The sequence below is a fragment of the Salvelinus alpinus genome, chromosome 7, assembly GCF_045679555.1.
Source record: "Salvelinus alpinus chromosome 7, SLU_Salpinus.1, whole genome shotgun sequence".
NCBI lineage: Eukaryota > Metazoa > Chordata > Actinopteri > Salmoniformes > Salmonidae > Salvelinus > Salvelinus alpinus.
In genome coordinates, this window is record NC_092092.1 from 69,302,144 (window position 1) to 69,374,232 (window position 72,089).

At 43.1% G+C, this 72,089-nt stretch overlaps 2 protein-coding genes across 3 annotated transcripts; both read left to right on the plus strand.

Moving 5' to 3' along the window:
• Nucleotides 1–4,269: 4,269 nt before the first annotated feature.
• Nucleotides 4,270–28,571, plus strand: fam149a (family with sequence similarity 149 member A). Of its 2 annotated transcripts, XM_071411429.1 has the most exons (15): nt 4,270–4,544; nt 10,671–10,760; nt 11,074–11,206; nt 11,322–11,464; nt 11,678–11,809; nt 19,115–19,276; nt 19,455–19,648; nt 19,886–20,040; nt 20,244–20,347; nt 20,585–20,824; nt 21,218–21,341; nt 21,708–21,830; nt 23,137–23,215; nt 24,207–24,362; nt 26,199–28,571. In XM_071411429.1, exons 1-15 carry the CDS (start codon nt 4,414–4,416, stop codon nt 26,273–26,275), a joined length of 2,043 nt encoding a protein of 680 aa, XP_071267530.1. In that variant the 5' UTR covers nt 4,270–4,413; the 3' UTR covers nt 26,276–28,571. The 2 variants fall into 2 exon arrangements, with proteins under 2 accessions (XP_071267530.1, XP_071267531.1); XM_071411430.1 differs by lacking the exons at nt 23,137–23,215; nt 24,207–24,362; nt 26,199–28,571 and adding an exon at nt 22,659–22,971.
• Nucleotides 28,572–28,876: 305 nt separating this feature from the next.
• Nucleotides 28,877–35,338, plus strand: cyp4v2b (cytochrome P450, family 4, subfamily V, member 2b). The gene is made up of 11 exons (XM_071411431.1): nt 28,877–29,169; nt 29,263–29,375; nt 29,615–29,700; nt 31,109–31,299; nt 31,419–31,488; nt 31,619–31,745; nt 31,984–32,160; nt 32,421–32,523; nt 32,704–32,838; nt 33,467–33,646; nt 34,664–35,338. The coding sequence occupies exons 1-11, from the start codon at nt 28,977–28,979 to the stop codon at nt 34,825–34,827; spliced, it is 1,539 nt and encodes a 512-aa protein (XP_071267532.1). The 5' UTR covers nt 28,877–28,976; the 3' UTR covers nt 34,828–35,338.
• The last annotated feature ends 36,751 nt before the right edge of the window (nt 35,339–72,089 follow it).

Consider the following 72,089-nt stretch of genomic DNA (forward strand, 5'->3'; position numbering starts at 1 on the left):
CAGTCAGCCCAGTGCAGGGTGGAGTAAGTCTAGCAGTCTCTCCCATGCTAATTCCTGAATAGGCTTAACAAAGATGTAAAAGGGAGGCCACTCAGGCCAGGCAGCAGCACCTGAAAGGGAGGGATCAGTAGGGATCCTCCCCAGGGCTGAGTTATGGCTGTATTGATTTCACCATGACCTTTCTATACCTCTCCCCCCCCCCCCCCCCCATGGTGAAACCATCCATCTCACATCTCCACCTCCCCGGCAGGATTCACAGCTAGCTTCAGCCTGGCTCGGCTGGCTTGGACGGCTCCTCTGTCACTATTTATACCTGCCCACATAAATAAGCCTGTCACTTAGGCACTCTGAAGGACCAGGGAGGGGGAGGGGGAGGGGGTCTCTCTCCCACTGCTGCACCTCCCTCCAGGGGATCCTACCTGAGTCAAGGATATAGTGCTGTGAGAAAGTATTTGCCTCCTTTTTAATGTTCTCTACTTTTGCATATTTCTGATACTGAATGTTATCAGATCTTCAACCAAAACCTAATATTAGATAAAGGGAACGTGAGTTAATAACAAATAACACAACAATGACCTACTTATTCAATGTATTTCATAATCAAAGTTATGCAACACCCAATGCCCCTGTGTGAAAAAGTAATTGCCCCCTTACACTCAATAACTGGTTGTACCACCTTTAGCTGCAATGACCACAACCAAACACTTCCTGTAGTTGTTGATCAGTCTCTCACGTCACTGTGGAGGAATTTTGTCCCACTGTTCCACGCAGAACTGCTTTAACTCAGTGACATTTGTGGGCTTTCAAGCATTAACTGCTCGTTTCATGTCCTGCCACATCTCAATTGGGATTAGGTCTGGACTTTGACTAGGCCATTGCAAAACTTCAAATGTGTTGCTTTCCAGCAATTTTCATGTAGACTTGATTGTGTGTTTTGGATCATTGTCTTGCTGCATGACCCAGCTGCGCTTCAGTTTCAGCTCACAGATGGATGGCCTGACATTCACCTATAGAATTCTCTGATACCGAGCATAATTCATAGTTCCTTCTATTAAGGCAAGTCGTCCAGGTCCTGAAGCAGTAAAGCATCCCCAAACCATCACAATACCACCACCATGCCTGACCGTTGGTATAAGGTTCTTACCGCGGAATGCAGTGTTTGGTTTTTGCCAGGCATAATGGTACCCAAGTCATCCAAAAAGTTATACTTCTATCGGTCCATAGAACATTCTTCCAAGAGTCTTGATGATCATCCAGCTTCTTGACAATCTTGAGTCAACTTTTTGGATGAGATGGGTCCAATTAGGTCTGGCAAACACAGCATTCCAGAGTAAGAACCTCAGACCAACTGTCAGGCATGGTGGTAGTATGATGGTTTGGCCATCTGCACCCATTCAACAGCCTAGATTGTATTTTTTATTACTTCTAAATAAAATCACTCTTTGGGGGAGTCCTCATACGCTTACAATGATGTTTTGATTCTTGCTTGAACAGTCGCTAAGATTATATTTGTTTGTGATCATAGCAAAATAACTATTTTGGATGCAACAGCTGTTAGCTAGAATGCTAACGCTCATTGATATAGGCTGTAGCAAAAGCTAGCCAAAGAGCCATTTTACTGGTTGAAGTGTTTTTTAAGTATAACGCAGGTGATTTGCAATGATGACACAAACATTATATTAAGCAGGACATTCACAAGAGCCTTAAAATCCAATTATAATCTAAAAGTAGTGTGAAATGCACTCATAAGCAACATGTAAATATAGGCTTTTTTTTGCTGGGATTCCAGAAGAACCCCACCTTGTTCTGCCACCAACTTGCTGCAATGTTTGCAAACACAGAAAGCTCTATAGCTCGCCCTGGTGGTCAGAGGGCTGCATATCATTTTAGGTGGGCTACTGTTTGAACCATTAACAGTAAATGCAGAGGTTGTTTGGTTTTGGGTCTGCCTTATATTCTTCCACATTGGCTAAAATAAAAAATGAAATGATATAATTCAGACGTATAATACATACAGTGCCTTCGGAAAGTATTCAGACCCCTTGACTATTTCCACATTTTGTTAGGTTACAACCCTATTCTAAAATTGATTAAATTGCTTTTGTCTAATCTACACACAATACCCCATAAAGACAAAACAAAAACAGGTTTAGAAAATTTTGCAAATGTATTAACTATAAAGCTGAAATATGGCATTTACATAAGTATTCTGACCCTTTACTCAGTAACTTGTTGAAGCACCTTTGGCAGCGATTACAGCCTCGAGTCTTCTTAGGTATGACACTACAAACTTGGCACACCTGTATTTGGGGAGTTTCTCCCATTCTTCTCTGCAGATCCTCTCAAGCTCTGTCAGGCTGGATGGGGAGCATTGCTGCACAGCTATTTTCATGTTGTAAGGGGTGCGTACTGGCGGCAGAGAAGTCAGACGCAGGAGAGCAAAAACTGTGTTTCCAACGGCGCAGTTTAATAATAAAAACCCACCGGAAAACAGAACAATCAATAAATGGGTACATAACCCGACGCACACCAGACATAACGTGCACAAGCACTTACAATAAACAATACCGGACAAGGACATGGGGGGAACAGAGGGTTAAATACACAACATGTAATTGATGGAATTGAAACCAGGTGTGTGGGAAGACAAGACAAAACAAAATGGAAAATGAAAAGTGGATCGGCGATGGCTAGAAGACCGGTGACGTCGACCGCCGTACGTCGCCCGAACAAGGAGAGGGACCGACTTCGGAGGAAGTCACACATGTCTCTAGAGATGTTTGATCGGGGTCAAGTCCGGGTGCTGGCTGGGCCACTCAAGGACATTCAGAGACTTGTCCCGAAGCCACTCCTGTGTTGTCTTGGCTGTGTGCTCAGGGTTGTTGTCCTGTTGGAAGGTCAACCTTCTCCCCAGTCTGAGGTCCTGAGCGCTCTAGAGCAGGTTTTCATTAAGAATCTCTCTGTACTTTGCTCCGTTCATTCTTTGCCTCCATCCTGACTAGTCTTCCAGTCTCTGCCACTGAAAGACATCCCCACAGCATGATGCTGCCACCACCATGCTTCCCCATAGGGATGCTGCCAGGTTTCCTCCAGATGTGACGCTTGGCATTCAGGCCAAATAGTTCAATCTTGGTTTCATCAGACCAGAGAATCTTGTTATCTCATGATCTGAGAGTCTTTAGGTGTCATTTGGCAAACTCCAAGCGGGCTGTCATATGCCTTTTACTGAGGAGTGGCTTCCGTCTGGCCACTCTATCATAAAGGCCTGATTGGTGGAGTGCTGCAGAGATTGTTGTCCTTCTGGAAGGATATCCCATCTCCACAGAGGAACTCTGGAGCTCTGTCAGAGTGACCATCGGGTTCGTTAGGTCACCTCCCTAACCAAGGCCCTTCTCCCCCGATTGCTCAATTTGGCCGGGTGGCCAGCTCTAGGAAGAGTCTTGGTGGTTCCAATCTTCTTCCATTTAAGAATGTTGGCGGCCACTGTGTTCTTGGGGACCTTCAATGCTGCATACATTTTTTGGTACCCTTCCCCAGATCTGTACCGTGACACAATCCTACCTCGGAGCTCTACAGACAATTCATTCAACCTCATGTCTTGGTTTTTGCTCTGACTTACACTGTCAACTGTGGGACCTTATATATATATATATATATATATATATATATATATATATATAGAGACAGGTGTGTGCCTTTCCAAATCATGTCCAATCAATTGAATTTCACAGGTGGACTCCAATCAAGTTGTAGAAACATCTCAACTTTAAGAAATGGAAACAGGATGCACCTGAGCTCAATTTCGAGTCTCATGGCAAAGTATCTGAATACTTATAAAAATAAGCTATTTTAAATTTGTATTTTTTATAAAAATGTCTAAAAACCTGTTTGGCTTTGTGATTATGCGGTATTTTGTGTAGATTGCTGAGGACTTATTTATTTTTAATCAATTTTAGAATAAGACTATGGTAACAAAATGTGGAAAAACTCAAAGGGGTCTGCGTACTTTCTGAAGTCACATTAACTCGTCTGTTTTATCGCCTACCAACATGGTCCTATATAACCTTGGTTACAACTAACATATTGAATGCAATGCAGGAATGCAATACATTCAGTGAAAGTCTTTGATGTAGTAGGCTAGATCAAAGCCTGATACAGTAGCGAAGTTCCTTGGTCCAATCAGATTCCCCACATGTTTGGCGTAGCAACCACCTGCAACTGGCAGGCACGTGCTGCCAGTCTCGGTTCATTTAGGATGCGAGGCTGCTGTCGCATTCCCATTCATAGTTTACGTCTCCGACACCGAGCCGACCTGGGATCAGTTGAAAGTAGGGACTAGGACGAGTTTATGCTTTTTTCATGACGGTCCAGGCACAGACAACTCAGATAAAGGATCTGCAGGCTCCATAGCCCATGGAGTGTTTGTTAGAAATAATGTATCTTAACTCCGAGAAATGGTTCCTGCTTGACAGAGATCAGTATCAATGGAAGACGCCGAGCACAAGCAGACAGCAACCGATGCAACAGAAGGTTGCCAGTTCAAAGTAAGATTCCCTCAATGCATAATTTTATGCATTTTTTTCCTGATTTATCACAACCTAAAGTTGGAAATGCTTTTGCTTTGTGGAATTATTTAAAATGTTGTGATACGCAACTTCCACTGTGTAAGTATTTGTTGTTTAATGTAAAGTTGATGGAACTTCTTATCTCGTTCGCCAGACACTTTCCGTTCTAAGTCAAGCACTGCCGCCTACGGAGGTTAATGAAAAAAACGTATACTGTGCTGATGTCTTCTGACACCTTTATTAATTTCCTCATCAACTGGTCTGCTCCATCTATTCAGATGTGAGTTGTTTTACACACATCGGAATAGAAGCAGAAGCACTCTTTAAATGCTACAGATTTGTTTTATTCCTTTGGACAAATAACAAATAAATAAGGGAGAGTTGACCATGGTTCATTAGTAAGCCACTGACCAAGTCTAAAACTACAGCTCTCAATATTTAATTTATTTTCTCCCTCAATGGCATCTTGATATGACTAATTAATACAGGGCCAATGTCAGAGAATCAAGGTGTAGTCTTTCCTTTGCCACAGCTATATCTAATTGCTCCATCTACCCTGATAGCATGATTAAGGCATAGTTACGGCTTAAATACCCCCTGAGTAGCTCTCTGTCTCAGATAATGAGATGAGGCACTGCTATTGTATTCACTTAATTTGATTTGAAAAGAACGTTAATGCGGGGCTATATTTTTAAGCAATAAGGCCAGAGGGTGTGTGGTATAAAGCCAATATACCTTGCTAAGGGATAGTATTATTATTTATGCACGACGCAACGCGAAGTGCCTGGATACAGCCCTTAGCCGTTGTATATTGGCCATATATCACAAACGCCAGAGGTGCCATATTTCTACGTATTATAAACTGGTTACCAACCTAATTAGAGCAGTAAAACTAAATGTTTTGTCATACCTGTGGTATACGGTTTGATATTCCACTGCTGTCAGCCAATCAGCCTTCAGGGCTCGAACCATCCAGTTTATAATTGTTGTTAAATAATCTCTGTTGTAGCCATTGCATGAATATGGATTTAAATGAAATCACGGCAGTAGTATGTCTGCTATATTTTTATTTTCCCTTAACCATCCAGTTTATAATTGTTGTTAAATAATCTCTGTTGTAGCCATTGCATGAATATGGATTTAAATGAAATCACGGCAGTAGTATGTCTGCTATATTTTGTAACGTAATGCATAGGGGTTAGGCAAAGTGACGCTCCAGCAGTTTGATAAATTGTATTTTAGTGACCTCTTGTGAAAAGAATAGAGAATGAGGGTTCTGAACTTTTAAAGGGAAAAATAAATAAATAATCATATTCATAATTTCCAGCAACACCCCAGTCAAAAAGAGAGGAAGATAAGTGTTTCCAATGACATCAACAACCAATTAGTAGACAATTAGAAGGAAATTATTAGGCAATGCCTACTCATAATTGGTTAAAATCACATGATGCACATTAACAGAAAGTAGCCTATGGGTGAGAGGCTAGGAGCCATTTATGTGTTGTATAGTTTTTGTGATGTCACGTTTTTGCCACTGTGAAGGGAAGGATATCTAGTCAGTTGCACAACTGAATGCATTCAACCGAAATGTGTCTTCCGCTGCCTTCATCGACGTCGACTGGAAAGCAGTATGTTGTTACAGGGGGTTAGTTGCCTTGCTTAACGGCAGAACGGCAGATTTTTCCACCTTGCCGGCTCAGGGATTCAAATCAGCAACCTTTCGGTTAATGGCTCAACGCTTCTAACCGCCAAGCTACCTGGACAGTAATGCATAAGGTGATGGGTCAGGTCATAGGTTACGTTATCTTTAAAGGTAGACTCAGAGAAATGACACGAGATAGTAGTAGTAGTGGATACATTTCCTCAAAAACCAGGAGCGCAAGGCTAAACTTCTCTGCTGTTTTGGTCCTGTAGCTACCACGTTGTAACAGTGTGCCGCCAGTGGAGGCTGCTGAGGGGAGGACGGCTCATTATAATGGCTGGAATGCAGTGTAATGGAATGGTATCAAACATATGAAGACCATGTTTTTGATGCCATTCCATTTACTCCATTCCAGACATTTATTATGAGCCATCCTCCCCTCAGCAGCCTCCACTGGTATATGCACATATCCCAGCTATTCTTTCTGACTGTGTGAGATGAAAGCCTTGGCATCGTGCTCATCTCAATGGCTGCTTTTGAGCGGATCATTTTTGTCAAGTCGATGACCATCGTCGGTCACCGCTTTTCAAGGAGTGTTGCATTCTGGGGATAACAATTGTCAGACTGAGGACTACGTAGCACATGGGGATGTGTAAAACGTACTCCGCAGCCTGAAGTGTCCCCGCCAGAGAATTGCTAGCTTTTAGCCCGACGCAGACTGGTAACACACTTCAGAAGGCCGGTACTAGTGCTAGCAAGGCAGAGGTCCTGGGGTCGAGCCTCGGTGTGAGCCGAATCATGAGGAAGTGGTACTCACTAAGCAAGCAGCGTGACATCCTTTACACCTACATGTACTTTACAAATATCATGCAATCAAAGGTCATGACGTTTTGACTGCAAGTATCTGCAGTTCCTTCTCACCAGCTGCACCATGCAGCCGTCGCCTGCACTGTGGGAGGCTCTATTGTCACGTATTAGGGAGTCTTTGTATAACCATGCGAACGTGACCAAAGACATGACTGAAACAAGAACAGATTTGCAGGGATTTATGTGGATGTATACAAAGAAATGTAATATTTGAGGCGCTCTCTCACTAATTGATTGTACAATGTACACACATACTATTATACTTTCAGTTTGTGAGTGTGTGATATGTGGGTTAGATACATGTTTATTTCGACGCCATCTTGCTGAGTCTACCTTTTAAATTATAAAGTCAGTGTCAATGTGACCTGCCAGATTAAGAAGTTTGAAAACCCAATCAGAAAAAAAATACTTGAAAACCCCATTTGATTTTTGCCCCCTAAAAAAACAGAAAATACTTCATTTTGGTTTTTATTTTATTTGAATGGTTTTAGAGTCAAAGATAATAGTTTTAGTTTTTAAACCGGTTTGTTAATCATTTTATTTCAGTTTACTAAATAGTTTTTTCATGATTGACTTTTTGTTTTCATTTACTATAATAACCTTGGTGGTCACTCAATTTACAGAAAAGCAGATATGGAGCAGCAGAGATCTCACAGGGATGGTTGCTCAAGCCCTATGAAATCACTGTACTATTGTTGCCTCACACAAAGGCCTGGGAGAAAACGACTCCATTTCAATTAGCTGGGCCTTTCGGTACGCGTGCTGTTGCTGAAAGTTTGATGAGCATGTGTTGGCTGGGTGGTGTTCGGCTGGTTTGGCATTTGCTCTGTGAGGGAAATGTGAGCTGTCTGGCTGGGACGTCCACCCTCCTCTTTGACCTCCAACAACCGTTAAGCCGCCTGCATCACTCTCTCGCTAATTAGTTTTCCTTTGCCATCCATACCACACGGGATGGTTTTTGTTCTTGTTTACTAGGGGGTGGTAGTGTGGTGTTTACAGGAAGTATACAGGATCCGCCTCACATTCAAGTTAAGTTTGATTCCTTTTGCGGAAATGAAGCATTTCCCCCACATGCATCTTTTACTCTGTGCATTTATTATTTTAATGAACGAGCTATAGAAAAATGATGAGGACAGCAGTTTCATTGTGCTGCTAGACTCTCTGCCCAGGGGGAGAGAATGACAAAGATAGCAAAGTGTGGTTTTTCCACATGACCGCTCTACTGAACCACAGGTGGGACCGACCGGTCTTCCACTCACTGGGGCTCAACTGTTGCTGTAGGAGCCAAGGAAATGGAGAGAAAGATGTATGGATAGCATTTGTTGCTATGGGATGGAAAGGATTCAGGGAGAAAAGAATGAGAGAGAGATGAGTGGAAACAGAACAGGAAAAGGAAGTGCACACACACAGCAGTGATACGGTGTACTAGTAAGTGTGTGTGTCTGTGTGTGTGCACGCGCATGCAACTAATGAATCACTGAGCTGCCTGTCCCCAGCAGACCAATAGACATGGAAGGGGGAGAGAGAGGAAGAAGGGGGAGAATAGATGGGAGGAGGGGGGATAGACAGGAGGGGAGGGAGGAGAGGGATAGAAGGGAGGAGAGGGGAGGGATAGACGGGGGGAGGGATAGACATGAGGGGGAGGGGAGGGATAGACTGGAGGAGAGGGATAGATGGGAGGGAGGGGATAGACGGGGGGAGGGATAGCCAGGAGGGGGAGGGGAGGGATAGACTGGAGGAGAGGGATAGATGGGAGGGAGGGGATAGACGGGGGAAGGATAGACGGGAGTAGGGGGAGGGATAGACGGGAGGAGGGCGATAGGGAGGAGAGGGATAGATGGGAGGGGATAGACGGGAGGGAGGGGAAAGACGGGGGAAGGATAGACGGGAGTAGGGGAGGGATAGACGGGAGGAGGGGGATAGACAGGAGAGGGAGGAGAGGGATAGACAGGAGAGGGAGGGGAGGGATAGAGAAAGAGAGGAGTGACGTCAGTGGGGAGTTTCAACCATGGTCAGACCATAAGAAGGTATCAGAGCCATCCGGTGATCTGAAGAGGGGGTGTCGGAGGCGGGGGGGGGGAAGGATGAGAAGACCGTCACCTTGTGCGTGGCCAGCACCCTGGGGTTTGCTCTGACCTTTACTGTACCAGCCAGAGAGGAGGCAGGAGAGGAGGCGGGGGAGGAGGAACCCTTGGCTGGAGATGCGTGAGTGTGGGCTGAGGTGTGCAGGGCAGAGTGCTGGTGTGGACAGCCAGGTCAGACAGCTGAGGAGGAGGCATTGGACAACCCCTGGCTCTTTGACTCCAGGCACCTCTAGGGAGGGAGAGTAGATGCCTGCGGCAGCCATTACCCAGGGTGTTCCCCTCAACCTGGGGGCCCTGCCTGGCTCCAGCCTCCCACTGCTGGTCCACCCGCTCCACACGGACTACTGTAGGCTAGGGGAACACAGCAGGGGCAGGGCACTCATTGTCATAGGGTAAGTCAAGTCGTGTTTTTTTGTAAGGAAGCTATAGTTAATTGATTATAAAAAATGCATATTTGAGACATTTATCTCGTCTCATCTGTATCACCTGATGGCGTCTAGTTTCAATGACATTTGGTTCAGTGCTTGACTTGGGCAGGAGCTCACCGGAGTTGAGAACTGGCACCTGACATTTTCCACAGCTTGAGCTCCTGCTCCTCTTTATAGAATATTAGCTCAAAGTATTGTGTAGCTCCTGCACCTAAATATAAATAGTACCAGCACCCAAAATGAGTACCGGCACCTATTTCAGTCCAAGTCGAACACTGATTTGGTTTCAGTTTCCATCTTGTAATGACTTTTCAGCGGTTTAACAGTTCCATTGCTCTATGACATAGTTAATTGTAATATTTGTAGCATGCTGTGTATGTTGCAATAGTGTCAGGACACGTTGTTCATTATCCCAGCCAAAAACTCAGCAGGGACTAGAAATGGCATTATCAGACAGTGTACATTTACCTCATACACCAGTTTGTGCTGTTCTCTCCTTAGATTACATTGTGTACAAGAGACATTTAAATGGAAATCCAGGGACATATTATGCAAAAAATTTCAACGATATGACAAGTGGATATGAATTTAAAATATATATTTAAATGTTTTTATTATAATTCTGTATCCATTTCTATTTCAAACAAACAACAAAAGATGAAGTAGTAGACTAACTCATTCAGGCATATAATTGTCGGCATATTTATTACCGTGCCTTGTTCAGGTTGAATTATTAATGTCATAACTAGCAGGAGGATTAGGGGTCAGTCAGTGGAAGAAAGCTGGCTGGGGTGCTGCTGTACGGCCTGGGTGAGGGTTTGTTACCATCAGCGTGCTAATGTTGCTGGTGTCCTTTTGAACGGGACATCTGTTTGGCACTGTCACTCATCAGGTAAGCATGGAGGTGACGTATCAGGTGTGATTTGACTGTTTTGTGGTGTATGTGGTATGTATAACGTATGCAAGATAATCACATAGGTATGGAACTTCCTCATCTGCCTTCCATCTACCTACCTACCTACTATACTTCCCCACGAAGCAAAAACTTTTAAAGATTGCTAGCTTTTCTTTGCATTTGTTCCAGGAAAAAGCTGGTCAGCGAAAGGAGCATTTTCTCAAACCCTTCTCTCTTCACCCGAGGCAGTCAAGGAGGAGCCATTGCAAGTCAGCTAAGGTACTGTGCTTCAAATCAATCATGTGTTACATTGTAATTTTCCAATGATAGAAATGGGTAGTACCGGTAAATGTTTTAACAGTAGTTTTAACAGATAGCCATGAGTAACATTTTATATAACGACTTGTTTCATAATGGAAAACCAGGCTGCTTCTCTAATGGCACCCTATTCCCTCTATAGTGCACTGCCTTTGACCACTACTTTTGGCCAGAGCCCTTGGTCAAAAGTAGTGCACTATATAGGGAATAGAGCGCCATTTGGGATGCAACCAGTGTGGGTAAGGTCTTCTCTGATGCTAATGTATTCCTCCAGTGAGTTGTCTTCGTACCAGTCTTCCTGTGGAGGAGTGACCCCTGAGAGAATCCTCACCTGCTGGTCTGAGACTCAGAGCTGTGCTACAGGCCTCTCTACGGAACAGAGCTCCCTCTACTCATGGAGATACGATGTATGAGCACACACACACACGCACACACACACACACACACACACACACACACACACACAGAGCCCTTTGCAGTAAAGAAGGTCTTGTGAGTGTGTGCCTCCTGTGGTGTGTTCAGGAGTTTGACAGAGTGAACACCCAGCGTGTGCGTCAGCTATTCAGTGATGTGGACGAGCTGCTGTATGAAGGGAGGGTGAACAGCAGCTCCCTGGGACTGCAGGAGGAGTGTCAGGAGTGGAACGGACACTCCCCACACCTCAGGTACACCAACAGCATGGCCATGTCCCAAATGTCTACCTATACTGCACTTCTTTACCCTATGGGCCCTTGTCAAGTGTAGTGCACTACATAGGGAATAGGGTGCCAGTTGGGATGCAAACAAAGTCCTTCATGTGAAAGTGTTTAATTGAATTGGCTCTCCCTCTGTGTCTCTTTCCAATACTTTATTATATTGTTTCTGTCTTTCCTTCATAGAATTCTGGGTTATCAGCTGGAGTCGCCCAATCAGGAAGGGTTTCAGTACGTACACAGGAGAGTGGTGGCCAGTGGAGGGAGAGGGAATGCAGTGCTGCCCCCGTGTGTGGACAAGAGGGAGAACTCTGGAGAGTAAGGCCTGGCTCCTTGTGTATACTACACAAAAACAACAACATGACGCTAACATCTCACGGTACTTCAGTTGGTTTCCCATGGCAACAGAGCAGACATGAGAATTTTGGAGGAGCGGTATTATGGTTGTGTGTTCAGGTTTGTGTTGTGGAGGTGAGCTCTGTGGCAGGGGGCCAGCTAAGGGACAGGTGGCATAATGAGCAATCTGCCATGGTTCTGGGAATAACATCCAGGCAGTCTGTCTCCAGGCAACACAGTTGTTTGTTTACTAATCAATTCCCAACGAGGATTTACCTTAGCAAACACACCTACTTAAACACACCTATTACAGCCTTGTTTGTTCAGGATTCAGTGAGGGAGCCAGACGAGTGGGAGAATGACTGTCTGGCTGCATAAATACACATACTGTAGTATGGTATGAATACAATGCAAGTGGTAGCACAGTATGCTTTCAAAGGTGATCCAAAACAATGATCTAGAAATTATCTAGTAAGGAGAAATGCCAAAAGACCTAATCCAAGTACACGTCAAGATGAACTCTGAAAGATTTAAACAACCTTGATGTTTTCTGACCATAGCTAACTAAAACCCCTTGGAGTCATTAAAACTCGTTTTTCAACTAGTCCACAAATTTCTTGTTAACAAACTATAGTTTTGGCAAGTCGGTTAGGACATCTACTTTGTGCATTACACAAGTCATTTTTCCAACAATTTTTTTACAGACAGATGATTTCACTTATAATTCACTGTATCACAATTCCAGCGGGTCAGAAGTTTACATACGCTAAGTTGACTGCCTTTAAACAGCTTGGAAAATTCCAGAATATTATGTCATGGCTTTAGAAGCTTCTGATAGGCTAATTGACATCATTTGAGTACATTTGAGGTGTACCTGTGGATGTATTTCAAGGCCTACCTTCAATCTCAGTGCCTCTTTGCTTGACATCATTGGAAAATCAAAAGAAATCAGCCAAGACCTCAGAAAACAATTGTAGACCTCAACAAGTCTGTTTCATCCTTGGGAGCAATTTCCAAACGCCTGAAGGTACCACGTTCATCTGTACAAAAAATAGTACGCAAGTATAAACACCATGGGATCACGCAGCCGTCATACCGCTCAGGAAGGAGACGCGTTCTGTCTCCTAGAGATGAACGTATTTTGGTGCGAAAAGTGCAAATCAATACCAGAACAACAGCAAAGGACCTTGTGAAGATGCTGGAGGAAACAGATACAAAGTATCTATATCCACAGTAAAACGAGTCCTATAACCTTAATAAAGGCCGCTCAGCAAGGAAGAAGCCACTGCTCCAAAACCGCCATTAAAAAAAGCCAGACTACGGTTTGCAACTGCACATGGGGACAAAGATCGTACTTTCTGGAGAAATGTCCTCTGGTCTGCTGCAGGAGGGACTGGTGCACTTCACAAAATAGATGGCATCATGAGGAAAGAAAATTATGTGGATGTATTGAAGCAACATCTCAAGACATCAGTCAGGAAGAACTTCTTAGGGATAGGGTCTAGTTTCCTGAATTTCTGCCTGACTGACGTGCCCAAAGTAAACTGCTTGTTACTAAGGCCCAGAAGCCAGGATATGTATATAGCATTGGATTGGTAGCATTGGATAGAAAACACTTTGAAGTTTCTAAAACTGTTAAAATAATATCTGAGACTATAACAGAATTGATATGGCAAATGAAAATCTGAAGAAAAAACATATTTTTTGAGGTCCCAGGCTCTTACAATGGAAAGCTATGGCCCCTATGTAATTCCGTCTCCCAGATTGCAATTCCTATGGCTTCCACTAGATGTCAACAGTCTTTATTCAAGGTTTCAAGCATGTTTTTTGAAAAACAAGCAAGAATTTGGAGATTTGGTGAAGAGAGCACCGGAACAATATCAGTCTTTCGGCGAGCGAGGGAGAGGGCGCGCACTTACTAATTTTGCGTTCCTATTGAACATACTACTTTCCGTATGAAATATTATAGTTTATTTACATTTTAGAGTACTTTATTAAATAGAAACGTCGTTTGACTTGTTTGGATGAATCTTAGCGGTAGCTTTTTGGACTCTGTAACGGCAGTCTAAGTCGTCCTCCTCATCGGACGAGGAGAGGCGAGAAGGATCGGAGGACCAATGTGCAGCGTGGTAAGTTTCCATGATTTAATGAACATGAAAACAATACACTATACAAAATAACAAAACAAACTAACCGTCACAGTCCCGTGTGGCACAAACACTGACACAGGAAACAACCACCCACAAAATCCCAACACAAAACAAGCCACCTATATATGATTCTCAATCAGGGACAACGATTGACAGCTGCCTCTGATTGAGAACCATATTAGGCTGAACACAGAAACAGACAAACTAGACACACAACATAGAATGCCCACCCAGCTCACGTCCTGACCAACACTAAAACAAGCAAAACACATAAGCACTATGGTCAGGACGTGACAGACTCCTGCATGTTGAACGAGTGGATTACTGAAATCGATGGCGCCAACTAAACTGACTTTCTGGGATATAAAGAAGGATTTTATCTAACAAAACGACCATTCATGTTGTAGCTGGGACCCTTGGGATTGCAAACAGAGGAAGATCTTCAAAAGTAAGTGATGTATTTAATCGCTATTTGTAATTTTATGAAGCCTGTGCTGGTTGAAAAATATGTTGATGTGGGACGCCGTCCTCAGACAATTGCATGGTATGCTTTTGCTGTAAAGTCTATTGTAAATCGGACAACGCGATTAGATTAACAATAATGTAAGCTTTTAAATTATATAAGATACTTGTATGTTCATGAATGTTTTATATTACAATTATTTATTTAAATTGCGTGCCCCCCAATTTCACCGGATGTTGTCGGCTGTTGTCCCGCTAGCGGGACGACCTATCCCTATTAAAGCTTGGTCGCAAATGGGTCTTCGAAATGAACAATGACCCCAAGCATACTTCCAAAGTTGTGGCAAAATGGCTTAAGGAAACAAAGTCAAGGTATTGGAGTGGCCATCACAAAACCCTGACCTCAATCCAATAGAAAATTTGTGGGCAGAACTGAAAAGGCGTGTGCGAGCAAGGAGGCCTACAAACCTGACTCAGTTACACCATCTCTGTAAGGAGGAATGGGCCAAACTTCACCTAACTTATTGTGGGAAACTTGTGGAAGGCTACCTGAAATGTTTGACCCAAATTAAACAATTTAAAGGCAATGCGTCCAAATACTAATTGAGTGAATGTAAATTTCTGACCCACTGGGAATGTGATGAAAGAAATACAATCTGAAATAAATCATTCTCTCTACTATTATTCTGACATTTCACATTCTTAAAATAGTGGTGATCCTAACTGACCTAAGACAGGGAATTTTTACTAGGATTAAATGTCAGGAATTGTGAAAAACTGAGTTTAAATGTATTTGGCTAAGGTGTATGTAAACTTCCGACTTCAACTGTGTATATATAAAGAATATACAAAGGACATTTGGGCTAGGAGGTACAGTATGAAAAGCAGAGTTTCACTGGAAATGTGTCAATATAATTGCAAACCAACATGAAGTTAAGGGCACCAAAAGTAGAGAAGACATGATGAGGAATACATTTCCACATAAAAGGGGGTCTTAGGAATTAATTTATCCAATTGATTTTAAAAGTATTATTTAAGGTAGTAAAGTCCAGATAATTCATTACAACAGTACGGTTTCTCCACAGAAAGTTGAAAAGCATCTGGTCTATGTCTTTGCTTATTTTACCACCAAGATAAAAAGATACCTTCAGCCTTGGTTATTAGGACTCTTCCTTTTAAAGATACATCCCTCTGTAGCCATTGATTTAGCTTCTTCTGGGTTTTTTAATAAGAAGCTTAACATTTAGTAAGCCTCTAGACTTCTAATCTTAATGGTTATGCCTAAATATGTAAGTGCTTCTTTCACTGGCATACCATAATATGAGGGTGTCACACTATTTGACAGTCATGAGTTCACATTTATTAATGTTAAGATATAGACCAGACGCTTTGGAAAAGGATTCTATCACATTGATCGATCTGGGAATCTGACTATCGTCTTTCAGAAAAAGTGTAGTATCGTCAGCCAGCTGGCTTATAATAATTTATTTACAAGCTATGGAAATACCTTGTACAGGATTATTATTTAAAGAATTTGTAAACAGTTGGATGATTAATAAACTGATACGATGAGATAGGATAATCTTGCCTAATTCCTCTCTTTAACTCAAATCTAGGTGAAGTGCCATGTTTCAATTTGATAGAACTGTTACTATTTGTATAGAGAGTCTTAATAGCCTTACAGAAAAAATCCCCAAAGCCACATTTCTCAAGGGAGTGGAAGAGGAACTGATGCTCCAATGTATCAAATGCTTTATAAAAATCAAAAAATAATATGAAGCTATCCTCGGTTATTAGGTCTGAGTAGTCAAGCATGTCCAATACTAGTCTGATATTGTCATAAATATGTATTTTCCTCATGAAGCCAGACTGTGTTTCATCAATGATTGCATCCAGGACTTCTTTAATTATTTTTGCAAGTAGTAAGGCTAATATCTTATAATCATTATTAAGAAGACAATTTGGATTCCAGTTATCGATGAGCAGCTTTGGTATCAGTGTTATTAATTAACCCCTGACATTGTTTTTAATACTCTCTAAAAATACTTAAAGTAGGAAGGAAGCTACTTGTTCAGAAATTCATAATTCAATCAACACCTGGGGATTTATTGTTCTTTAGATGTTTGATAGACTCGATAATCTCTTCAACTTTGATGGGTTCATCACACTGTTTAGATTCTATATCATTGATAGAGTGAACATTATTCAGTGCGTCAACGAAATCTGTGGATTCCTGACAGTACATAGAGCTATACAATTTCCTGTAAAAATTGCTACAGTAGTTAGCAAGTCATGTTTGGTCATCTGTAATAACACCACCAATGTTTAAATTATGGATAGTGTTATTTGTAGAGTGAAATAGGATGAATTCTGTTCTCCCTCATCAAGCCATTTTTTCCTAGATCTAATAAAGGCTCCTTCTGTTTTTAATCTCTATATATTATCCAGTTTATTTAATCTATATATATTATCCAGTTTATTTAATCATATATATATATGTGTGTGTGTATTTATTATCTAGATTATTTTGTAACTCAATCAGTTCCATGTTCTACTCCCCTGAGAGGCTGGCTGGGGACCTCTGAGAAAGGGAAGTTATCTTAATGATCACTTTTTCCTCCTCAGCTCTTCTGGTTTTAGCAAGATTACTACCAGATTTTCTAAGGTATTTGGCCAATTCAAATTTAAAGAGCTCCCAGTTCTTGCAATAAGATCTTTCTTCACAAGCTCTTTCCCAAAAGTGTGAGAGCAGATGTTTAACCTCAAACTGAACTATATCATTATTTAACAAGGAGCTATTTAGCTTCCAGTAGGACGCTCAACCTAGGTTAGTATCAGGGGTAAATATTTTGACATCAATGTAAATGGCCCTATGTTCTGTGAAGAGGTATTGTACTTCACATTGTTTCGTAACCCTCTGAAGGCTCCGCTTGGGTCATTACAATGAAAAATACCTTTGGTATATAAACAGTGACATATTTTTTTTACTGGCAACATAGCATGAATTCTGTCTGAAATAGGTATACAGTGGCCTGTGAAAGTATTCACCCCCTTGGCATTTTTCCTATTTTGTTGGCTTGCAACTTGGATTTTTGGGGGGTTTGTATCATTTGATTTACACAACATGCCTACCACTTTGAAGATGCAAAATATTTTGTTCTTGTGAAACAAACAAGAAAACAGAACTTGAGCGTGCATAACTATTCAACCCCCAAAGTCAATACTTTGTAGAGCCACCTTTTGCAGCAATTACAGCTGCAAGTCTCTTGGGGTATGTCTCTATAAGCTTGGCACATCTAGCCATTGGGATTTTTTCCCATTCTTCAAGGCAAAACTGCTCCAGCTCCTTCAAGTTGGATGGGTTCCGCTGGTGTACAGCAATCTTTAAGTCATACCACAGATTCTCAATTGGATTGAGGTCTGGGCTTTGACTAGGCCATTCCAAGACATTTGAATGTTTCCCCTTAAACCACTCGAGTGTTGCTTTAGCATTATGCTTAGGGTCATTGTCCTGCTGGAAGGTGAACCTCTGTCCCAGTCTCAAATCTCTGGAAGACTGAAACAGGTTTCCCTCAAGAATTTCTCTGTATTTAGCGCCATCCTTCAATTCTGACCAGTTTCCTAGTCCCTGCCGATGAAAAACATCCCCACAGCATGATGCTGCCACCACCATGCTTCACTGTGGGGATGGTGTTCTTGGGGTGATGAGAGGTGTTGGGTTTGCGCCAGACATAGTGTTTTCCTTGATGGCCAAAAAGCTACATTTGAGTCTCATCTGACCAGAGTACCTTCTTCCATATGTTTGGGGAGTCTCCCACATGCCTTTTGGCGAACACCAAATGTGTTTGCTTATTATTCTTTTTTAAGCAATTGCTTTTTTTCTGGACAGTCTTCCGTAAAGCCCAGCTCTGTGGAGTGTACAGCTTAAAGTGGTCATATGGACAGATACTCCAATCTCCGCTGTGGAGCTTTGCAGGTCCTTCAGGGTTATCTTTCATCTCTTTGTTGCCACTGATTAATGCCCTCCTTGCCTGTTCCGTGAGTTTTGGTGGGCGGCCCTCTCTTGGCAGGTTTGTTGTGGTGCCATATTCTTTCCATTTTTAAATAATGGATTTAATTGTCCTCTGTGGGATGTTCAAAGTTTCTGATATTTTTTTATAACCCAACCCTGATCTGTACTTCTCCACAACTTTGTCCCTGACCTGTTTGGAGAGCTCCTTGGTCTTCATGGTGCCACTTGCTTGGTGGTACCACTTGCTTAGTGGTGTTGCAGACTTTGGGGCCTTTCAGAACAGGTGTGTGTGTATATATATATATATACTAAGATCATGTGACAGATCATGTGACACTTGCACACATGTGGACTTTCTTTAACTAATTATGTGACTTCTGAAGGTAATTGGTTGCACCAGATCTATTTAGGGGCTTCATAGCAAAGGGGGTGGATACATATGCATGCACCACCTTTCCATTTTGAATTGTTTAGAATTTTTTGAAACAAGTTATTTTTTTCACTTCACCAGTTTGGACTATTTTGTGTCTGTCCATTACATGAAATCCAAATAAAAATCAATTTAAATTACAGGTTATAATGCAACAAAATAGGAAAAACGCAAAGGGGATGAATACTTTTGCAAGGCACTGTACTCATAATAATCTGCTTTCCTGACTACAGGTTATGTGTTGAAGGTCACAGTCTCTCCCCAACTCCCTGCACATTGCAGGGGGCAACCCCTCTCTCCCACTCTCTCTGTGATCACTCCTCCCTTCTACAAGAAGAGGTCTATGAGGCAGAGGGAAGGATGGAGGAATTTCTTGCCTATGATGCCAAAGATACGTAAGGCATTTGAACTTTACTTTCTAAGCATGGCATTTAATATTTTAAGAGTATGTGCAAGCATGTAACAGCCTGTGGGAGAGAGAGTGTGTGCGTATCTGTGTGTGTGTTCAAGCCTGTGGGTGGAACGAGGGCCGTATTGCTCCAGTGTGTCTTGACGTCAGGGTTCTCTCCCCAGGGAGGATGAGTGGGTGGGTCAGAGAGGAGTCTGGGGATCTGTGGGGGCAGCAGGGAGGTCCGGGGTACCCCCTGTGTCTCCCCACACCTGTATCAGGGAGGCCGTGGCTGACGAGGCCTTTGATGACATGTGGAGGGAGGTGGTGAATTCTCTGGGGGAGCTCCTCCACAAACACTGGCAGAGACAAATCACGGGTCTGTCTATCTACAAACCACTGTATTACAGAGCTGTCATAGAACTACATGAATACCAATGATGATATGCCTATTATACACAGCAACCATGGTACTGCACACCAACTCTGTTATAACTGATGCTTTTTGTTATGCTGTGTTATGAATTGGGCTAGGAGTTTGACCTGATCACTTGACCTGGCCAGGATAAACTCTGGGTCCTAGTTATGAATCAAAGTATTTTGTTTTTTACCGGAGGTGGAGCAGGTCAAAGAGGAGTGTTGGAGGCTCTTGGTGGAGTCTTGGGTGATCCCTCTCCTCACATCAACAGTAAATGTCAGCGTGTCCCTCTCTCCAGGGGCTCCAACACACGTAGCATGCTGCTGTGGTCCAACTGTTGCCCCAGTACACAGGTGAGAAGTCTGCCAGCCACCAAAACACAGTGTCAGCTGCTGCCATTGACTCTCTAGAGGAGCTCTTGCACTTCTGGCAACAACACCATTCAATTGAATTAACATTTATCTCAAATACACTTATTACAATGGCCTCAACAGAGAAGCCAAGGCCCCCTTAAAACAAGCCTTGAGCTATATTTATTTACTTTCTTTTTTTCTAGGCCTCTCAGGTATCAAGTACCTTCAAGATGAATTTAAACGGTGTTATGACAATCCAAGCTAAGCCTCTTCAACAAAGACAACACGGATTTGCAGAGAAGTCTCAGTAAGTCTCTCTGAATCCCCAGCTATAAGCTCGGCTCTGATCCTGAACAAACAAAACCATTCCTGTTTCTCTTTGGGGCTGGACAGGGTGCCATTTGGGATGCAGCCGTTCTGTTAGGCTTTGAGATGAGTACAAATAAGAACTCCAACATCTAAAATAGGTTAGAAAAGAAATTGACACACTGGTATGACTTTAAGTAATGTCATTAGTATCACTACTTTTTTGACTTCTCTGTAGTTGTGATCTGGAGGACAGACCCAGCAGAGCTCCAGCCCCCACTGTGTCTCCATCCAGGAGAGCATGTAGTACGCCCTCCCACAGAGCCCCAGGCCCAGCCCAGCGAGGCCTGCCCCTGCCCAGGCTCCATATCTGCTCCAGACCCAGCTCCACCTCCAGAAGTCCCAGCTCCAGGGCCAGGAGCTGCCTCAGCCCCAGACACACTGTCCCCAGACACCAGGTCATCAGAGGAACCAGACTGTGAGATATCTACTGTATATATTAATAAGTAAGCTAGGCTGATGTTTAATTGCAACACAATAATAATTGGTATATGCAACTACATTAAATGTTTAGGACTTGGTTATGGTAATATAATTTTTTTTACGTCAAATAATGAAATTGCAGTTTTGTTCTAGAGAAGTGTTAGCCATGATGACTATTACATTTTACATCATTTACGCAGACACTCTTATCCAGAGCAGCTAGGGTTAAGTGACTTGCTCAAAGCCATACTGAGAGATTTTTCACCCAGTTGACTCTGGGATTTGAACCAGCAACCTTTCGGTTACTGGCCCCATTGCTCCTAAGTGCTAGGCTACCTGCCGTCCAACTATCATAACAAGGCTGTAATTGTCCTGGTTTGTACTATAGGACCACAGTGACAGAAGGACAGCCGTCCCCAATCCTCAGTTCAATACAGAACCAGAGGCTCCTCCCCCTCCATGCTGACCAATCAGAGCTGGAGCCCTCCGTGTGTACTGCTGCACCCATGCAGGTACCAGGTGACCTACTGTTTCGTCAATGTACTCAAATGTCAATACAGGAAGTTAGTATATCAATGTGTCAATTCTAACGCAGGTTATAGTAAATTACATTTGCCTGAATACCATAATAAATGGGTAATGATGACATGTCTTTTAAATTACTTGTCATTCTGACCGAACGTAAATTACCATATTGATTCCGCTTCTTGCATTTGCATGGACATGGAAAGCAAATATGTGTTGGCTTGGCTGACCTTGCAAACATGCGTATCTCCAATGCAAAGAGCAAAGAGTGTGTGCTGGTGTAGGGCAAGTGAACTTTGGTCTCTCTCTCTCTCTCAATTCAATGGCTTTATATCTCTCGCTCTCTCTCACAGCTCAGGGGGAGGATTCTGCAAGGAGGACATGCCACTGTACCCATCTCTATCCTTCCTCCCCTTAGAGAGCCCACTCTGCTGTTGGAGTCCCTGTCTCGTCCCAACACCACACACACACTCCGGGTACGAGACACACACACACACAGTGGTGGCGTGGTGGGGTTGTCTGTGGGAGTGGTAGTAGAAGAGATTGTATTACTGTCTGTTGCATAGCAGATGCCCTTATCATTATATCAAGGGTACAGAGCTGTCTGCCTTGCAGCGTGGTTTATTGCTCTGCCTTGGTCAACTCGTTATTGGAAAAGAGAATGTGTTCTTAAAGCCCCTAGAGTCGATGTCTGCGCCCCTGTGGAAATCTAATTAGCATAATAAAAAAATCCCCATTAAAATCTGTCAATTTAAGTTAGAGATCTGTTTTTGCATTGGATGCGTCTCAATCCACCACATCCGCCGATATCTCACTTCTGCATCTGAGGTGAAAGGTGGCAGAGCTAGAGCGGTGTTTGTCAGACCATGATGTAGCATATGACCCCTCTATGGAAAGATGAGACTCTCAGAAACACGATGGTGTTCTCCGTTTTGCTCTGAGGTACAGCCAATCTGCCAAGTTATGTCTGTAGTGTCTGAACAGTTTGGGCTACACACAAATACGAGACTGTCACGAACACATACATGTCGGTTGTTTTACTCTAGGATGCCCACAGGCCTCACAAGACTTGTCTGAAGGTCCCCCGGTACCAGTTTAAAAAATGAATGGAAGTATATATGGAGACAGTTTAGTGGCAAGAATAAGGGGTTAAATACATGTAAAATATATATTTTTTATATCTCTCAGTAGGACAGATTTTTTGGGGGGACTATCTTTTGTTCCATGTAGTGAACATTTTATTCAACGTGTTTATGTGGGCTAATAGCAGTAAGTGTCACGTATACTCCCTCTCCGACCTCTAGGTCATCAGGCTGCTGATTATCCCGCACACCTGTCACCATCGTCTCGCGCACCTGAGCCTCATAACACTCACCTGGACTCCATCACCTCCTTGATTATCTTCCCTATATCTGTCACTCCCCTTGACTCTGTTTTCATGTCGGTGCGCTGTTTGTGTATCGTGTTCATTGTTTCTTTTATTTATTAAAACACTCACTCCTTGAACTTGCTTCCCGACTCTCAGCGCACTCGTTACAGTAAGGCTTAGTCTGTAGAGGGTTCATTTACCTGGTTAAATAAAGGCTAAGTAAATAAAAGCTGTCTACCTTTTTGTACAATGAGATGGTAATTATGGTAACATAATAGATTATTATCCTTGTTTTAACTTGGATTACTGTAGTGTAGGATACATATTACCACTATTTATCTAGGTGTGTTTGCTCAAATAAAGTATCCTTTTTCTTTTAACATATGACTTGAAAGCAGCTCTTTGTTTTCTAGTCAGACACACCCATGAAGCAATTGTTCACTCCCATGGATTTCACCTGCCACATGAAGACTGGGAAAGGACCTCACCCAGGTGACCGCTATAGTACTGTGTACTCATGCGTCTAGCCAACAAATGACAGGACAGGTGTCCAGTGCAGGGGGATCTATAAGTATTATGTACATTGTAAATATTGTTTTAGATTTTTAATGTTTTGACTAAGCAGGACAGTTTTTTCTTCCAGTGCGTGTTCGTAGGCTCGTGCTGAGGAAAGTGGAGGTTAAAGGCAGAGGGAGAATGTGTCATCATCCCCATTGGCCCTGGTTCAAAGTAGTGCATTAGACAGAGGCTGCGTTTCAAACTCATAAAAGACACCCTTGTCCACTTGCTTTATGCCCTTGGGGGAATCCCCACGGCCATATTTGTTGTCGGTCCAAATGATTAGCCAAGAAAGGGAAGTTTGCAACGTAAGCCCTTCAGCCCTAATTTTTAATGGAGTTTGCGAGTATACAATTATGTTGGGGCCTGAAACACCCCATAATTCAATTTGCGATGATTGTACATCCGCTAAGAAAGCAAGTTAGAAATTGTGCTACTAATGCACAAAACGTCTCGTAAAAGTAATTATGTTTTTGTTTGTTTAGCTTTTGGAAATTGTAGAAAACATTTTCCTTCATAAGTTCCAGCTAGTGAGTTAGCTAATTAATTTGCTATCTATCATACAGTAGCCGTATATTAATAATTCTATAGTTAATATAAGTAGACATGCAATCATAATTGACTGTATTGCATATAAAGCACCCACAAGCTACCGGTGGCTGAAAACCCAATCATCGCGGGATAAACGAATTTCCAGCCAAGGGCGGTCCATTTCAAAATAATTTCTTCCTCCCTTGCCCTGCAAGTGTACTCGTCAGACGTCATGATACATCATCAGAAGTGTCCACTTAATTTGAGCTCTGAGGGGCGAGGGTGTGTCTTTTTAAGTGTTTGGAATGCAGCCAGAGAATAGGGTGCCATTTGGGACGATACCTGTGTTAGCGTTAGACGGGCATGTCGTAATGCGTCACCTCTGGTCTCCTAGGTGACTATGCTCTGATTGGAGTGACAGGCTTTGGCGTGGGTATCACCTGCTCCGCCTCCAACGGCTTCTCCGAGAGCACCATGGCAACGAGGAGACGCCAGCGCCCGCCATCCTCCTCTGTGGAAGGAGAGAGTGGGACCGAACCACTGCTCTTAGGTAAATACTGTAAAGGGCAAATGACTACATGGAGTTATTAGGAGGAAAGTGGAGAGGGTACTGCATAGGCCTGGGAATTGCTAGGGACCTCACAATACCATAGTATCACCATGCTGCGGGACCTCACGATACCATATCACCACCATACTGAGAGACCTCACGATACCATATTATCACCACACTGAGGGACATCACGATACCATATTATCACCACACTGAAGGACCTCACAATACCATATCACCACCATACTGAAGGACATCACAATACCATATCACCACCATACTGAGGGACCTCATGATACCATATTACCACCATGCTGAGGCACCGCTATCATATTATCACCATACTTAGGTGCCGACACGATATTACATTTACATTTAAGTCATTTAGCTGACGCTCTTATCCAGAGCGACTTACAAATTGGAAAGTTCATACATATTCATCCTGGTCCCCCCGTGGGGAATGAACCCACAACCCTGCCGTTGCAAGCGCCATGCTCTACCAACTGAGCCACACGGGACCACATGTATTGTATATTGATATGTATTGCGATTCGATACTGCGTTTTTTTCCCCGATTTGATGTTCCAGACATATCGCTCACCAGAGGGACAAGAGATTGCCATGAGAAAATTAGTTTTGATCAGTCAGGAAAATATAAAAGTGGCGATGGAAAACAAGCTATAGGATGAAAAACACCAGAGTTTTGGCACAGGAACAGCCAACTAGCGCTAGCTAATGCTACCTAACAAAGAAAAGAAGTTCATGTAACCATATAATAAATTATATTGTGATATGTAACTATTGATTTTTTCCCTCCATCACTAGTAACTCACATAAACTCGTACATCGCCTTGGTCCGTACAATTGCCCTTATTTTAGCACCCCCAAAACGTAATACTTCCAGATCAACTGTAATGTCAATACCATTGTAAAGCACAATTTCTCCCCTTTCCAACAAAATCAATTACATGACCTAAACACTGCCCGCTTCTGCATAATTCAAGCAGGCAATGAGCCCCGTCGGGTCTTTTTAAAAATGGCGGGTGGGGAAGCGAAACTAATGCGTGATAGATGTTGTGTGGGAAAATTGCTTTTTTCACTCGATCTGTCCAACTTATCACCTTATTGCCTCTAAAATGTAAATAAAACACCATAAAGAGTTTATATAATGTGTCATTACATACCTATTTGAAGGTTTGTGTCGAATTTGAATCGGGTTTTTAGGGCGGTGCTAAAGTGATCTTAGAAGTAAACAGCGGCTTTGAGAATGATGATCGCATGCAATGATGACGAAAAAAATGACTAGGTATCCCCCCTTTACCCCCGTCACTGTCCATTTCTTGTTTTAAAACGATGAGAGAAGTGCTACACCTGGTGGAGAGAGATTGTAAGACAGAAATAGTTGCTTTATGCGTGCTGTACGTTACGACATGACACGTCAAGATGTAACGGAGGGTCAGTTTTTTCAACTTTTCTCCAATACTATCGAGCATTACCATGTCGTTAAACGCTTGAATAGAAACCTAGTTCACACCCCCGATTTTGAAGTCAACACAGTCGCTACAGTCCCATTAGTTTTCTTTGTAGCCTCGTTTGAATGTCGCGGTTACGCACATTTGTACGGAATGGGGTGAGTTTACGCTTCTGTTTAGTGCAATGTGCAAGAGAACGGGGCTGCTCGTAGATTGATGTGCACAGGAAGATTGCTAGTAGGTAGATAAGTAGAGGGAGATGAGAAAAGTGAATTGAATGGATAAGAAAATGAAGCAGTACACTACAGTACACTATGTGTCATTTCTACTGTACTTTAACTGAAGTATAAAACTTATCCAGGTGTTCCTCATCAACGTAAAGTGTTTGGTCGGTTTCCTGGTCATGTGAAGAAGAGACTCCAGGTGGTGTTGTCATAGCAGCACAGTCCAGACAGGAAGACCAGAATTCATCAGGAACACCAACACTTGGAATTAATGGGTGTGACTAGATGAAGTACAGCTACGGTGAGATTTACCATTGAACTAACACGAGTTTGGACTTACGTTTTGAAGCCAGATGATGAGTCGGAGTTGGAGATCACTTTTCATTGCTATGGCGATAGCTAGCTAGCCTCCCTGACAGTGGCTATCTAGAGGTAGGACCGCAATGTGCAGATAACGGGTGGACAATAAGGACAAGGTTTTAATTTGAAAAGACCACAGCATTTAGCAGGACAAATCTGCTTGGTTATATTGTATATCTGCCGTTTTAATTAGATACATTGTAGTTTATGTGCCAAGAGCCATTACAGCATAGGATAAATGTGATTAAATACATTGTCCACAACTGTTTGTTTACCTAGATGTCGATTTTGCAAGCTAGCTAGCATTGTGAAGCAGTGTCTATGCATACAAGCAACCGTACGCTGATATTTCATCCAAAATAAACGATCGGCAGTGAAATATTGATTGTTACTTTGCATAGCAGTGCTTGAGGTGTCACTACAGACCCAGGTTAAATCCCATGCTGTGTTGCTGCCGGCTGCGACTGGGAGACCCATGAGGCGGCGCACAATTGGCCTAGCGTCGTCCGGGTTAGGGGTTTGGCCGGCCGGGATGTCCTTGTCCCATCACGCTCTAGCGACTCCTTGTGGCAGGCCGGGCACCTGCAAGCTGACTTCGGTCGCCAGCTAGACTGTGTTTCCTCCGACACATTGGTGCGGCTGGCTTCCGGGTTAAGCGAGCAGTGGGTCAAGAAGCAGTGCGGCTTGGCAGGGTCGTGTTTCGGAGGACGTATGGCTCTCGACCTTTGCCTCTCCCGGGTCTCTAGCCGCACTAAAATAAAAAGGCGATGTCATGTCATGTAGGCGATGTCATGGCGACGTTGGCTAGCTAAGCTCGTGCAGAAACACATCAGGTTTAACGGTCGTCACGTGCCGAACTGCGCATGTGCATGCCATCAAATCAAAGGGACTCCTTCAATAAAAAAGTATTTTTGACTAAAATGAAAACGTGTCACTTTCACGTGGTTGGAGTAATAACATGTTCAACTACTTAAGACATTGTCTCAAATATAAATTGTGCCTTTAGATTTTGAGAAAACTACAGAAGAATTTTTCACTTCTCTCATGGACCCCAAACCCTGGCCTGGTCTTCTATAAACCCCAAACCCTGGCCTGGTCTGCTTGGTCTTCTATAAACCCCAAACCCTGGCCTGGTCTGCTTGGTCTTCTATAAACCCCAAACCCTGGCCTGGTCTGCTTGGTCTTCTATAAACCCCAAACCCTGGCCTGGTCTGCTTGGTCTTCTATAAACCCCAAACCCTGGCCTGGTCTGCTTGGTCTTCTATAAACCCTAAACCCTGGCCTGGTCTGCTTGGTCTTCTATAAACCCCAAACCCTGGCCTGGTCTGCTTGGTCTTCTATAAACCCCAAACCTGGCCTGGTCTGCTTGGTCTTCTATAAACCCCAAACCCTGGCCTGGTCTGCTTGGTCTTCTATAAACCCCAAACCCTGGCCTGGTCTGCTTGGTCTTCTATAAACCCCAAACCCTGGCCTGGTCTGCTTGGTCTTCTATAAACCCCAAACCCTGGCCTGGTCTGCTTGGTCTTCTATAAACCCCAAACCCTGGCCTGGTCTGCTTGGTCTTCTATAAACCCCAAACCCTGGCCTGGTCTGCTTGGTCTTCTATAAACCCCAAACCCTGGCCTGGTCTGCTTGGTCTAGTTCGCAAGCATTCCCGGAAGTCTCGCGATGTTGCACATGTGGTGATATCCAACTCAGACTCATCATCTGGCTTCAAAACGTAAATCCTAACTCTTGCGGTAGTTCAATGGTAAATCTCATCCGTAGCTGTATTCTATGTAGTTATAACCGGAATTTATGGAAACAACAGGAAGAAAGGTCCAATTGGATTTTCATTTGGCTAAATTATTCTCAATGCAATATTTTTTATTATTACATTGATTGATGAAACCATAACATTTATCCAGATTATTAGCTGCTTCTTAACACAACAGGTCATTACTAAATCTAAATTCAATGTGGCTAAATACATTTGCTAAATGAGCCACGTTAGGAGGAAAAACATGAACTAGGTCCTACTTGTATGTTTTCTACAGAAATGTCAGTGTCTTGAATACCCTAGGTTTTTCAAGGAATGATCATTCATTCAAATATTATTTTGAAATTGTAACAATATAATTTTGTTATGCAATAAATGGCTATTTCTGTTACATGCACATTTGTATTTCTGGAGTGGAATGAGCTTATCTAATCAGTGTGCAAATGATACTGTAGTTGTGGTTTAGTTACCCCATGAGTCAATGTCAGAGGAGAAGAGAAAAAAAACAATTAACTACTACATGCACACACACACAGATTGTGTAATTGCCGTCATTACACAGCCAACCTTTGTTTTCACATTACCCATCCCCATCATTCCACCCCTCACTTAACTGCTGCAGCCAACATGACCCAGTTTCTCACACTGTAGCTGCATGAGAGTCGAGGTTTCCAGTACCCGTACGGTTAACTGTGCCAAAGGAGAAGTGCATAACCAGTCTAAAGTCCGTCAAAAGCTGCTCCGCATACAGATCAGAGGGATTTCACAACATAGCAGACTGCTACATTAAACCAAGATGGTGATTATGTCTGGAACATACACGCTGGGGATCATATGTCTGGTCCTTCTGATTGTTCTGTTGGCCTGCATCATGTACCATCCACTGAAGAAATACTTTCAGGACTGGAACGATTTGAGGCCAATCCCTGGAGTGGATGGAGCTTATCCAATCATTGGGAATGCACTTCTGTTCAGCACTAATGCAGGAGGTAAGATCCTCTCCTCTGAGCTGTATTTAGGTTAGGCTATCTAATATTTCCCAAGTAAAAAATGCAATAGCAGTACTTTTTCTTTTTTGGTAGATTTCTTCAACCAGATTATTGAAGGCACTAAGGAGTTCAGACATTTACCATTGCTGAAGGTTTGGGTTGGACCCCTGCCATTGGTGGTCTTATTTCATGCAGAGACTGTGGAGGTAATCGCCACACTGCTGGGACTTTTTTACTACCTGTATTACTGCTGACGCTGACTGGATAATCATCAGATACTGTCAGAGATATAGCACATTACCTATCCATTGAGCATAACTTTAATGTTTAAACTTAATTTGGATCCCCATTAGCTGACGTCATGACGACAGCAAGTCTTCCAATCTTTTGTTAATTCTGGTCTGTGTTTCTGGATCTGTTCTCATTTCATTTGTTCTCTTCCAAGGCGATTCTGCACAGTTCCAAACACATAGACAAGGCCTATTTCTATAGGTTTATGCAGCCTTGGCTGGGGACTGGCCTGCTCACCAGGTAGGTCATTTTCCTCTTCCTTCCTTCCCCCATTATCAAAAACAGTATTGGCACTGAGGACTTTAAACTGATTACATATATATCGCTGTCGATTTAACTTCTTGAGAATACAGGGGGTGCTATTTTCCCATTAGCATAATTTGCTCTACAGATTAAACTGCCTCTTATTCAATTATTGCTCTTACTATATGCATATAAATAATACCATTGGAAAGAAAACAATCTCTAGTTTCTAAAACCGTTTCAATTTTGTCTCTGAGTCATACACAAGTCATTTGACAGCACTTTCCCTGACCAAGAAGTAGAATGCAAGAAGTCTATGCTCGCTTCAACGCTCTGCCTATATATGGTCATGACCCCTATGACCAGAAACACACTTCATTCGCCTTCCTCTGGGTGTCAAGAGGACGTCAGAGGAGAAATTCTTTGTTTATCTGGTACTGACGTGAAATAAGACCTATTTCTTTGGCGTGACCGACAACTTCCGGCTTTCTGATTCGCACGAGTTGGAGCTGCGATTGTGTACTGTTTTGCTGGCGTTATGGATGAAAACTATCTCCGTGGGGGGCGCTACCGGATCAGGGTTGGTGACTCGTGAGAAGTTTTAAGGCAGCCCTCTGCACCCCTCTGATTCAGTGTTGGTTTTATCCAAAATGGCACCCTATTCCCTTTATAGTCACAAATTATAGTCAAATTATATTCACAAATTATAAATAAATCATTTTTATAAAAAAAAAAGATAAATAATTTTTGTTATATCCAATTGGTAGTTACAGTCTTGTCCCATCGCTGTAACTCCCGTACGGACTCGGGAGAGGCGAAGGTCGAGAGCCAAACACGATCCTGCCAAGCCGCATTGCTTCTTGACACACTGCTCGCTTAACCCGGAAGCTAGCCGCACCAATGTGTCAGAGGAAACACCATCTAGCTGGCAACCGAAGGCAGCGTACATGCGCCCAGCCTGCCACAAGGAGTCGCTAGAGCGTGATGGGACAAGGATATTCCAGCCAGCCTCCCCTAACCCGGACAACACTGGGCCAATTGTGCACCACCTCATTGGTCTCCTGGTCGCGGCCGGCTGCGACACAGCCGGGATCGAACCCGGATCTGTAGTGATGCCTCTAGCACTGTGATGCAGCGCCTTAGACCGCTGCACCACTCGGCAGGCCATAGTGCACTACTTTTAACCAGGGCCAATAGGGCTTTATAAAGAATTGGGCTGTATAAAGAATAGGGTGTCATTTGGGACATACTCGAGGTAATTCTCTGTCCTGCCTCTAACAGCACAGGGGATAAGTGATTCTCTCTCTGTCCTGCCTCTAACAGCACAGGGGATAAGTGATTCTCTCTCTGTCCTGACTAACAGCACAGGGGATAAGTGATTCTCTCTCTGTCCTGACTCTAACAGCACAGGGGATAAGTGGCGTGGCAGAAGGAAGATGTTGACCCCGACTTTCCATTTCTCCATCTTGGCTGAGTTTCTGGAGGTGATGAATGAGCAGGCTGAGGTTTTAACACAGAAACTGGAGAAGCAGTCGGGAGGAGATCCATTCAACTGTTTTAGCTACATCACACTCTGTGCTTTGGACATTATTTGTGGTGAGTGACTGATTTTGGAACGGCACTGTAAAAATCAACTCTCCAAATCTGTGATCAAAGTAATTTGTAATAAATGCTAATGATAACATATTGATTCCTATTTTTTGTTTTTGTTTCAGAAACGGCAATGGGAAAGAACATCTACGCACAAAGTAACAGTGAGTCTGAGTACGTCCGCAGTGTGTACAAGTAAGTATTACCATGTTAATAAACTATCATGACATAGTCTTATACACTGTCTACATCCTGTCTATATCCTGTCTATATCCTGTCTACATTCCTTGGTGTTTCTGTTAGATTTACTGAGCTCTCTTTACAGAATGAGTGACATCATCGGTCGTCGCCAGAGAGCCCCCTGGTATTGGTCAGACTTCATCTACAGTCTGTTATGGGAGGGGAAGGACCATGACAATAGACTGAGGATCCTCCATTCATTCACTCAGAGTGTGAGTAGATCTACTGAGGTCTTTAAGGTCCAAGTGTTTATGGTTTGGACTGCCAAAAATGATCATGCTAACAAAATGGATATAACAATATATAACAGATAAGAAAGGATTCCAGTTGACTGACTATCATCTGTTATATATTGTAATAATCATCTTGTTAGCATGGCTATTGGCACAGATTTATTTTGAACAAAAATGAAATATAAAGGTATGGTATTAATGTTTGTGTAATCTCCAGGTGATCAAGGAGAGAGCAGAAAGCATGGAGAATGCAGGTTCTGACAGTGAATCTGACCATGGCATCAAAAGGAGAAGACTTGCCTTCCTGGACATGCTGTTAAAAGCCACTGATGAGGAGGGAAATTACTTGAGCCATAGTGATATCCAAGAGGAGGTGGACACCTTTATGTTTGAGGTAGTGTAATGAAACCCAACACCAATATGATCACACATTTAGCATGCGACTCCACTGAGGCCCTCTGCAATCGAACAACACTTCATATTGTAGGTGGGATAGTTGCTCTTTGTACTTGAATTTACTAGATGTACATTAGACAACTGCACATGCGTTACGTCCCAAATGGCACCCTATTCAACACAACTCTAATGGGTCCCAAATGGCACACTGTTCAACACAACCCTAATGCGCTCTTCTGAATGATTGTGTGTTGTTAGGGCCATGACACCACAGCAGCCTCTATGAACTGGGCCCTTCACCTACTGGGATCCTACCCTGAGGTCCAGACCAAGGTCCAAGAGGAGCTCCAATTGGTGTTTGGTAAATATACTCCTTTTCATTCATATTCCTGTTCTCTCCTCATCCCATGTGACAGTTGTATTACATATAGTGTCTCTCTGTCTCACTACTGCTTTACATTGATATTCCTGTTCTCTCCTTTTCGCATGTGACCATTGTATTATGAAATCCCATCCATATATCCCTCTTTTTCCCACCCAGGTTCCTCCAACCGTTCCGTCACCGTCGATGACCTGAAGAGGTTACGTTACCTTGAATGCGTCATCAAGGAGACCCTTCGCCTCTTCCCCGCCGTGCCCATGTTCGCACGCACCGTAAGCGACGACTGTCACATCAGTAGGTGGCAGCAGATTGTCCCAAAGTGCACCTTTACCTGTAAAACGGCAGCAGACTAAGATCCTCACTGTTTGAAGCCACGGGTGTCATCTCCATCTCATTGAAACAGCACATGTCAGGACTTTTATTTCCGTCTGCCAATGTCAGCTCTGGCAGCCTGTTCTCCATTCTCTCCGCTTGCAGTAAAAGCATTTTCTGATAGCGTAAAACCAAGGCGGAAGCAAATGGATGGATTTCACTGTTAGACTAATTAGAATATTATATGCACTTCCTGTTATCTCTGAATATAAGCATAACTGTAGTTTTAGAGGAAATACAGATTTCAACATTTTCAGAGGAGTTTGTCGACTCAGTGGCGAAATCACAGTGTTAGTAATCCGGTCTTCCTTCTCAGGGTGGGCAAGCATCTGTTAGTCTGAGTATGGGTACATGTCACTCTTTGCCAAAAGACTGAGCTTTGATTCCACTGTGTGACCAAGCAACATCCTTACTTAATACAAGTCAGTGTTTTACTGCAGGTAGAAAATACTGACATGATGTTCAACGCAACTGTCAGCACAATGAGCCCACAGTTAGAAATGAATTAAATGTAATTCCATGACTGATACTTAATATCCTCCCATTACAGATGGCTTTAAAATTCCTAAAGGAGTGAATGCCCTGATCATTCCCTTCGCCCTGCACCGTGATCCACGATACTTCCCGGATCCCGAGGAGTTCCGGCCAGAGCGTTTCCTGATAGAGAACAGCACAGGACGACATCCCTACGCATACATCCCATTCTCCGCTGGACCCAGGAACTGCATCGGTTAGCTCAGGACATACTACCATTCATATCCCTCTCTCCTCTTAATATGGGTCTAATATACGAACCATGATATTTCAAAATGATTGCAATGGTACAGACACAGGGCAAGGACCCAGCTAAATGATTTTGACCCACAGTCTGGCTTCAGGAAGTGGAAAAGAAACTGAAAGGAGAAGCTCAATTTAGAAGCAGGGCGCTGCACCTTCCCTGATGGGTCACATTGCATTAAAGCCAACACTTATTATAAAACAGCTTCCTCACTTACCTCTTTTACGCTCCCATTCCCTTTAAGAGCCCACTCTTCCTCAAGAATCAATCATCCATTTAGCGAGGAGGAGCAAAGGAGCACTGACTCTCCATCTCCTGAGAGGAGAGCCACTGCCGCCAATCAGCCCTGTCTCCCACACAATGAATGAGACAGATTGTCTCTCTCCTCAAGATGATAGAGTGGGGGGGTAGAGAGAACAGAGAGAGAGAGTGACAAAGAGAGAGACCCACAAAAGCTGAATGAAAGGAAAGAGTTGTCTGATTTTGTGGTCAGATTGTTGTCTACTGTATGTCTGAATCTGTATTGCCTACTACTTACTAAAACTACAGACTGTGTACTAATACTACATACTATTTTGAACATACTGTTCAGTAAAAAAGTATGCAGTAAGCAACAAATATAAACATACCACTCACCCATACTGAGAAGGCTTCATCTGAATGCGCAAGTGAGCTTGATCCCCGCCATTCATTCATTTTTGTAGAGCGCGTCCCCTATTTTGATTATCAGCTGTTGTGAAACACCTGTGAGGGTGAAAAGACAATTCTCTTCCTCAATAGTGTGCAGCAAATTCTACTTGATAAAAATACAAAATTAGTATGACATCCTGGCATTTAAAGCATACTCAAATTTCTAAATGTCACATACCCAAAAAGCCTACTATTTAGAACACAAGTATTGGTATTCGGAAAGGCCTATGTCAGTGTGTGGTGTCCTCACATGTATGTCTGTATGTCCTTTGTCTCCAGGCCAGCGGTTTGCCATGATGGAGGAGAAGGTGGTGCTGTCTTCGGTGTTGCGTCACTTCTCCGTGCGGGCCTGCCAGAGCCGAGAGGAGCTGAGACCTCTGGGTGACCTCATACTCCGACCAGAGAAGGGTATTTGGATTACGCTAGAGAAGAGACAATGCTAGAGAAGAGATGCTAGTCTCCCCCGGCAAACAGCTTCTAATATAATACTATGGTACTTTGTCATGCTAGAGAAGAGTTGCAAGCCTCACATGGCTAACAGCTTCCACTATGGTACTTTGTCATGCTAGAGAAGAGATGCTAGCCTCCCCCGGCTAACAGCTTCCACTATAATACTATGGTACTTTGTCATGTCGTAATACATTGTTTTGTTGTAGCCTCTTTCTCAAGTGTTTTTTTAATAAATACAAATGATGTATGAAGGTTAAATTGTTTTCTTTGGTTGAATAAAGTAAAACAAAGAGATTCTGTCTGGATAAATATATTTGCTAAATCAGTGTTTCTGACCTAATGATTCAGCTCCAGTGGCGACCCGTAATTCAGGGCAGGTGAGGCAGAGCCCTGTTCAGCAAAATTAAAAAGTGCCTGTTATTTTGGCTTTAATATGTATCACATCAGTTTGCAAACAATGTAAAAAAATATATAATTGAGTTAATAAAGCCGCTTACAAACATGGTCTCTTTTGCTTTCTTGAGTAAGGCAGCTCCAAAATGCAGGTGTTTCAGCCTAGCTCAGTGCTTTTTGTGGTGGTGGTGCAGCCAGTGGAAAATACGGAGCGTAGGGGTTAGTAATGTTCTCTAGTTGCGCCATGGTTGGCTCAGTGTTCTGTTACTCATGGGAACACTATGTCACCGCAAAATCTACGGGCAGAGCTCGAAAAATCAAGCCCCTTGGGTGCTGCCATATAGTTAAATTAGAAGTGCCCATCCAAGAAGGCTCAAGGTGATTGGCCACAGATAAAATGATGTCAAATCACATTATATCTACCATAGCTTTGATTGGACTGTCAACATCATACATTCAATCTTATCTAGCAAGCTAGCAGTCATCATCATGAATCAAGACGACAATCTACTGGCAAATCCTTTTTAATCCTTGTCATATGAAGAGAAATTATAGATCAAACGTATCGGTGCTCATAGGCCATTGGACATAAACATTACACAAGTTGGAAATCGCAAATTCAACAATGAGTGGTTTGGAAGGAATCCGTGGCTAACTGCAAGCGTTGCAAATTAATCGCTAGCCTGCTATTCAGTGGAGTGGGTGTGTGGTCTGGGTTTAAGGGTCTCTTTTCCAAGCTTAAAAGGATAGACATTCAACATTGTCCATGCTGTCAATCCAGCATGATTTCTGCCACGTTCAAAACAACTGGAAACTCGGAACTGGGAAATCTGACTTCAGTGAGTTCAAGACAACTGGGAACTCAGAAAAAAATTACCTCCGACTGGGAAAATAAGTTTTCAATGGTCATCCAACTCAGAATTCCAAGTCGGGAATTCTTTCTAGCGCTCCGACCTAAAGATCACTGATGTCAGTGTTCCCAGTTGTCTTGAAAGCACTGTAAATCCAGAAAACGTTAGACTTTGATGACAAAATTTGTCCACACAGGACCGCCGCACCACCTTCCTGTTCAAAGCACAGCACAACAAGATGAGCCCAAAAATGTCTTGTATGCTGCTGCATAAATTATGTAATATGCCAGGGAGATATATATACTGTAGCTAAGAAAGTCATACTATGTGTATGTTGTGTAGTAAGCTGTTAGCTGTTGGTGGTGCACATGTAGCCTATAGCCTGTTTTAGAGAAATGTCATAGAATATTGTAAGAGCTTTCATGGTCGTCTGCTTATATGCCCCCTTTATTTATCGTACGGTTCTGACTTGATGTACATGAAGAATACTGTAAGAACGGCCCATGTTCTGAATTCTGTCACTGTAGATTTCAGAAGTGCTGAACAAATAGTTATATTGACTTTGTCCGTTCAAGCTCGCTCATTAATGTATTAATGGAAATTATGAATTGCCTCTTATCTCCTCGTCGTCCCCTCATGCCATAGTTTGTACATCTCAATTCACAGTAGAAACCATATTTGTTTAAGCAAGTCAGCCATATCAGCTATGTTTTTTTAAAGGAGGTAAATGAGGCTGAATGAACTGTTCCGCTGCCAGACAAGGCTCCGCTGATAGCCAGGTGTAGCAGTGGTAAGGATTCACTCCATTGTGCTGGAAAGAGAGGTCTGCTGTTGGTACAGCTTTATGTAGGCCCAAACAGTTTGTGTGAACCTTTTGTCACCGTTATAGTGCAATTAATGTGTTGTGTTGTGTCATGGCTTAGCTGGCATGCTTCACATTTTTTGTTGTTGAGTTTGCCCAACCAATATTTACATGCTGTTCAGCTCTGAGATGCTGGGTATTACCTGTAATGAATTCCATCATGATGGGCTTCAGATTGGCAGCTCTGCCCTCCCTGGCTCTCCGATGCCCCATAATTTCCAACATAATTTGCAGGATGTCCAAGTAATAAAGAGACTGGCAGGAATCTTCCGTCATTAGTTGGATTCCAGGTTGTGCATGACTCAGGTGAGAGCTGGTCTCCTGGGGAACTGATCTGACTGAGCTGACTAATGCAAAACTCAGTATGAGTTCACAGTGGCCATGCACCACCAAACTTTACCACACTCTAGACACCAGGGTGAACGTTTGAGGATTGATTAGTTAATTGGAACCCATCCAAACTGATCAAAATAGCACCCTCCTGAGAAGGCTTGTTTGAAATAACGCAGGATGTCCACCGTGGGCCAGTATTGCACCTCATCAGCAGTGATGTAGTGGTTAAAAATAATTGTTGGGTAAACTAATCGCTGTTCACAGTGAAAAAAGCTCCCTATACTCACAATTCATTTTTCCACAAAAGGTGGGTAAACTGCGTTACTTGTGTTTACCCTCCACTACAACACTGCTCATCAGCTGTTCACTCTCCTCAAGGCAACAGATAGGGTGCAAGTCAGGGTCCATATCCACAAAGCATCTTAAACTAGGAGTGCTGATCTAGGATCAGGTCCCCCCTGTCCATGTAATCTCACTCATTGTGATATAAAAGGCAAAAGTCATCCTAGAACAGCACTCCCACTCAGACACACTAGCCCAGTTTATACCTGATTCAAACGTGTCCTTTGTCCTGATCTTGTCCACATTCTGATTTTGCCCGTCATTTTTAGACAAGTGCAGACAATCAAAAGACACATTGTGATCAGATCTCCCTGCCAACCTCCGGAGGAAGTCAGGGACTCATTGTGTCTAGATATCTTACAAGTCTAGACAGATCTGGACAATGAAACCATTTAAATCATCATTATTTCACTCTCTAAAATCATTGACAGGTGGCACCATTGACTTGATTTCTCTTTTTAAAAAATACACATTTGTTTGACAGAATATCTATAAAATAATGTGCATACAGGGAGGGACCAGGAAATCCTTTCACAATGTGGACGCAGTGGATGGATAAGAGAGACATTTTAATACCATGTGTAAATACAATGGCTTATAATATGTGGGCACAATCAGAGTGTGGATGAGATCAGGACAAAGGACGAATGTTAGAATCAGGTATAAACAGGACTTTTGTGAATCCAGGTCAAGGGCTCCAGTCTTACTCATACCCAACTGGGCATAGATGTCAATTTAACGTCTATTCCACGTTGGTTCAACGTAATTTCATTGAAAGGACATGGAAACAACATTGTTTAGCCAGTGTGTGCCCAGTGGGAAATGGACACTCCAAATCAGCAAAAGTTGAATGGGAGGAGCGGAGTCCCACAGTCAATCAATGCAATGCCTTAGATTTAGTGGCTGGCTAACATAATGCCTCTTCAAGGAAGTATAAAGCTGACAACATTCCAGATCCCTTTTTTAATGGATTTCTCGAACCCTGTTGAAACAGAAGACAAGATCCATGGCCATGACGATGTTTACAGGGGCCTATTCATTACGTCCATTCTGTTGGAAAACTGTTCCTAAATAGAAGCAAACGGAACGGGGAGGTACCTGCCTGAATTTGTCCAATAGAGACTCTTGTTTTGCGGTTTGCTACCATTTGGTTGTTAAATGGTCAATCGTTTCCGTAACGAATACACCCCAGGTAGTGAAGTGATGCTCATGCAGTAAAAGGCTCTATGTTGTTGTATGGTGAAAAGCAGTTGTTTCATGACACCTCTACAACATCCACTCCCCTAAAATAATGTGAGGCCCAACCGAACAACTACACAATAACATGAATAACACAATGAATAGGGTCAGGTAGGGCATCCTGAGTGGCACAGCGGTCTAAGGCATTGCATTGCAGTGTGAGAGGTGTTACTACAGACCCGGGTTCATTCCCGGGCTGTGCCAAAGGACGGTGCACAATTGTCCCAGCGTCGTCCAGGTTAGGGGAGGGTTTGGCTGGTGGGGCTTTACTTGGCTCACTGCGCCTTAGCAACTCCTTGTGGCGGGTCTGGTGCCTGCAGGCTGACCCCGGTCGCCTGTTGAACAGTGTTTCCTCCGACACATTGGTGCTTCTGGGTTAAGCTGGCGGGTGTTAAGGAGCGTGGTTAGGTGGGTCATGTTTCGGAGAACATGTGTTTCCTCTCGCGAGACCGTAGCAGCAATGAATAGGGTCAGGTGTTATCAGTGTTGCGGTGTTCTAGGCGTTAACACAACCTCAACACAGTCCCTTTGGTAAAATGAGATTTGTGCCAGACAGACTGCTGAAAGCACAGAGAAAAGAGATTGATTTAGAGTGGAACACACAGCCTGGTTCTTTTGAAATGTGATTGAAGGACAGCTCAGCTCACTGAGCCGCATGCAAACAGTCCACAACCTGTGATACTGAGTGGTCACAACCTCTGTGACCAAGACCCAGTGCTAGCTGCTGTCTGGTTTGGAGGTAGCCCGTCATTACCCCATTAGGAGATTACAGCAGATAACACCAGGACTTCAGTCTTCTTCATCAAACGCCTCTACATACGGCTGACACTGCACAACGAGGGGAGATCAATGCCATCCAAAACATAGAGGGAGGATGTTAAATCTCCCGAAATAACTAGCTGGAATACCTCTCTCTGTTGATTGATTCTCCCTTGAAGAGAACAATCTTCAAACTTTTAGTTCACAGGATTTTTTGAAATAGCAGCAGCAGAGTTGTGAAAAGAATGTGTAACAGCGTTCCCAGCATTATACAGGTACCTGCCAAAATAAAGTGCTTATGGTGTCCCAACGCGCTATTAAGACCTTTTATGTTGGTGTTTCCATTATTTTGGCAGCTCTCCAGAGGGTGGTGCAGTCTGCCCAACGCATTACCGGGGGGCAAACTTCCCACCCTCCTGAAAACCTACAGCACCCGATGCCATAGGAAGGCCAAAAAGATCATCAAGGACATCTACCACCCGAGCCACTGCCTGTTCACCCCGCTATCATCCAGAAGGCGAAGCCAGTACAGGTGTATCAAAGCTGGGACCGAGAGACTGAAAAACAGCTTATATCTCAAGGCCATCAACAGCCATCACTAGCACATCAGAGGCGGCTGCCTATAGACATAGATTAGGATTCACTGGCCACTTTTAGGAATGGATCACTAGCCACTTTAATAGTGTCTTCGTATCTAGCATTACTCATCTCATATGTATAAACTGCACTCCACACTATTCAATGGTATCTTAGTCACTTTTAAATTGGGTTTACATATTGCATCACCTATTTCATATGTATATACTTACTGTATTGTATTCTATACTATACCACTGACTGTTAAACAGCCATCTCCAGCACATCAGAGGCTGCTGCCTATAGACATAGATTAGGAATCACTGGCTACTTTAAGGAAATTAAACACTAGCCACTTTAATAATGTCTCCGTATCTTGCATTAATCATCTCATTTGTGTAAAATTTACTATTCTACGGTATCTTAGTCACTTTAATTGTTTGTAAATATTGCATCACTCATCTCATATGTATATACTGTACTCTATACTAAGTCACTGTATCTTAGTCCAATGCTGCTCTGACATACACTACCATTCAAAAGTTTGGGGTCACTTACAAATGTCCTTGTTTTTGAAAGAAAAGCACATTTCTTTGTCCATTAAAATAACATAAAATTGATCAGAAATACAGTGTAGACATTGTTAATGTTGTAAATGACTATTGTAACTGGAAACGGCAGATTTTTTATGGAATATCTACATAGGCGTACAGAGGCCACCATCAGCAACCATCACTCCTGTGTTATAATGGCACGTTGTGTTAGCTAATCCAAGTTGATCATTTTAAAAGGCTAATTGATCATTAGAAAACCCTTTTGCAATTATGTTAGCACAGCTGAAAACGGTTGTTCTGATTAAAGAAGCAATAAAACTGGCCTTCTTTAGACTAGTTGAGTGTTTGGAGCATCAGCGTTTGTGGGTTCGATTACAAGCTCAAAATGGCCAAAAACAAAGCACTTTCTTCTGAAACTCGTCAGTCTATTCTTGTTCTGAAAAATGAAGGCTATTCCATGCGAAAAATTGCCAAGAAACTGAAGATCTGGTACAACGCTGTGTACTACTCCCTTTACAGAACAGTGCAAACTGGCTCTAACCAGAATAGAAAGAGGAGTGGGAGGCCCCGGTGCACAACTGAGCAAGAGGACAAGTACATTAGAGTGTCTAGTTTGAGAAACAGATGCATCACAAGTCCTGAACTGGCATATTCTTTAAATTGTCACACCCTGATCAGTTTCACCTGTCCTTGTTATTGTCTCCACCCCCTCCAGGTGTCGTTTGTTATCCCTGGTGTATTTATCCCTGTGTTTCCTGTCTCTCTGTGCCAGTTCGTCTTGTATGTTTCAAGTCAACCAGCGTGTTTTTCCCATGCTCCTGCCTTTTCTATTCTCTTTTACTAGTCCTCCCGGTTTTGACCCTTGCCTCTTTTCGAGACTCTGTACCCGCCTGCCTGACCATTCTGCCTGCCACACTGTACCTCCTGGACTCTGAACTGGTTTTGAGTTTTTTTCTGTCCACGACCATTCTCTTGCCTACCTCTTTTGGATATAATAAATATCAAAGACTCAAACCATCTGCCTCCTGTGTCTGCATCTGGGTCTCGCCTTGTGCCCTTATATAAATAGTACCCGCAAAACACCAGTCTCAACGTCAACAGTGAAGAGGTGACTCTTGGATGCTGGCCTTCTAGGCAGAGTTCCTCTGTCCAGTGTTTGTGTTCTTTTGCCCATCTTAATCTTTTCTTTTTATTGGCCAATCTGAGATATGGCTTTTTCTTTGCAACTCTGCCTAGAAGGCCAGCATCCCGGAGTCGCCTCTTCACTGTTGATGTTGAGACTGGTGTTTTGTAGGTAATATTTAATGAAGCTGTCAGTTGAGGATTTGTGATGCATCTGTTTCTCAAACTAGACACTCTAATGTACTTGTCATCTTGCTCAGTTGTGCACCGAGGCCTCCCACTCCTCTTTCTATTCCGGTTAGAGCCAGTTTGCACTGTTCTTTGAAGGGAGTAGTACACCTCCACCACGGCATTCCCTCCACCCCTCCATTTTCCCCACCCCTCCACCTCTCCACCCTCCACCCCTCCATTTCCTCCATATCTTCTCATTCAACCCCTCCATTCCCTTCTGAAGACACTGGTCGAAAGTCTATCCACACAGACTATAATGGATGTATAGTCTCTGATTGGCTGATCATTGGTAAACATCATGGATCGATTACACTAAAGGAAAAGTTTAGAGTGAACTCATCAACAAGGTGTGTCCCAAGTGTCACCCTGTTCCCTATATAGTGCACTAATTTTGAACAGAGCCCATTCAGAGTCGGTTAAATTGCTGAGATTGACAGTATGAGACTGAGATGAGATCGAGAGCATGAGGCTAGAAACATGGCAAACCTCTGGGCAAACTCATATACATCATTTAAAGCTGGAATCCGTAATGATGAAACTGCTATGTCCATTTGCAATATTACAACGACAAAGGAGTTTCTATAAACAATGATCACGTTTTTTCCCACTCGTACATCATTGCACATCATTGAACATCATTGCACGCGTGATAGAACAGCTATTTTTTTTACCACAATGCTGGATGCTCCTCTCCTCTGTTTTATCAACAAAAAAACTATCACAAATGTGCTGTGGCTAACAGTGGTGCTGTTTCACCTTATGCAGATTTCAGCTTTAAGATAATCCACTTCAACGACTAATGATTTGAAATGTGTGTTTTTGTCATGTAATGAGAGGAAGAGCTTTGACTCGGAACATAAAGGTCCCTCTATCTATAGATACTGTTTCATCAGTATTGTATCGTAATCATTCTGAGATGACGTAAAACAAGTGCTGCATGCCAGGATGCATTTTGAGGATATATACTTTTCTTACACAAACTAAATGAGACATTAGTAATGCCCTCACATGCAAAAGGTCACACAGAGGGAATCTGCTGCAACCCTTCCCCTTGGAGACAAGCATGAGATCAGGGCTGGCATTTGGAAGGCTACAGTGCTGCTGAACACCTAAGAGCAATGTCATCACCTCTGTCACAGAGAAAAGGTCAAATCCTCCCAAGTACAGCTTCATAATTGTCTACAAAGGTCTTACCCCATCCATTTTCCTGACTTCTACTACTAACCCTTATCTTAATCCTTATCTTAACCTTTATCAGGTTACTACTGGATTATAGCCGTGTCACTTTATCGTTAACCATCATTTTCAGTTACTGTAGCTTAGCTCCAGATATTTTCCTTGGTGATGAATTGACTGCAATTTAAAAGAGAATAGATCATGAGGAAGGCTGATGAGATAAAATTAGAACTTGTGGTTCACATTTGTCACACCCTGATCTGTTTCACCTGTCTTGTGATTGTCTCCACCCCCTCCAGGTGTCACTTATTTTCCCTGGTGTATATATCCCTGTGTTTCCTGTCTCTCTGTGCCAGTTCGTCTTCTATGTTTTTCAAGTCAACCAGCGTTTTTCCCGTACTCCTGCTTGTATTCTCTTTTGCTAGTCATCCCGGTTTTTGACCCTTGCATGTTTTCTGGACTCCGTACCCGCCTGCCTGACCATTTTGCCTGCCCTGACCTCTAGCCTGCCTGCCACTCGGTACCTCCTGGACTCTGAACTGGTTTTGACCTTTTGCCTCTCCACGACCATTCTCTTGCCTACCCCTTTTGGATTGTTTAATAAATATCAAGACTCAAACCATCTGCCTCCTGTGTCTGCATCTGGGTCTCGCCTTGTGCCCTTATACATTGGTGGTTACACAAATAGAGTTTAGATTATACTGTAGTTTGTATGTTTCTTCTTCTTGGAATAGTGGTGATAATTATACTGAGGCAGTAACGCACGCACGTACTTTGAGCTAGCTAGTGTAACAGTTTTGCTTCCATCCCCCTCCTTAACCCAACCTGGGCTACAACCAGGAACAACGCTGAACACAGCAACAACTGCCTCCTACGAAGAATCATCACCTATCATTCCATTAAACCCGCAGCCATTACAGAGCAAGGGAAACAACTACTTCAAAGTCTCAGAGTGATTGACGTCACCAGTTGAAACACTATTAGCGCACACCGCTAACTAACTAGCCATTTCACTCCGGTTACACTAGGTTAGCTTTCGCCTTGCAGCATGTGCTAACCACATCTACTAGCGCACTGCTAACTAGCAAGCCATTTCACTCCGGTTACACTAGGTTAGCTTTCGCCTTGCAGCGTGGGCTAACCGAATCTTCGAAAGTCTCTTTGTTATCTTCCATTGTGGGAAAATAGCAGCACGAATCATTGTGTTGTTATGACGATCAGATATAATGAAAAACCAGGGCCTCCAGAGTGGCACAGCGGTCTAAGGCACTGCATCGCAGTGTGAGAGGCGTTACTAAAGACCCGGGTTTATTCCTGGGCTGTGCCACAACCTGTGGCCGGGAGTCCCATAGGACGGTGCACAATTGGCCCAGCATTGTCCGGGTTAGGGGAGGGTTTGGCCGGTGGGGCTTTACTTGGCTCATCTTGCTCTAGCGACTCCTTGTGGCGGGCCGGGTGCCTGCAGGCTGACCCCGGTCGCCAATTGAACTGTGTTTTCTCCGACACATTGGTGCGGCTGGCTTCTGGGTTAAGCTGGCGGGTGTTAAGGAGCGTGGTTAGGTGGGTCATGTTTCGGAGGACGCATGTGTCACGTTGTATACTGATTGGAGACAGACGCAGGAATACGAAATCGTTTTTTATTTATTTCACTACCCAAAAATAGCGTACAAACACGTACTGTATATCACACAGGGCTGTAACCCAAACCAAAGAGCGCGGTGTAAACCTAGAATAAATACACGGGACGAGACCCGTAATAACGATACACGGGACGAGACCTGTAATAACAAGTGCACACTAACACGGTATGTAAACCGTAATACAATGTACAGTAAACGTAGCACAAAAGTCAATACCACAGAGCACAGGTACTCACAAGACCAATGGACATGGAACAATAATCGACAAGGACAATGGGGAACAGAGGACACAGTTATACACATACTAATCCGGGGGAATAGGAACCAGGTGTGCGTAATGAGACAAGACAGTCTGGGGTTTGTGGTGATGATCCAGTTCAGTGACGCCTAGAAGGCCGATGATGAACCCCCTGGAGCTGGTGAAGGAATAAGTGGCAGTACCGGGGGAATCCGTGACATCATAACTCCACCTTCGCCTCTCCCGAGCCTGTTGGGGAGTTGCAGCGATGAGACAAGATCACAAATTGGGGTGAAAAAGGGGGTAAAATACAACAACAAAAAATAAACTAATAATAATGAAGAGCAGCATTGTGTGTGAGGTAGGAGGCGTGTCTTTATCACATCATCTTCCTTTGAACTTTTTGCATAATGAATCAGAAACATATTTGAATGCATTAATGGACATTTACACGTAATTAAACTGAATTTGATCCCTTTGTTCTTGCAGGGCTGTATCTTTGTAAACAGGAGCTCTATGAGGCTGAGGTAACATCATCCATTCCCACGCCTCTGCACTACAGAGGCTGCCCAAGATAGGATGACCTCAGACTGGGTATTGATTGTCCTTGCGCTGGCTACTACTCTGGGACCATTCCCGCTCAGATATAAGCATATCTGAATCACAACGACTTAGAGCGGATTAGCAACTTGATCTCCTCAAAAAAATATCTAGACAGGAACAATGTTAAGAGGCAACGTAGGCTACTGTATAATGAATAGCTCTTGCTAGGGACAATTTGACACAAGTGAAGGGGCCAACCCAGCATCATGTCTTGCATCAATCAAAACCACGAATAGAGTCAGTCACCAGTTAGAGACAGACATCAGATAGATAGAGACAGACATTAGAAAGAGACAGACTTTATATAGAGACAGACATTATATAGAGACAGACATCATTAACAGACAGACATAAGATAGAGACAGACATCAGATAGAGACATACTTTATATAGAGACAGACATCATTAACAGACAGACATTAGATAGAGACAGACATCAGATAGAGACATACTTTATATAGAGACAGACAAAAAAGACAGAAGTTAGATAGAGACAGACATCAGAGACAGACATTATATAGAGACAGACAATAGATAAGGCAGAGATCAGATAGAGATGGACATTAGATAGAGACAGACATTAGATAAAGACAGACATCAGAGACAGATATTAGATAGAGCAGCCATCAGATAGAGACAGATATCAGAGACAGATATTAGATAGAGACATACACTGATTAGAGACAGACATTAGACATCAGAGACAGACATTAGATAGAATCAGACATTAGATAGAGACAGACATAAGAGACAGACATTAGATAGAGCAGCCATCAGATAGAGACAGACATCAGACAGATATTAGATAGAGAAGCCATCAGATAGAGACAGATATTAGATAGAGACAGACCTTAGATAGAGACAGACATTAGATAGAGACAGACATAAGAGAGACATTAGATAGAGCAGCCATCAGGTAGAGACAGACAACAGAGATGGACATTAGATAGAGACAGACATTAGATAAAGACAGACATCAGAGACAGATATTAGATAGAGCAGCCATCAGATAGAGACAGATATCAGAGACAGATATTAGATAGAGACATACACTGATTAGAGACAGACATTAGACATCAGAGACAGACATTAGATAGAATCAGACATTAGATAGAGACAGACATAAGAGACAGACATTAGATAGAGCAGCCATCAGATAGAGACAGACATCAGACAGATATTAGATAGAGAAGCCATCAGATAGAGACAGATATTAGATAGAGACAGACCTTAGATAGAGACAGACATTAGATAGAGACAGACATAAGAGAGACATTAGATAGAGCAGCCATCAGGTAGAGACAGACAACAGAGACAGATATTAGATAGATACAGACATTAGATAGATACAGACATCAGATAGAGAAAGACATCATTAACAGACAGACATCAGATAGAGACAGACATTAGATGGAGACAGACATCATTAACAGACAGACATTAGATAGAGACAGGCATCATTAACAGACAGACATCAGATAGAGACAGACATTAGATAGAGATAGACATCATTAACAGACAGACAGTAGATAGAGACAGACATCAGGCAGAGACAGACTTTATATAGAGACAGACATTAGGCAGAGACAGACTTTATATAGAGACAGATATTATATAGAGACAGACATCATTAACAGACAGACATTAGATAGAGACATACATCAGATAGAGACAGACTTTATATAGAGACAGACATTATATAGAGACAGACGTCATTAACAGACAGACATTAGATAGAGACAGACATTAGATAGAGACAGACATTAGATAGAGACAGACATCATTAACAGACAGACATCAGATAGAGACAGCCATTAGATAGAGACAGACATTAGATAGAGACAGACATCATTAACAGACAGACATTAGATAGAAACAGACATCAGATAGAGACAGACATCAGATAGAGACAGCCATTAGATAGAGACAGACATTAGATAGAGACAGACATCATTAACAGACAGACATTAGATAGAGACAGATGAGCACGGGTAACATTCGAGAGAGACATCAGGGATTGCAACGTGCTCTGCTTCACGGAAACATGGCTAACTGAAAAGACGCTAACGGAGTCGGTGCAGCCAGCTGGTTTCTTCACGCATCGCGCAGACAGAAACATACATCTTTCTGGTAAGAAGAGGGGCGGGGGGGTATGCCTCATGATTAACGAGACGTGGTGTGACCATCATAACAACACTCAGGAACTAAAGTCATTCTGTTCACCTGATCTAGAACTCCTCACAATCAAATGTAGACCGCATTATCTACCAAGGGAATTCACTTCGGTCATAATCACAGCCGTATATATTCCCCCCCAAGCAGACACATCGATGGCCCTGAACGAACTCTATCTGACTCTCTGTAAACTGGAAACCACACACCCTGAGGCTGCATTCATCGTAGCTGGGGATTTTAACAAGGCTAATCTAAAAACAAAACTCCCTAAATTCTATCAGCACATCGATTGTCCGACCAGGGCTGGCAGAACTCTGGACCATTGTTATACTAACTTCCGCGATGCATATAAGGCCCTCCCCTGCCCTCCTTTCGGAAAAGCTGACCACGACTCCATTTTGTTGATTCCAGCCTACAAACAGAAATTAAAACTACAAGCTCCCGCGCTCAGGTCTGTTCAACGCTGGTCCGACCAATCTGAATCCACGCTTCAAGACTGCTTTGATCACGCGGATTGGAATATGTTCCGCACGGCGTCCAACAACAACAATGATGAATATGCAGATTCGGTGAGCGAGTTCATTAGGAAGTGCATTGACGATGTCGTACCCAGAGCAACGATTAAAACATTCCCAAACCAGAAACCGTGGATTAACGGCAGCATTCGCGTGAAACTGAAAGCGCGAACCACTGCTTTTAACCAGGGCAAGGTGACCGAAAACATGACCGAATACACACAGTGTAGCTATTCTCTCCGCAAGGCTATCAAACAGGCTAAGTCCCAGTACAGAGACAAAATTGAATCGCAATTCAACAGCTCAGACACAAGGGGTATGTGGCAGGGTCTACAGTCTATCACGGATTACAAAAAGAAAAGCAGCCCCGTCGCGGATCAGGATGTCTTGCTCCCAGACAGGCTAAATACCTTTTTTGCCCGCTTTGAGGATAATACAGTGCCACTGACACGGCCCACTACCAAAACCTGCGGGCTCTCCTTCACTGCAGCCGAGGTGAGTAAAACATTTAAACGTGTTAACCCTCGCAAGGCTGCAGGCCCAGACGGCATTCCCAGCCGCGTCCTCAGAGCATGCGCAGACCAGCTGGCTGGTGTGTTTACGGACATATTCAATCAATCCTTAGCCCAGTCTGCTGTTCCCACATGCTTCAAGAGGGCCACCATTGTTCCTGTTCCCAAGAAAGCTAAGGTAACTGAGCTAAACGACTACCGCCCCGTAGCACTCACTTCCGTCATCATGAAGTGCTTTGAGAGACTAGTCAAGGACCATATCACCTCCACCCTACCGGACACCCTAGACCCACTCCAATTTGCTTACCGACCCAATAGGTCCACAGACGACGCAATCGCAACCACACTGCACACTGCCCTAACCCATCTGGACAAGAGGAATACCTATGTGAGAATGCTGTTCATCGACTACAGCTCAGCATTTAACACCATAGTACCCTCCAAACTCGTCATCAAGCTCGAGACCCTGGGCCTCGACCCCGCCCTGTGCAACTGGGTCCTGGACTTCCTGACGGGCCGCCCCCAGGTGGTGAGGGTAGGTAACAACATCTCCACCCCGCTGATCCTCAACACTGGGGCCCCACAAGGGTGCGTTCTGAGCCCTCTCCTGTACTCCCTGTTCACCCACGACTGCGTGGCCATGCACGCCTCCAACTCAATCATCAAGTTTGCGGACGACACTACAGTGGTAGGCTTGATTACCAACAACGACGAGACGGCCTACAGGGAGGAGGTGAGGGCCCTCGGAGTGTGGTGTCAGGAAAATAACCTCACACTCAACGTCAACAAAACAAAGGAGATGATTGTGGACTTCAGGAAACAGCAGAGGGAGCTCCCCCCTATCCACATCGACGGGTCAGTAGTGGAGAAGGTGGAAAGTTTTAAGTTCCTCGGTGTACACATCACGGACAAACTGAATTGGTCCACCCACACAGACAGCGTTGTGAAGAAGGCGCAGCAGCGCCTCTTCAACCTCAGGAGGCTGAAGAAATTCGGCTTGTCACCAAAAGCACTCACAAACTTCTACAGATGCACAATCGAGAGCATCCTGTCGGGCTGTATCACCGCCTGGTACGGCAACTGCTCCGCACACAACCGTAAGGCTCTCCAGAGGGTAGTGAGGTCGGCAGAACGCATCACCCGGGGCAAACTACCTGCCCTCCAGGACACCTACACCACCCGATGTCACAGGAAGGCCATAAAGATCATCAAGGACAACAACCACCCAAGCCACTACCTGTTCACCCCGCTATCATCCAGAAGGCGAGGTCAGTACAGGTGCATCCAAGCAGGGACCGAGAGACTGAAAAACAGCTTCTATCTCAAGGCCATCAGACTGTTAAACAGCCACCACTAACATTTAGCGGCCGCTGCCAACAAACTGACTCAGCTCCAGCCACCTTAAAAATGGGAATTGATGGAAATTATGTAAAAATGTACCACCAGCCACTTTAAACAATGCCACCTAATATAATGTTTACATACCCTACATTACACATCTCTTATGTATATGTATATACTGTACTCTATATCATCTACTGCATCTTGCCATCTTATGTAATACATGGACCACTAGCCACTTTAAACTATGCCACTTTATGTTTACATACCCTACAGTACTCATCTCATAGGTATATACCGTACTCTATACCATCTACTGCACCTTGCCTATGCCGTCTGTACCATCACTCATTCATATATCTTTATGTACATATTCTTTATCCCTTTACACTTGCGTGTATAAGGTAGTAGTTGCGGAATTGTTAGGTTAGATTACTTGTTGTTATTACTGCATTGTCGGAACTAGAAGCACAAGCATTTCGCTACACTCGCATTAACATCTGCTAACCATGTGTATGTGACTAATAAATTTGATTTGATTTGATTTGATTTGATTTGATGATGGCTGCTCTATCTAATATCTGTCTCTGATGACATCAGATAGAGACAGACATTAGATGGAGACAGACATCATCAACAGACAGACATCATCAACAGACAGACATCATTAACAGACAGACATCAGATAGAGACATACATTATATAGAGACAGACATTAGATAGAGACAGACATCATTAACAGACAGACATCAGATAGAGACAGACATTCAATGGAGACAGACATCATTAACAGACAGACATCAGATAGAGACAGACATCATTAACAGACAGACATCAGATAGAGACAGACATTAGATAGAGACAGACATTATATAGAGACAGACATTATATAGAGACATACATTAGATAGAGACAGACATCATTAACAGACAGACATCAGATAGAGACAGACATCAGATAGAGACAGACATTAGATAGAGACAGACATCATTAACAGACAGACATTAGATAGAGACAGACATCAGATAGAGACAGACATTATATAGAGACAGACATTAGATAGAGACAGACATCATTAACAGACAGACATCATATAGAGCCAGACATTAGATGGAGACAGACATAATTAATTGCCATACATCAGATAGAGACAGACATCATTAACAGACAGACATTAGATAGAGACAGGCATCATTAACAGACAGACATTAGATAGAGACAGACATTAGATAGAGACAGACATCATTAACAGACAGACATTAGATAGAGACAGACATCATTAACAGACAGACATTAGATAGAGACATACATCATTAACAGACATAAATTATATAGAGACAGACATTAGATAGAGACAGACATCATTAACAGACAGACATTAGATAGAGACAGACATCATTAACAGACAGACATTAGATAGAGACAGACATTAGATAGAGACAGACATTAGATGGAGACAGACGTCATTAACAGACAGACATTAGATAGAGACAGACATCAGATAGAGACAGACATTATATAGAGACAGACATTAGATAGAGACAGACATCATTAACAGACAGACATCAGATAGAGACAGACATTAGATAGAGACAGATGTCAGATAGAGACAGACACCAGAGACAGACATTAGATAGAGACATACATCATTAACAGACAGACAGTAGATAGAGACAGACATCAGGTAGAAACAGACTTTATATAGAGACAGCTATTATATAGAGACAGACATCATTAACAGACAGACATTAGATAGAGACAGACATCAGATAGAGACAGACTTTATATAGAGACAGACATTATATAGAGACAGACATCATTAACAGACAGACATTAGATAGAGACATACATCATTAACAGACATAAATTATATAGAGACAGACATTAGATAGAGACAGACATCATTAACAGACAGACATTAGATAGAGACAGACATCATTAACAGACAGACATTAGATAGAGACAGACATTAGATAGAGACAGACATTAGATGGAGACAGACATCATTAACAGACAGACATTAGATAGAGACAGACATCAGATAGAGACAGACATTATATAGAGACAGACATTAGATAGAGACAGACATCATTAACAGACAGACATCAGATAGAGACAGACATTAGATAGAGACAGACATCATTAACAGACAGACATCATATAGAGACATCCATCATTAACAGACAGACAGTAGATAGAGACAGACATCAGATAGAGACATACTTTATATAGAGACAGACATTATATAGAGACAGACATCATCAACAGACAGACATCAGATAGAGACAGACATTAGATAGAGACAGATATTAGATAGAGACAGACATCATTAACAGACAGACATCAGATAGAGACAGACATTAGATGGAGACAGACATCATTAACAGACAGACATCAGATAGAGACAGACATCATTAACAGACAGCCATCAGATAGAGACATACATCAGATAGAGACAGACATCAGATAGAGACAGACATTATATAGAGACAGACATTATATAGAGACAGACATTAGAGAGAGACAGACATCATTAACAGACAGACATCAGCTAGAGACAGACATTATATAGAGACATACATTAGATAGAGACAGACATCATTAACAGACAGACATCATATAGAGACAGACATTAGATGGAGACAGACATCATTAACAGACAGACATTAGATAGAGACAGGCATCATTAACAGACAGACATCAGATTGAGACAGACATTAGATAGAGACAGACATCATTAACAGACAGACATCAGATTGAGACAGACATTAGATAGAGACAGATGTCAGATAGAGACAGACACCAGAGACAGACATTAGATAGAGACATACATCATTAACAGACAGACAGTAGATAGAGACAGACATCAGGTAGAGACAGACTTTATATAGAGACAGCCATTGTATAGAGACAGACATCATTAACAGACAGACATTAGATAGAGACAGACTTTATATAGAGACAGACATTATATAGAGACAAACATCATTAACAGACAGACATTAGATAGAGACAGACATCAGATAGAGACAGACATTATATAGAGACAGACATCATTAACAGACAGACATTATATAGAGACAGACATTAGATAGAGACAGACATCATTAACAGACAGACATCAGATAGAGACAGACATTAGATGGAGACAGACATCATTAACAGACAGCCGTCAGATAGAGACAGATATTATGCATATGATATCTATATATGATATGATATAGATATGATGCAGCTTAAGCCCCACCCTCTTCAACATATATATCAACGAATTGGCGCGGGCACTAGAACAGTCTGCAGCACCCGGTCTCACCCTACTAGAATCCGAAGTCAAATGTCTACTGTTTGCTGATGATCTGGTGCTTCTGTCACCAACCAAGGAGGGCCTACAGCAGCACCTAGATCTTCTGCACAGATTCTGTCAGACCTGGGCCCTGACAGTAAATCTCAGTAAGACCAAAATAATGGTGTTCCAAAAAAGGTCCAGTCACCAGGACCACAAATTCCATCTAGACACCGTTGCCCTAGAGCACACAAAAAACTATACATACCTCGGCCTAAACATCAGCACCACAGGTAACTTCCACAAAGCTGTAAACGATCTGAGAGACAAGGCAAGAAGGGCCTTCTATGCCATCAAAAGGAACATAAATTTCAACATACCAATTAGGATCTGGCTAAAAATACTTGAATCAGTCATAGAGCCCATTGCCCTTTATGGTTGTGAGGTCTGGGGTCCGCTCACCAACCAAGATTTCACAAAATGGGACAAACACCAAATTGAGACTCTGCATGCAGAATTCTGCAAAAATATCCTCCGTGTACAACGTAGAACACCAAATAATGCATGCAGAGCAGAATTAGGCCGATACCCACTAATTATCAAAATCCAGAAAAGAGCCGTTAAATTCTACAACCACCTAAAAGGAAGCGATTCCCAAACCTTCCATAACAAAGCCATCACCTACAGAGAGATGAACTTGGAGAAGAGTCCCCTAAGCAAGCTGGTCCTAGGGCTCTGTTCACAAACACAAACACACCCCACAGAGCCCCAGGACAACAGCACAATTAGACCCAACCAAATCATGAGAAAACAAAAAGATAATTACTTGACACATTGGAAAGAATTAACAAAAAAACAGAGCAAACTAGAATGCTATTTGGCCCTAAACAGAGAGTACACAGTGGCAGAATACCTGACCACTGTGACTGACCCAAACTTAAGGAAAGCTTTGACTATGTACAGACTCAGTGAGCATAGCCTTGCTATTGAGAAAGGCCGCCGTAGGCAGACATGGCTCTCAAGAGAAGACAGGCTATGTGCACACTGCCCACAAAATGAGGTGGAAACTGAGCTGCACTTCCTAACCTCCTGCCCAATGTATGACCATATTAGAGAGACATATTTCCCTCAGATTACACAGATCCACAAAGAATTTGAAAACAAATCCAATTTTGATAAACTCCCATATCTACTGGGAGAAATTCCACAGTGTGCCATCACAGCAGCAAGATTTGTGACCTGTTGCCACAAGAAAAGGGCAACCAGTGAAGAACAAACACCATTGTAAATACAACCCATATTTATGCTTATTTATTTTAACTTGTGTGCTTTATCCATTTGTACATTGTTACAACACTGTATATATATAATATAACATTTGTAATGTCTTTATTGTTTTGAAACTTCTGTATGTGTAATGTTTACTGTTAATTTGTATTGTTTATTTCACTTTTGTATAATATCTACCTCACTTGCTTTGGCAATGTTAACACATGTTTCCCATGCCAATAAAGCCCCTTGAATTGAATTGAATATTAGATAGAGACAGACATCAGATAGATACAGCCATTAGATAGATACAGACATTAGATAGAGACAGACATCATTAACAGACAGACATTAGATAGAGACAGACATCATTAACAGACAGACATTATATAGAGACAGACATTAGATAGAGACAGACATCAGATAGAGACAGACATCATTAACAGACAGCCGTCAGATAGAGACAGATATTAGATAGAGACAGACATCAGATAGATACAGACATTAGATAGATACAGACATTAGATAGAGACAGACATCATTAACAGACAGACATTAGATAGAGACAGACATCATTAACAGACAGACATCAGATAGATACAGACATTAGATAGAGCCAGACATTATTAACACAGACATTAGATAGAGACAGACATTAGATGGAGACAGATATCAGAGACTGACGTTAGATAGAGACAGACATCATTACAGACAGACATCAGATAGAGACAGCCATTAGATAGAGACAGACACCAGATGGAGCCAGACATCAGAGCCCGAAGTTAGATACATACAGACATCAGATTGGGAGACATCAGAGACAGACATTAGATAAAGACATACATTTGATAGAGACAGACATCAGATAGAGACAGACATCAGATAGAGACAGACATCAGATAGAGACAGACATCAGATAGAGACAGACATCAGATAGAGACATACAGGATATCAGAAAAAGAAATGCGCAGCTTGGTAATGGAGATGGGTGATAGCTCCACTACCTTGGAGCAAGGTTAGTGAAGGAGCTATCATTGAGGGAATCAGTTGCTTGATGGTCAGTAGATATAGGGGGGATCAGGCAGGGATATGGGGAGATTAGAGATTGGCTGGTCGAGGCCATTGCTGGTCTTTGAGTCTGCAGTACATTAGAGGCAAGATGAAAGAGTTTAAATTGTATATGAGAAGGGGTCACCGTGCTAATAGAAATGAAGAAATGCTAGAGTGGGGAGGGAGATGGCTGCATGGGAGGGAGGTGGAGGGAGATGGCTGCATGGAAGGGAGATGGAGGGAGATGGCTTCATGGGAGGGAGATGGCTGCATGGGAGGGAGATGGAGGGAGATGGCTTCATGGGGAGGAGATGGAGGGAGATGGCTTCATGGAGAGGAGATGGAGCGAGACGGCTGCATGGGAGGGAGATGGAGGGAGATGGCTGCATGGGAGGGAGATGGAGGGAGATGGTTGCATGGGAGGGAGATGGCTGCATGGGAGGGAGATGGCTGCATGGGAGGGAGATGGAGGGAGATGGCTGCATGGGAGGGAGATGGAGGGAGATGGCTTCATGGGGAGGAGATGGAGGGAGATGGCTTCATGGGGAGGAGATGGAGGGAGATGGCTTCATGGGGAGGAGATGGAGGGAGATGGCTTCATGGGGAGGAGGTGGAGGGAGATGGCTGCATGGGAGGGAGATGGCTGCATGGGAGGGAGATGGAGGGAGATGGCTTCATGGGGAGGAGATGGAGGGAGATGGCTTCATGGGGAGGAGGGGGAGGGAGATGGCTTCATGGGGAGGAGGGGGAGGGAGATGGCTGCATGGGGAGGAGGGGGAGGGAGATGGCTGCATGGCAGGGAGTGGGAGCGAGATGGCTGCATGGCAGGGAGGGGAAGAGAGATGGCTGCATGGGAGGGAGGGGGAGGGATATGGCTGCATGGGAGGGAGGGGGAGAGAGATGGCTGCATGGGAGGGAGGGGGAGGGAGATGGCTGCATGGCAGGGAGGGGGAGAGAGATGGCTGCATGGGAGGGAGGGGGAGGGAGATGGCTGCATGGGAGGGGGGGGAGATGGCTGAATGGGGAGGAGGGGGAGGGAGATGGCTGCATGGGAGGGAGGGGGATGGAGATGGCTGCATTGGGAGGGAGGGGGAGGGAGAGAGATGGCTGCATGGGAGGGAGGGGGAGGGAGATGGCTGCATGGGAGGGAGGGGGAGGGAGATGGCTGCATGGGAGGGAGGAGGAGGGAGATGGCTGCATGGGAGGGAGGAGGAGGGAGATGGCTGCATGGGAGGGAGGGGGAGAGAGATGGCTGCATGGGAGGGAGGGGGAGGGAGATGGCTGCATGGGAGGGAGGGGGAAGGGGATGGCTGCATGGGAAGGAGGTGGAGGGAGATGGCTGCATGGGAAGGAGGTGGAGGGAGATGGCTGCATGGGAAGGAGGTGGAGGGAGATGGCTGCATGGGGAGGAGGTGGAGGGAAATGGCTGCATGGGGAGGAGGTGGAGGGAGATGGCTGCATGGGGAGGAGGTGGAGGGAGATGGCTGCATGGGGAGGAGGTGGAGGGAGATGGCTCCATGGGGCACATTTGTTCTCTATATGGTCCACTATAGTGCACTACTGACTAAAGCCTTATGGGCCCGGGTCAAAAGTAGTGCACTATAAAGGGAATAGTGCCAATTGGGACTCAGATATAGAGAACACAGGAGAAGATTATCCTCCCAACGAATACAGAGGGGAGATAAACAAAGATGCGTCTTGATTTCAGAGCACAGTTCAGTGGTCAGTAGAAAACACTGTTCACAACACGTTAAGTGTGTTCCCTCAGGCCACTACTCTACTACCACATATCTACAATACAATATCCATGTGTACGTGTGTGCAGAGTATGTGTTGTATCATGTGTATGTGTCTCTGTGCTGTGTGTGTCTCTTCACAGTCCCCGTTTATCTATTTACAATTATTGATTTGGTCTCCCATTCAGGGTTTTAAGCAAGCCCAGCCTAGCTTTGGTATTTGTCACTGATTACTACCAATGTGCTATCGTGAGAATGATTATTGAGCAATGTTTTCATTTTTTTATGTTTTTTTATTTCCCCTTTATTTAACCAGGTAGGGCAGTTGAGAACAAGTTCTCATTTACAACTGTGACCTGGCCAAGATAAAGCAAAACAGTGCGACACAAACAACAACACAGAGTTACACATGGAATAAACAAACGTACAGTCAATAACACAATAGAAAAAGTCTATATACAGTGTGTACAAATGGTGTGAGGAGGTAAGGCAATAAATAGGCCATAGTAGCGATGTAATTACAATTGAGCAAATGAACACTGGAGTGATAGATGTGCAGATGATGATGTGCAAGTAGAAATACTGGTGTGCAAAAGAGCAAAAAAGATGAGGTAGGTAGATTGGATGGGCTATTTACAGATGGGGTGTGTACAGCTGCAGCGATCGGTAAGCTGCTCAGATAGCAATCTCTTAATAACTAAATCTTTTCACTGTTGCTATCGAAGTCATTCCAAAGGGTAGGTTTAAATTAGCAAATGAAATGTAACCATACTTTATACTGTAAGTCATATATGATTATTGATACTATTTAGACCGAAATAGCATTTTCAAAGTCATCAACAGCTATTGTTTAAATTCAATCCAGGATTCAACTAAAAATAGACACTACATATAGGTGTAGGGTTTCAAGCTCTGGTTGATGTCAAATTGAATCTACAAATTAAAAATGAATATCTTGTATTTTCTTTAACTTGGGTTTTTGGTTGAGATGAAGACTTGAATCCAACATATCCGCTATTAATTTGTAGTCAATGTGAAATCAACCAAAAATTATGAAATTCCCTTACATTGAGAACTTTTTTCAAATCCAATCAGTTTTCACGTTGATTTAACGTCATCACACTGAATGTTTTTGTTGAAATGACGTGGAAACAACATTGATTCAACCAGTTTTTGCCCAGTGGGAAGCCTCTATCTTAGTCACTGATTCACTTCTGAGGTTCTTTCAGGTGGTGAAAACAAAGCAAATTCTGCCACTTCTACATAACTTTGTTGATTGCTCCTTGACTTAGGAAACTTATAAAACATCATCTGTGGGAGAAATGTGGAATGTTACTCAGTGCTTTGAGACTCTCTGGACACCTCCTTTGGTGTTTTATTTGTGTTAAAGGTCCAATGCAGCCGTTTTCATCCAAATATCAAATGATTTCTGGGTTACAATGAAGTACCTTACTGTGATTGTTTTCAGTTAAAATGATCAAAAATAACTCAATATTAGGAAGGTTATCCTAATGTTTGGTGTACTCAGTGTATATACTAAAACAGGGAAATCACATTTTTGAATGCACTGGGCCTTTAAAGTAACCTTACAATTAAACAGAGTCAACTGAGTTTCGTCCTCCATTTAACTTGGTTGAACAAAAGCATGTTCTTCTACCTTTTCTTTTATAATTAGGTAATCCTGGTAGAGTTATCTCTCACCTCTCTCTTGTGACTGCTATTGACTTTCATCTGGGGCCAGAATGACTGTGCTGAAGCCCACGACTTTTGGGAGGTTGGTGGATTAGCTTTGTTCCAGATGGGAGGGAAGATTGGATTGAAGAGGTTGGGCTGTCAATGAAACTCCTCATCTGATGGTTGGGGGGACATTGAATCAGTCTGAGGGGCCTGCAGGAACAATATCTGCCACCAGTCACTCAACATGACACACAGGCAACACCAGCAAAATACCAACACAGAGCCGTAAGGGAGACCGCCATACCACAGAACTCTTTGGCTCTTTGGATGGTGTACTAGTCAGGAGCACCTTGGACTGTGGTTTTGTGAATAAAGGTAGCCACTGACTCATTCAGGGATGAGGAAAACAGGATACAGGAAAACAGGATACAGATGAATACATACTCAGGTTATTTTTAGCTATTGCTCCCTGCTTTGGAGAAATCAAAGCAAGCAGGCCTCTTCCTGATAGGACCATCATACAGGTATAATGACACGATAGGGTGATATCTGAGGAATGGTCTTTTCTTTTTTAAAGTTCAGAAAAATGGAACAACATTCCCAATAACCTAAAGAGTGCACAATCCGATCCAATCCGAGAGAATTTAAGTGTTAAACCAACTGATAATTTCTGTCATAGATTTTATTTTCAAATATTTTCCATTGAACAAAAAAGAAAGTAATTAAATTACACCACCATAGAATTCAATTACATTCTAATTCAGGGAGCATCTCACAGCTCTTTGGATCCTGTGTTCTGTGAGAGACAGACAGATAGAAAGAAAGAGAAAGGGAGAGAGCGATAACCAGAGAGGAAGAGATGGGAGGAAGCCACAAAGTCAGAGAGCGAGAGAGTCAGAGAGAGAGAGAGAGAGAGAGAGAGAGAGAGAGAGAGAGAGAGAGGAAAAAGGAAAATAGAAAGAGAGCAGTTCAGTGTGATTCCAAGAGTGTGTTCCCGAGGGCTAACACACAGGAGGTCAGCATGCATATGATAAATGCCAGAGCTCCACGTGTGCTACAGTGGCAGGCAGAGCCTCCTCATCTCTGCTCTCCTCTCCCTCCTCTACGTTCCTCTCCCTCCTCTCCACTCCTCTTCTCTCCCTCCTCTCCTCTTCTCTTCGTCCTCTCCGCTCCTCTCCCTCCTCTGCTCTCCTCTCCCTCTGTCACATCTGCTCCTGCAACGCCCTCTACTGCTCATCCTGTGTCTCCTTGACCTGCCGCCACTCCCCCAGTACTCTCTCCCTCTCCCTCACTCTCTCTCTCTCTCTCTCTCTCTCTCTCTCTCTCTCTCTCTCTCTCTCTCTCTCTCTCTCTCTCTCTCTCTCTCTCTCTCTCTCTCTCTCTCTCTCTCTCTCTGTGTGTGTGTGATTGTGTGGGCGGAGACAGGTGTGCTAGAGTCAGAGCAGATCCCCACCAGCTGCAACCTGTTCCATAATCAAGACCTCTACAAATACTCAGTCCTGCCACTTCCACACTGCCAGATCGTAATCTCTGCTCAGTCAGTCTACGTTTCTAGCTGTTTGTTACTATTCAGATCCTGTTATGCCTGCTTTCCCTGCCTTACGCTGTTTTCCTCTCCGCTACAGTTCTGTCTGCTCTGACTCTGGTCCCTGTCTCCAGTCCCACGTTTCCTCATCCTGCTACTCTGTCCTAGATTCCCCACTCTACTACTCCCTTGGATTCCCCTCCGGACCTGCTTACCCTGTCTCAACCCCTCTCGCTACAGCCTCAGCCTCCGCACCTGGTTTCCAGCAACCCGCCGAGCTTCCCCTGACCTGCACTCCATCCCCCCCTGTGTTTCAATAAATACCTTGGTTACTTCATCCCAGTTTCCTCGTCTGAGTCTGCTCTTGGGTTCCCCGGTTCCACTCCGCGTAACACCCTCCTCTCCTCTTCTCTCCCTCCTCTGCTCTCCTTTCCCTTCTTACAATCCTCTCCCTTGTCACCTCTCCATTCCTCTCCCTCTGCTCTCCTATCCTCTCCCTCCTCACCGCTCCTTTCCTCTCCTCTTCTCTTCTCTCCCTCCTCTCCTCTCCCCTGCTCTCTGTTCCTCTGCTCTCCTCTCCCTCTTTACAACTCCTCTCCCTCCTCAACGACCCCCTCCTCTCCTCTCTCTCTCCTCATCTCATTATACAGTGTCCAAGACTGGTAGGGAAGTTTACTCTGCAAACAAACCGCCTTAGCGGAGGTTTTCTCTTCCAGGCTGTTCATTCCAGGATCGAAGTACAGTTTCAGGTACAGGGGCGGGGTAGTCCTGCTAAACTTTCTGTCAGGAGTAGCCAAGCTAGCCATCTGGAAGACCAGGAAGAACTGTATACAGGGACAGGGGTGAGTGGATGTGGTGGACACCCTGTCCTCGCATTTCAAGGCTGCATTGAGACATTGACTTCTCAGCGGCCCTTCTCAGGTAATCCCTACCATTGTGTTGCAGAGTTGTCGTCGTGCTGCTACATTTTACCAGGGGTGTTGTCAGTCATAATGTAAGTAACCTAATGTATGTTCCTTTAACTCCCCTGAATGCCTCTGTCAATCCGACATCTATTGTCATCAGTAATCATGTGCCTATGAACCTGAGTTATACTGTTAGCACTGAGGCGGTTTGCCCTAATAGGAACCAAAGTTTCAAAGGCTGTGCATAAAATAGTGTATAAGAGATCATACAAGAGGTGAGTAGTAATTCCTATGTTGAAGATGTGTTTAATTGTTGCTACCCTTGACGCATTTATGAAATTGCTTCTTCCAGTTACTAATAAGCACGCACCCATTAAATGACTGTAACAAATGGCTAATTCCCTGTGGATTGATGATGAATCGCGACCGGGGGTCCGTGGGGCGACGCACAATTGGCCTAGCGTCGTCCGGGTTAGGGAGGGTTTGGCCGGTAGGGATATCCTTGTCTCATTGCGCTCCAGCGACTCCTGTGGCGAGCCGGGCGCAGTGCGCGCTAACCAAGGGGGGCGGGTGCACGGTGTTTCCTCCGACACATTGGTGCAGCTGGCTTCCGGGTTGGAGGCGCGCTGTGTTAAGAAGCAGTGCGGCTTGGTTGGGTTGTGCTTCGGAGGACGCATGACTTTCGACCTTCGTCTCTCCCGAGCCCGTACGGGAGTTGTAGCGATGAGACAAGATAGTAATTACTAGCGATTGGATACCACGAAAATTGGGGAGAAAAGGGGGTAAAATTTAAAAAAAGAAATAAAAAAGAAATAAATAAATAAAGAACTGCAACACTGCTGGGTTTTTCAAACTCAACAGTTTCCCGTGTGTATCAAGAATGGTCCACCACCCTAAGGACATCCAGCCAACTTGACACAACTGTGGGAAGCATTGGAGTCAACATGGGCCAGCATCCCTGTGGAACGCTTTCGACACCTTGTAGAGTCCATGCCCTGACGAATTGAGGCTGTTCTGATGGAAAAGGGGGGGGGGGGGGGGTGCAATTCAATATTAGGAAGTGTTCATGTTTGGTATAAGCAGTGTACAGTAAGTCTGGCTGCACAGCCGATTGGCAAACGTACTGTAAATGGAGAAATCATGTGACTAAACTAAACTAAAAGAAGAAGACACTGCAATATGAAACAAAGATAAATTAAATATAGAATGATAGTAAAAAGCTTTGGAGAACGTGAAAGAAAATCGGCTCCATCCTTCATTGAATCAGATGACTCATTAATCACAAACCCCTCTGATATTGCCAATTACTTTAATAACTTTTTCATTTGCAAGATTAGCAAACGTAGGCAAAACATGTCAGAAACAAACTCTCAACCTTCACATCCATGCATAACTGACCAAATTCTAAAAGTCAAGCGTTGTAATTTTAATTTCTGTGAAGTGAGTGTGGAAGTGGTGAAACAAGTATTGTTGTCTATCAAACCACCTGGCTCTGACAACTTGGATGGAAATGACTGAGTATGATAGTGGACTATTTTGATTCTCCTTTTTGCCATCTCTTCAATGTAAGCCTACAGGAAAGTGTGCACCCTCAGGCCTGGAGGGAAGCAAAAGTAATTCCGCTACCCAAGAATAGGAAATAATCCTTAGCTGGTCCAATCAGCCTGCTACCGACTCTTAGTAAACTTTTGGAAAACAAATTGTTTGACTAGATACAATGCTATTTCACAGTAAACAAATGAACAACTGACAGCACGCTCATAGGGAAGGGCACTCAACGTGTACGGCACTAACAAACAAATTGACAATAAGAAGATTGTGGGTGCTGTTTTGTTACAATTCAGTGCAGCTTTTGACATTATTGATCATAGTCTGTTGGTGGAAAACATGTGTTTTGGCTTTACATCTTCTGCTATATGGTGGATAAAGAGCTACTTGTCTAACAGAACACAGAGGGTGTTCTTTAAACCAGGTAGTCTGCCAAACCTCAAGGCAGTTGTCTTGGCCCCTTGCTTTTTTCTATTTTTACTAATGACCTACCACTATCCTTGAGTACAGACTGTGTGTCTACAGTATGTGGACTTATGACTCAACATTATACACGTCAGCTACCGGAGTAAGGGAAATACCAGCAACATTCAACAAAGAGTTGCAGTCAGTTTCAGAATGGGTGGCAAGTAATAAGCTAGTCCTAAATATATATAAAAAACTAAACGCATTGTGTTTGGGAAAAGTCATTCATTAAACACTGTACCTCATCTTCTAATGAATAATGTGGTGATTGAGAAAATTGAGGTGACTGAACTGCTTGGAGTAACCCTGGATTGTAAACTGTCATGGTCAAAACATGTTGATGCAACGGTAGCTAAGGTGGGGAGAGGTCTGTCCATAATAAAGCTCTGCTCTGCTTTCTTGACATCACAATCAACTAAGCAAGTCCTACAGGCCCTAGTTTTATCACACCTGGACTACTGCCCAGTAATAGGGTCACGTGCTGCAAAGAGGCCCAGAACAGAGCAGTGTGGCAGGCCCTTAAATGTACAGAGAGAACTAATATCAATAACATGCATGTCAATCTCTCCTAGCTCAAAGTAGAGGAGTGTCACGTTCTGACCTTTATTTTCCTTTGTTTTGTCTTTAGTTAGTATGGTCAGGGCGTGAGTTGGGGTGGGCAGTCTATGTTATGTGTTTCTATGTTTAGGGTTGTCATTTGGCCTGATATGGTTCTCAATCAGAGGCAGGTGTTTTGCATTGTCTCTGATTGGGAACCATATTTAGGTTGCCTGTTTTCACTGTTGGTTTGTGGGTGTTTGTCTTCCGTGTCAGTGTTTGTGCCACACGGGACTGTTTTTCGGTTAGATTCTCTTTGTTATTTTGTTTTGTGTAGTGTTCAGTTTACTATAATAAAACATGGACACTTACCACTCTGCGTTTTGGTCCGATCCCTGCTACAGACGAAGAGGAGGAAATCAGCCGTTACAAGGAGAGATTGTCTGCATCACAGCTTGTCTTTGTGAGAGATATTGACGTGTTGACAGAGCCAAACTGTCTGTTCAAACAGCTAACACACAGCACAGACACCCATACATACCCCACAAGACTTGCCACCAGGGTCTCGTCAAAGTACCCAAGTCCAGAAGCAACTATGGGAAGCGCACAGTACCACATAGAGCCATGACTACATGGAACTCTCTTCCACATCAAGTAACTCTAGCGAGCAGTAAAATCAGATTTTAAAAAACTGATAAAACAGCTTCTCACGGCACAACGAAGAGACACACACAAACCCACACACACGCATACGCACACACACTTTAACACACGCACTGTACACACAAAAACATTGTAGTATTGTAATATTGTAATATTGTTGTATTGTAGTACGGTAGTATTGCAGTATGGTAGTATTGTAATATCGAAGTATTGTAGTATGGTATTATTGCAATATTGTAATATTGTAATATTGTAGTATTGTAGTATGGTAGGATTGTAATATTGTAATATTGTAGTATTGTGGTATTGTGATATCGGAGTATTGTTGTGTTGTAGTATGGTAGTATTCTAATAGTGTTGTATTGGAATTTTGTAGTATTGTAATATGGCATTATTGTTGTATTGTTGTATTGTAATATTGTAGTATTGTAATATTGTAGTATTGTAATATTGTAATATTGTAGTATGGTACATTTTGTTTTGTACATTTGGTAGAGTAATAATGTAATGGTGTCTTGTAAGATGCATTGTTTAATTTAGTATGTGGGTTGTTATTGTGTTTTGTTTTGTTGTGATGGAATTGTTCTAATCCTGTTTGGACCCCAGGAAGAGTAGCTGTTGCCTCAGCAGCAGCTAATGGGGATCCTAATAAATACAGATACAAAATACTGGAGGTGGAGTATGCCTACTACAGTTTGGTGGGGAACTTTAGGCTCTTCATCCATACATGGGGCCTTCAGGGGGCATTGTGCAATGTGGCTGATGAGGAGGATCTGTCCTTTTAAACCCTCTTCTCTCCTCTACTCTCAGCTCTGCTGTAAAGGATCTCAGCACACACAGACAGGCTGGGTCCATTGCCTGCATTGCATAATCCACTGTCAACACCATAGAGACAGCACCATAGAGACAGAGATCTAAAATTGTGGAAATGGATTGGATGTTTGTTCAGAAGACTCAATGAAACACAAGATAAAGAAAGAAGAAAAAATAGTTTATTTTCCTGTACCAATTCACATTTCCTGTACCAATTCACCTTTCCTGTACCAATTCACCTTTCCTGTACCAATTCACCTTTCCTGTACCAATTCACCTTTCCTGTACCAATTCACCTTTCCTGTACCCATTCACCTTTCCTGTACCAATTCATCTTTCTTGTACTAATTCACCTTTCCTGTACCAATTAACCTTTCCTGTACCAATTCACCTTTCCTGTACTAATTAACCTTTCCTGTACCAATTCACCTTTCCTGTACTAATTAACCTTTCCTGTACCAATTAACCTTTCCTGTACCAATTAACCTTTCCTGTACCAATTCACCTTTCCTGTACCAATTCACCTTTCCTGTACTAATTAACCTTTCCTGTACCAATTAATCTTTCCTGTACCAATTCACCTTTCCTGTACCAATTCACCTTTCCTGTACTAATTAACCTTTCCTGTACCAATTAACCTTTCCTGTACCAATTCACATTTCCTGTACCAATTCACCTTTCCTGTACTAATTAACCTTTCCTGTACCAATTAATCTTTCCTGTACCAATTCACCTTTCCTGTACCAATTCACCTTTCCTGTACTAATTCACCTTTCCTGTACCAATTCACCTTTCCTGTACTAATTAACCTTTCCTGTACCAATTAACCTTTCCTGTACCAATTCACCTTTCCTGTACCAATTCACCTTTCTTGTACTAATTAACCTTTCCTGTACCAATTAATCTTTCCTGTACCAATTCACCTTTCCTGTGCAAATTTGCCATTCTTGTACCAATTCAACTTCCCTGTACTAATTAACCTTTCCTGTACAAATTCACCATTCTTTTATCAATTCACCTTTCCTCTACCAGTTCACCTTTCCTCTACCAGTTCACCAGTTCACCTTTCCTCTACCAGTTCACCTTTCCTCTACCAGTTCACCTTTCCTCTACCAGTTCACCTTTCCTCTACCAGTTCACCTTTCCTCTACCAGTTCACCTTTCCTCTACCAGTTCACCTCTTTATTTCTTCTAAATGATGATCAACTGTATCAATGTCACAATGATACTGTACACCTTTATACCAGAGAAATCAAACATACACTCCTTACATAATGTAGGTTTACATACACTCCTTATCTAATGTAGGTTTACATACACTCCTTATCTAATGTAGGTTTACATACACTCCTTATTTCATCTGGGGTTACATACACGCCTTATTTCATGTAGGTGTACATACAATCCTTATCTCATTTACAGTGGGCTGGTACAGTAGGCTGAGGGTAATTTTCCAAAACATGCAACATAGATTCCCACCCGTAGCACGTGCTCCAGCAGGTATATTTCACTGGTCATCCCTAAATTCAACTCCTCCTTTGGCCGCCTTTCCTTCCAGTTCTCTGCTGCCAATGACTGGAACGAATTGCAAAAATCACTGAAGCTGGAGACTTATATCTCCCTCACTAACTTTAAGCATCAGCTGTCACTGCACCTGTACACAGCCCATCTGTAAATACCTCATCCCCATATTGTTACTTATTTTTGCTCTTTTGCACCCCAGTATCTCTACTTGCACATCATCATTTACATTTACATTTAAGTCATTTAGCAGACGCTCTTATCCAGAGCGACTTACAAATTGGAAAGTTCATACATATTCATCCTGGTCCCCCCGTGGGGAATGAACCCACAACCCTGGCGTTGCAAGCGCCATGCTCTACCAACTGAGCCACACGGGACCGTGTGGGACCGTCATCATCTGCACATCACTCCAGTGTTAATGCTAAATTGTAATTATTTCGCCACTATGGCCTATTTATTGCCTTACCTCCCTAATCTTACTGTATATTCTACCAACATTTCAGAAAACTATGAAGCTGCAGGCTCCCTCTGGGGCTTTTCACCTATTTCCTTGGAAAACTGTGAGAATGAACTGGTCAGGGATTTCCTGTGTGTGAGTGTAAATCTGTTTCATGCTATCATTTCGAAGCTATCAACACTGAATCACATTGTATGGTCCTGGACAGGGGTCTTAATGTTATGTGATCCATTTGGGATCCATGAAGACCACTTTAAGGTCTTCTGTAAGTGAGAGGTCCTCCCATCTCATCCTTCCAAGATGCTTAACCTGAATGAGTCCATAATTCAATGTTCTATAGACTGTCAGAGTTATCACACTGATTAGTTCATTTTGGCTGATTGTCTGGTTTCCAAATGGCACCCTATTCCCTAAATAGGGTGCCATTTGGGACAGCCTGAAGCTGACCAGAGGGTCAAAGGACTGAATATAAAGTCATTTTGTTAATTTTTTTGATAAGGTGTGGGAAAAAGGTTCCACAGGTAGAAACCAGGTCACATTAGACAGAAATAGCCAGACTCTTTTAGTGGAGAGAAATTGGATTGACACCATGTTGACCTGATCTAAGTATGTCACTTAATTAAAAACATCCAGATTTATTCTATTATAGCAGGTTCTTGGAATATTTTTTTTCTTGGCTGTTACTAGGGACATAGTCAGAAGCCTATTAGGGATTCATCTAGAATCTAATTAAGGAGTGACATGGCATAATTCACGTTTTCACATTTGAGCTTTACAGATGATTATCTCAAACATTGTTCACAGATATCAAGGGCCAGTTTCCCGGACATAGGTTTAAAATAGTCCAATGTTCAATAGAGATTCTCCATTAAAAGTGCATCTTAGTCCAGGACTAGGTTTAATTGGTGTCTGGGAAACCATCCCTAAAGATGTTAAAAGGTTTTGAATGAAATATAAAATATGTTAAATGTTCATTGTGGATTAAACATTTCCATTGAATGTTGAGAGGCAGATACATCAGCCACAGAGCTGTACCATCTGTTGGAAGACCGGAGACTTCAAATGCCGTAAAGGAATCGTAGATTACACTTGTAACTGTAGATTACAACAAAAAACAAAATCAACTATTTTCTGTTGCAGTTGAGAAAATTCTACTTGCCATAGGGGAATTTCTAAAACGCATCTTATTCCCTCTGATGGTTATTTTGCTAGATTGTGCTCAACTTTAGTACAGCATGTTGCCAAAACAGCAGACTAATTGCTGAAAGTCTGCTTGCATTACACATAATCTTCAATGACGACATCTGGTTTTACAGTTACACTGACGTCCTGCTCTCCAATGCCCACAATTAAACAGTAGCTATCGGCCGTCAGTGTTCTTGGTGTGTCTCACCTCTTAGTGAACATCCTACCACTAATAGTCCTAAAAACCTTTCATGGCGTCAAACATTTACGTGATGCAGTCTGAGTTTGTCATGTCAACATAGTATCTGCTTAAAAAGTAGTTTGATTGAGGAAAAACGTGCATCTTAAGTGACAAAAAGGTCAAGAAAGCGTAATTAAGGTCTAAGCCATTTGAATAGGTTTGGTTTGGTTTGCACACTACAGTCCATATAACAACTATTTACACATGTAGTGACATCACTGGACTATGTTTCCTTCCTCGCGGTCATAAGGCCTACTAGTTAGTGTGGCTGACTGGTTGAAGGGACTCCTTAACACTGTGTATCCTTGTAAATTAACATTTACCATTAAGGTGCAACATATCCGTCACATTGATTCAAATGAAAAAATATATATTTGTCACATGCGCCGAATGCAACAGGTGTAGACCTTACAGTGAAATGCTTACTTAAAAGCCCCTAACCAACAATGCAGTTTTAAGAAAATACCTTTAAAAAAGTAAGAGATAAGAATAACAAATAATTAAAGAGCAGCAGTAAATAACAACAGCGGGGCTATATACAGGGGGTACCGGTACAGAGTCAATGTGGAGGCTATATACAGGGGGTACCGGTACAGAGTCAATGTGGAGGCTATATACAGGGGGTACCGGTACAGAGTCAATGTGGAGGCTATATACAGGGGGTACCGGTACAGAGTCAATGTGGAGGCTATATACAGGGGGTACCGGTACAGAGTCAATGTGGAGGCTATATACAGGGGGTCCCGGTACAGAGTCAATGTGGAGGCTATATACAGGGGGTACCGGTACAGAGTCAATGTGGAGGCTATATACAGGGGGTACCGGTACAGAGTCAATGTGGAGGCTATATACAGGGGGTACCGGTACAGAGTCAATGTGGAGGCTATATACAGGGGGTACAGGTACAGAGTCAATGTGGAGGCTATATACAGGGGGTACAGGTACAGAGTCAATGTGGAGGCTATATACAGGGGGTACCGGTACAGAGTCAATGTGGAGGCTATATACAGGGGGTACCGGTACAGAGTCAATGTGGAGGCTATATACAGGGGGTACCGGTACAGAGTCAATGTGGAGGCTATATACAGGGGGTACCGGTACAGAGTCAATGTGGAGGCTATATACAGGGGGTACCGGTACAGAGTCAATGTGGAGGCTATATACAGGGGGTACCGGTACAGAGTCAATGTGGAGGCTATATACAGGGGGTACCGGTACAGAGTCAATGTGGAGGCTATATACAGGGGGTACCGGTACAGAGTCAATGTGGAGGCTATATACAGGGGGTACCGGTACAGAGTCAATGTGGAGGCTATATACAGGGGGTACCGGTACAGAGTCAATGTGGAGGCTATATACAGGGGGTACCGGTACAGAGTCAATGTGGAGGCTATATACAGGGGGTACCGGTACAGAGTCAATGTGGAGGCTATATACAGGGGGTACCGGTACAGAGTCAACGTGGAGGCTATATACAGGGGGTACCGGTACAGAGTCAATGTGCGGGGGCACTGGTGTTGAGGTAATTGAGGTAATATGTACATGTAGGTAGAGTTATTAAAGTGACTATGCATAGATAATAACAGAGAGTAGCAGCAGCGTAGAAGCGGGGAGGGCAATGCAAATAGTCTGGGTAGCCTTTTGATTAGCTGTTCAGGAGTCTTATGGCTTGTGGAACAAAATAGCATGATTGGTTAAGAGCCGATAAGACAGCAGCCATCCCCTCCGGCGCCATCATCCTAATATGGAATTCAATATTCCCACTTGAGAAATAGCAGTAGATGAACATTTGTACTATGTCTACAGTGTTTCAGTCTGTTGGCATAGGTAGGTGGGTTACAGAGTGGGTGGTGTACTGTCCCTTAATCATCACTACACGAGGCACTGTCTATTGAATGGAGCTTAAATATATCCTGCTCGACCTGAAATCTCAGGAAAACCAGCTTATTTTGGCTCCGCCCCCTCACAGTGCTACTTTCGTATCCTCTGTGTCCCTGCCAAAGTGTGTACTCATCTCACCAACATAAAGCGCTGGCAGAGAAGAGGAGTGGGCCTGAGGGAGAGCTGATTTGAGTTGCATAAAGGGGATTAGAGGTTGCATCTTAAAGCACGGGTTTGCATCCCAAATTGCACCCTATTCCCTATATAGTGCACTCATTTTGACCAAAACCCAATGGGAACAGGGAATAGGGTACCATTTGGGACACCATTGTTATGTCCATCCCAGGGAGTCAGTGATGATACTCCTTAATATGAACTGCGACTAAATTCTCCAGAACAGAGAGGAGCCTTGTACAGTACAGTGGACCACAACTGAGACTGGCCATAGAATCATGTAGCCAATAGAACCTGTATGTGTGAGCCCAGGGTTAAGGCTTTCAGAGAGCACTGACTGAGGCTACATGTTAGATAACAGCTAGTGTAAAGGACATCGTGCTGCTTGATTAGCGAGCACCACTTCCTCCTGATTCGGCACACACAGAGTTTCAAACCCAGGACCTCTGCCTTGCTAGCACACTTGACCGCCTTCCTGAAGCTTCTTACCAGTCGACGTCAAGCAAAAAGCTAGCTATTCACTGGCACAAGTGGGAAATTTCAGGTTTCACTCTTCTTACACTAGGTTTCTATCATTGAACGTCATCTCTAAGCACAATAGGATATGAATGAATGTATTTAATACATTGCAATTTGATAAACTAGGTATTGTTACAGAAATAAGCAAATATTCTGTACATAGGCTCCCCAACAGTCAACAAACAAAACCCAATGTGTCATGGTGAATTGTCATATTTGCTAAACATATATCCAAAGCATGACCAATATCTCAGTATCAGTAATGTGTTGTTAGGAGATAACAATATGTCAGGGTATAAGGCATGTAATTGTAGTCCTGAATCATGAGCTTCTGATCAATT

Excerpts from the sequence above, each read along its gene's own strand:
- fam149a (XM_071411429.1), top strand. The coding sequence starts at position 4,414 with ATGGAGTGTTTGTTAGAAATAATGTATCTTAACTCCGAGAAATGGTTC. Across the intron at positions 20,041-20,243 it reads ACTGTTGCCCCAGTACACAG|GCCTCTCAGGTATCAAGTAC; the intron begins GTGAGAAGTCTG and ends CTTTTTTTCTAG. Across the intron at positions 23,216-24,206 it reads TGGGAAAGGACCTCACCCAG|GTGACTATGCTCTGATTGGA; the intron begins GTGACCGCTATA and ends CTGGTCTCCTAG.
- cyp4v2b (XM_071411431.1), top strand. The coding sequence starts at position 28,977 with ATGGTGATTATGTCTGGAACATACACGCTGGGGATCATATGTCTGGTC. Across the intron at positions 32,161-32,420 it reads TGGACACCTTTATGTTTGAG|GGCCATGACACCACAGCAGC; the intron begins GTAGTGTAATGA and ends GTGTGTTGTTAG. Across the intron at positions 33,647-34,663 it reads TGGACCCAGGAACTGCATCG|GCCAGCGGTTTGCCATGATG; the intron begins GTTAGCTCAGGA and ends CTTTGTCTCCAG.